General features: G+C 47.3%; 2 long non-coding RNA genes across 2 annotated transcripts; both read left to right on the top strand.

Annotated features, from left to right (window-relative positions):
• Positions 1-24092: 24092 nt before the first annotated feature.
• Positions 24093-35045, top strand: LOC128141096 (uncharacterized). The gene is made up of 3 exons (XR_008234900.1): positions 24093-24228; positions 33372-33660; positions 33822-35045. It is a non-coding gene; the product is annotated as an uncharacterized LOC128141096 (long non-coding RNA).
• A 6098-nt stretch (positions 35046-41143) lies between these two features.
• Positions 41144-42827, top strand: LOC128141307 (uncharacterized). Its single transcript, XR_008234951.1, has 3 exons — positions 41144-41264; positions 41654-41815; positions 42550-42827. It is a non-coding gene; the product is annotated as an uncharacterized LOC128141307 (long non-coding RNA).
• Positions 42828-68313: the final 25486 nt, after the last annotated feature.

Here is a 68313-nt window from a genome sequence, read left to right as displayed (position 1 = left end):
CCCCCAGTTGATAGAAAGGCAGATTTAATGCTTACCTGGGATGGGAGAAAAGCAAACGGGGAGCGGAACAATGTACCTGAGTATAGCCCCGATGGGTCAGGGTGCTGTTACCTGTCCGTACCCCCTGAGTGTAGGATTTAGCAAAGCCTTGGTAAGCGCCCTGCAGCCGTGGGCTTTCTCCATCTGCCATTCACAAGAGATTTGTCCCAACGGTGACAATGGAAGTGCTTCGTGTCTGTCAGGGGGAGGCGAGAAGAGGATGGAAGCGTAAGTACTCGTAGGCGGTGGAGGAAAAAGTCCCCTACCCATCTCCCCCTGTCTCCATCAGCTTTAAATCCAGTGAGCAATGGTGGTGGATCAAGTTCAGTCATGCTCTTAATGAACAGCAGCTCCCTGTTTAATGGGTTCGTGTCAAGGATCTGAGCCAGGACAGCCTGTTTGCTCAGAAGGCAATTACTCCTATTTACTGCTTAAGTGCCATAAATGCACTCGGGCTTTCTAAGGAATGGCAGTAGCTGTATTGCCACGGCATGTGGAGAAAACTGAAGCGGCTCCAACCGGCGATAGGACACAGATAAGTCAGGCCTGGGGGTGTTCAGGTAGATCTAGGATAGAGGGAGGTGACGGGAGAGGCTGTATTCTGATGTGACCTGTTGGATGCCAATACCCGCATCACTGGAAATGTCAGAGTTAGGCAATGATTTTACTCGAGCCCTGGGCTGCTTTGGTGGCCTTGGTAGCCAGCGAGGTCTGGGAGGAGATACCAGGGCCAAGCTGCCGTGATGAACCTCACGCAGAGCAGGGGATATTTGAAAAGGCTTGAAGAGAAAGCCCCCCCCCCCTTTTTTTTTTTTTTTCCTCTCTCACAATATTGAAGTCTAACATGGGCCCCTGTCTGTTTTAAAGGCTTGCTCCCAAGGAATTTTGGGGCTGTTTTTCTACTGGAGCATCCTCAATGCCTGCAGTGCTTAAACTTGCTCCTGGACACTCTGGGTTTTAGCAGAGCAGAAATATGTGCCCAGACCCCCCAAACCATCTACGCTGATCCCGTTGGAATGGGAGGTGGAGGGCCTGTAAGACCAGGCGACCATGGGATGGGGGCTTTTAGCCGGCCGTTGCCCACCCATCCTTCCCTCGAGGAGCTGCGGCGCTCCTCGCGTGGGTTAATGCCCGCAGCGAGTGCTGAGGCACACGGGGCAAGGAGAGAGCTGCACCCTGTACCCCAGGGGAAAACACTCTGGTTTTCCGTGGCACTCTTGTTTCATCTCGGCGTGGCTGCTCGCAGTCAGCCCAGAGGTAAAATCAACCCGCACCACAACTCTGGTTGCGTTTCACTGTGCTGCTTCAGTGGCAAACGCCCCTTTCTTTAAAAAAGTTTCCTTTTGGGGATGTGAAAATACAGGTATCAGTTATTAGTAATTTAGAGAGGAAAAAGCTCTCGTATCTGCAGTCTGTTGTTTACAAGAAGGTTAGAGCCTTTGCCTTTTCTCAAGATAAATTTAAGGTGTGCTTTTGAATTAATCAAGAAGAATGTGCAATGCATAAAAAAAACCAACCCCAACTAATGTAAATAAAAAACACACTGCAGAAGGCGAGGGCGGTTCTGCACACGGTGATTTTTGGTGGTTTTGGTCATGAAAAATCTTACCCCAGTCCATCCCCGGGGGGAAGAAAGAGTCCTTCCAGCACAGCCTGGCAGTTCATCGCCGTTCCAGCTCCCGCCTGACCAAGCGTGTGCTGCAGCACCCCGGGCACGAGTGGAAAACACGCCGGTTAGTGAAGTGCCTGGCATAAAAATACTGCACCCCAATACTGGAACACAGCTTGCTGACTTGTCCCTTAAAAGCCATTCCCAAAGTACTGCTGCCCAAAATGCGGTTATGTTCTTAAAAGTAGGGGTTTCTGCTAGAGATGGAGCCCGTTGCTGGGGTCAGGGGACCTCCTAGCGTGAGCCTGGTTGTATTTTAGCAGTGGTTATTCCTACTACTCTCTCCAGTGTAAGTACTGTGGTACCGATGTCGCTACACTTAAAGGGATGCTTTCTGCTCAGTACAAATTGGGCAGCTCGGTGCGTTATCCGTCCATAATGGCCTTGCCTGGGCTATCGGTGAGGACTGAGCCAGCCCACCTAGCCCAGCACCTCCGACTGGCCACGGCCACCAGCAGACACGCGAGGGAAGGCATGGAGCCCTCCTCGTCCCGAGCATCGTCTCGCCTTCCAGCAGCCAACAACTTCGGGACTTCCCAAACCGGAGACTGCAGCTGGACGTGTCCTCCAGGCACGTGTTTAAATTCATTTCCATCCTTTTGCTCGCTCTGCAAGAGCACTTGTTCCGCAGTTGTCCCTTTCCAGCCTGGCTCCCCAGTGCTTGGTGCTTGCGGCATGCCTGGAGCCCGAAACTGGCCCCGATCCATGCCTTTAGCCCACGGGCATCACTTCGGATGTGGAGTTTTCTGCTGTGGATATGTCGCCTGGCACTTGGTGTCGTGAGCTTCTCTGCAAGTCCTTGCCCGTGAGGTTTCAGGTAGGCTTACACGGCTAATGTGGTGTCCTCCGCAGACCCCGTCTCTTCACCTTCACCACCCTCGCCTACCCGCTTGGATACTTAAAAGAAGTAATTCTCCGCTTTCAGAAAAGGAGAGGACTTTGAGTATTGGCATGCCTTGTTAGCATTGATTTTTATTTGCTTTTCGTTAGACGTGACATCGTTAAATGGCTCACTTTCATTTCTGTGCAAAGTTTTGCTTTCGCTTTCTCTGACGAGGATGTCATCCTGGCAGGGCTGAGGCCAACCCAGCTAAGGGAAGGTTTAAATGAAAGCACATCCACCCTTTTGAGATGTTGCATATGAAAGCTCACAGACATCAATTTCCTTTTTCTTTCTAAAAAGAGGGAAAAGACAAACAACCTTTACTTTTGGTCTAAATTTTCACAAACCTCCTTTCTAGCTATACTTAACTCCAAAGTTCGCCAGTGAGGCTACTTGGTAATGTCAGTACAGACATATGTATATATCAGCTGTGATCTGTGTTAGAAGCAAACCCAGGATACACCTTCAGTATTGCTAATTTCTGATGACCTTATCGTAATGCCCGATAGATTTGATGTTTCCATTAAAATCTGAGCTGATATCAAGCTGTTCCTATGAGACTCATACCTTCTATTAAGAATCAGTCAGCTTCTAGCCCTCAGTTTCTGAGGAAAAGAGCTGAAAATACCAACGAGCTGCAATACACTGAGCTAGAAATCAGAAAAGAAATAAGAGAAAAAAAAAATATCCAAAATTATTTCTTAAGATTCAATGACACATTTGGGACTGACTTGAGAGGTTTTTGGATGCTTTGACAGCTCTGAAATCGTGTTGGAGCAGACTTGTTCTTGTGCTCTGACAGTAGCACAAGCTGCCTTTGGCGTTACGGTGCCCTGATGCTGCAACAAATTAATTAAGGGTTTGGGGTTAAACAGAAACACAGGGTCAGTCCTCCTGGTTCACAAACTGGGGCTGAAATTTTTTTCTTGATGTGGGACAGTTTTATGGTATTTAAGCATATGTTGGATCTTTAATCTTAAATAACCTTTAGTGATTTCTCTATCAAGGAACATTTTTGTACCCATAGTATTTCATCTGGTGACTCATATTATATGCAAATAATCCAGCTGAAAAACTAATTGCTTTTGGAGAGGGAATAAATGATGACATTGTTCTGGATCATCAAAAGCAATTCAATCTGTTCCTTAAGGCAGGACTAAAGGTTGCAACCTCATTTACAAAAGTGGAGAAGGTAAATGGCTGCTCGCTTTTAGCTGTGCAAACGGGCGAGGAGAAGCAGCATTCAAACTGGGCTTGCACAATGCTGCAGCTCTATGGAGCCTCTTAAAATTAGAGTTAACTTCAGAAGACTCTCTGGAGTGCCTTTATTATAGCATCTACAACCTGGACACTGTGCGGCACCAACTGCTCTACAGTAGATAGCTCAGGTTGCTTTTTGCAACGAAGGGTTGAGAGAAAGCACCGACTTTTTTGTTCTCTGGAAACAGCTGGCTAAATCAACTAGACTGAAAAATAGCAATGGCCATTTCCAAAAAAAAATAACCAGCCGTGGTAATGATCCCATCTCTAGTCCCTTATGTGTGCCGTCATCTTTGCAGAACTACATCAGGAGCACAGCAAAGGAGGAGAGAGCTGTTCTTTGAAAAATTACAAGTTCGACCCTTTTCTCCCACAGCCCCCATGAAACCATATCTGTCTATCCTGAGCCTGCTAGGAGATTTCGTTTATCTTGAATGTCCTAAAACGTGTGGACAGGGAGGTTTCCAAGGGGGCAATTCCTTCAACTGTCAGCCAAACAATTAAGCAAAAAGCTGCAGCCCTGTAATTACACGTAAGGCATTTCTCACGTCCCGCGTGAGTCTGGCAACTGCTAACAAAGGTCTGGATGCGTGTGGGACCACTCCATCTGGAAGGCGGTTGCGTAGGCAGCCTGGTTCCTCGACCCATGCGAATAAGAGAGACAGAACATACAGTACGTTGTTGCTCCGGCAGATGCATCCTGATAAGGTTAAACCAAAGGGCTTGTCTGGAGCGGTTAAATACGAAGGGTTTCCTGCACTGTTTACTTAAAGGGGGCAAGGCACTGCGAAGAGGACAGCGGGATAATAGATCAGTCCTTCTGGAGATGTCTTTGGTGCTGGGAGAGGCATGAATATCTTATGAAAATGTGCTTAAATGACACTTTTGGGACCTGGACTATTAGCGTATAGTGCACCTCAGCATCTTTGAATTTTTCTGTGAAGGGTGGGCTATTTGCTGCCGACTGTACAGGCAGCACCGAGACGGCAGCAACTGCTGAGCACAGCCAAGTGAGCTGCCAAACGCTGTGATTGACGGCTATGCTGCATTTCTCTGAGGGTCTCTGCTGTGGTCCATGAACTGTGTTTGTCCTGGTGTGCATCACCCCTACCCCTTTTGCTAGCCCAAATCAAGGTCCTTCTTCACCGAGACGAACAGGCACGGCTGATGGAGGCTCCTGCAGCAGGACAGGCTCACCGTGCCACGTGGCAGTCATCTGCTCCCGGGCACCACGTGGTCCTCGCGCTTGGACCGGAGGGGAGATTTTTGGAGACGTTTCTGACTCATTGGCAAACAACCGTTGTATTTAGGCCACAGCTCCATAATATTTTCATTTGGGAAGAGATGGGCTCTTCGGGAGTTGTGGTTGTTGCTTCCCGGTGGTTTCCCTCTCTTGGTGAGGAGGGAAGCCCTTGGGCATGTGTGGTCGGATGGGTTGTCCACAACATGGAGCGTGGAGGAACAGCGCAAGCTAATTGCTAACTCCGTGGGGTACTAAAGCATCGCAGGTGGTAGGAAAGGCTTTGATTTTTTGCCTGGAGAGGGCAAGAAAGGAGAAGAGGTGCTAATGGACAACCAGTAAGAATAAGCAATAAACAACCTGTGGAAAGCAGGTCCTCTTCTTATAGGGGAGAAAATACCGGATTCTCAGCTTTCCAGGATAAAGCAATCTTGCTTTGTGCTGACACACCCTGAACGCAGTCTTTCAGGAAGAAAAGCAGGAAAGCTGTGAGTTTTGGGGGAGCCCTAGGGAATGAAACACCCGACTTGTATTCCTGTCGGTTGGTTTGCAATGCCGAACCCACACCTCTAGCCTCCTGACCTTTTCTCTCAATAATGATTTATTATTGCACGTTAAAATACTTACCGCGGGGATGAAACGATGAATGTACACGATCCTACGGCTTTTGTTTCTAAACAACATGCGTTTAAAAGGGGAGAAGATGAGCTAAGGCTCAATTGTTTCTTGAGCAGCCTCTGCTCCACCAGTGCTGGAAAATCATTCTCAGGACAGTGACACCCGCCGACCCGAAGCATCAGGGGAGGAAAGCAGACCTAAACCCGAAATGGCCCACGCTCGGCGTCTGTTTGTACTGTGCATACTGACACAAAACCCCAGTGTGTGGTGGCCCGGGCTGTGCTCGGACGTGCTCTGCATGTTGACGCTGCACCAGCATGTGGCTGTATTGCTCCAAACAACTCCCTGCGCCGAAACGCCGACAGACCGGCGCTGCCTGGGGTCTTCTCCTGACCTCGGGTGGGTGTGATACAAGTCCTTCAACCCCAGACCGGTTCAAATGCATGTTTTGAAATGAAGTTATCCGGGAAGCCAAGGACTTTCTCTTGGAAGGGTTGAGTGCTGTGCCTCCCATGGGACATGCCCGGCATGGGAGACGATGATCTGCACCACCACCACCACCAACACAGCAAACATCATTGCTGCAGCGGGCTGCGGGTAAGGACGCAAGACCGCGTTCGGGCAAACCTGAGACTTGTTTTCTCCTGAGCTGGGATTCATCCCACATAGTCGTAGGGATGTCGTAACATGGATGTAGAATGACTGAACCTTTAAGGAACCTGTGGAGGTCATCTGATCCAACTCCTTACTGAAAGCAGGGTTAATTTTGGCATTAGAGCAGTTCATTCAGGGCCATGCCCAGCTGAGTTTTGGAAACCTCCAGGGATGAAAATCCCACAGCCCCTCTGGGCAACCTCTTCCAGCTTTTGCAACGTTTCTTTCCCTAATACCCAATCAGAGTTTTCTTTGATGCAACTTCTGTTTAGTTTCTACAACAGAGTCATCCTTGATTCCTTTATAATCATTGTAAAGAACCAAATTTCGGCCCCCTGAAGTTTCTCACCTCTTTTAGGGTGGGATAAATTGCAAGTTTCAAACGAGGAGTGCCCATCTTTCCCCGCTGGTGAGACAGGCTCCCCTTGTGCGTGCTGCTGCCCTTCTGCTACCAGTTACTCTGGGCTGCGGACACCCCCTCCAGCTGCCATGCCCACTGGAGACAACTAACCCTTTCTCAGCTGCGGTTGTCCATGTGGAAAGCTAGAACAGCTTTTCTCAACAGAGCAGGAGTCGACCCACTTTTAGGGGGAGGAAGAGGGGCTGGTTGCCTTCACCTGCTCCACCTGCAGCTCCCGTGTTCGGGGGCTGCCCGCTCATGCCCAGCCCCTCCTCGGTGCCCGGGCGCTTGGCATAGATGACTATGGAAGAGCCCTTCTCCTCTTCAGCATGTAAATTAAGACAGAAATGACAATGTGCATGGTTCCCCCCCCCCCCCCCCCCCAGCGTGTAGCTGCAGTATTTGTGTTATTGGAAAGCCGGTGGCTCTCTGTGGAAGCATCCTGCATCCCAGGATAAAAAGCAAAAGCGTACGGGGGGCTGGTGGGAGCAGTGGGGAGTGGCGTGTTTGAGAAACATGGATGAAATAATCCTCAAGCAATTAATTTATTTAGGAATGACAAAAAAGCCAGCAGGTGATTCTTTAGTTCTCTGACAGGGACAATAATCTTTTGGATATAAAAAAATGCTTTCAGGAAAAGCTTTTTAAGTTGACTCCATCAGAATTTTTTCAATGGAGTGTTTTTGACTGAAGATACTGATTCGCTGAAATTAAAAGGATTACAAAAAATTAGTCAAAAAACACTACAAAAAGGTCACAGTTCTGTAGAAGAAAAATAGAAAAGGAATGCTTTCAATTCATAAATTGTTCATTTTTTAAAAAATCTGGAATTCCACACTGATATGTTTAATGTTATGTAATTTAATGTTCTGTAGGGTTTTTTTTTAACATTACGGCTGACATGTCGTAAAATCATCACAGCGCATAATAACATCTTATCATTTCTAGCTCAGAGTGTTGCCTGTTTGTTGTAGTGGAACAGTTTGGCACCTGATCAAAGAGTCTCCTGCCTGTCTTGTAAAAAAAATAATGTCAAACTTCCATTACAACACAGACAGGAGACACTTTGATCTAGAAAAGAAAATATGTTAGTGTTTACTAAGTGGCAGATGGCTTTAATAGTTTTAAAATGAAACAGAATAAAAAAATAGTAAGATATTCTTATATAATATGTAACACTAATGAAATGCCATGAAATGATATGAAAAAAAACCCCAAAAACCCCAACCCAAACCACAGAGCAAAAGTGAAGCGAAAGTAGGAAAGAGCATTTCTAGAGAGTGACTTTTTTTGTGGTGGGGGTCTTTCCTTTGCCATTCGCTTTTGACCAGGCTAGGTTTGCTGGGTGCTGAGCCTGTGCCGCACGCTGCGGCTGGGATGGGGGCACGGAGCCAGGAGGGCTGTGAGCTGGGAACGCCTGGCTTGTTTAAAAAGAGAGATGAGGTTGACCAGTCCAACAAGAATGACTCCTTTGTTGTCGCCGTTGGCTTGTTTAACATCCAAAACAAAATTTCAAATGAGCAAGAGCATATTTGGGGTGAATACATTTCTTAAACACAAATGAAACCCAAAAGACCTGCTCGGTCTGGAGCATAAACTTGAGATGCTTAACTGTGGTACCTGGGGGTCTGTTCCAGGAATCAGCGTGCTGACTCAAACCATCAGGCACCGGCTGTTTGGGAAGCGGGTGCCAACGTCACGCTGGTGTGTGTAAGCATTCGTTTGTAATAATAATAATATTTTTAAAAGTTCCAGTGTCAAACAGAATCGCATGATATTATGCACACAGCGTACGGCATCCAGAAATAAACACACAGATAGTCATCACACAAAGACACCCCGGTGAAAGCAGGGGGAAATCAGCAGATCAGCTCTGGGCCAGCTTACCAATATGGTTAAAATCAGTATAAAAGCAAAGACGTCCTTTTCTGTGGCAGCTCCTTGCCGTTAGGTAGGTTGGTAAAAGCCCAGTGAGGGTTCCCATTCCCCTCTGATAACTCATCCTGCCCTATTTTAACTGTTATCTAATAATGTGAACCCATCACCACTGATACAGCAACAGCTGCGATGGCGGGTACCCATGTCCCACAAGCACTGGATGTGTGCAGGCATCATACTGGTGTCCCAGTACAGGCTCCCAGCTGCACAGGCATCTGCCAAATGGAGGAGCAGCTGACTGCCGGCCTTCCCGGATCAGACAGTGGCGAGTCCCCAAAAGACACGAGGTGGCCAGAAATGCGTTTGCATTTAGGCCATCAAAACTGGGGGCGTTCGAGCCCCAGGCACAGCTGCGACGTGGAGCGGCTGCGCTCCCTGACTGTCCCTACGGGCCTGATCCTGCAGTCCTCCTGCGTGCCAAGATGCTGGGTGTCTACCCGCCTTACCCGTCTGCAGGATGGAGCCAGCGCAGCTTGCTGTGTGCCCTGCAAACTTTTCACCAGGGGATTCCTTATATGTGGCTTTGCTGGGTGTTGCCTGGGATATTAGGAAAAAGCCGAAGGGAGAAAGGAGGGGGACAGCGGGGTGTTGAAAGGGAACGATGTTCAGCTGGGGCATCAGGCTTGTTTCTCCACCGGTGGCTTCAGAGATTTACCGTCACTCAGAGCAGGTGCTGATAACTTCATGACAAACCCTAAAAACACGAGGAGCGCTGGGGGGGGGAGGCAGACCCCACGTCCCGGCAGCTCTGGCACAGGGATCGAAACCGCTTTTTCCTGGAAAAGCCCGCGGGAGGGTGAGGAGCCGCATAGATGCTGTAGGCACGGCACCCCAGTGTTCTTCCCTTGAGTGTCTGCATCTGCGGGGTGAAGCAGCCGATTCCCCCGCTGCCTTTTGGAGGTTAAGGGGGTAATTTGGGAGTGGTGGGAGCCCTCCTACTGAAAAGGCAGCAACTTTCCACCGTGTTCTTCGTAACACATCTCCACGTGCTTGCGGAAAGCAAGCCCGTGGCGCGGGAAGGGTTACTGCAGGAGGAAGCACCAGGGAAGAGGAAAGACAGATTTCAAGCCCCGAGTCAGCCAAAAAGCTGAAATCGTAGGAAGCTGCACTGAAAAGAAGAAAAAAAAGAAAAAGAAAGGGAGATTTGAATAGATCCAAGCCTGCTGAGGGGGATAAAGAAGGAGAAGAACACTGCAGGCGTGAAACCCTTCCAGCTGCTTTCCACAGACCCAGCACGGCAAATTTGTTACACGAAATAAAGTGGAGAAGGGAAGTGAGACGGCCCAAGGCAAGGAGGGCACGTGGAAGGATGCTTTCAGCCCCCAGCGAGGCCAGAGGGCTGAGCTCACCTCCACACGAGGGTCTGTGGCCAGCACCAGATTTCGGGTGCTCTCAGAGACCCACGCCAGGAATGTGGACGGCGTTGGATGGGGAAATGTCCCCTGATGACCAGCAAAAAATTGCATTAACTCTGCCCCCGACCTGCTAAGGGTGAAGCAGGGAGAAGCTACGAGAAGAGTGGGTACTGGATGCTTGGGCTGCCTTCTGCAGCACCCAAACGTGCTGCACCTTCTAGAAACATCTGGGGGAAGGATGCTCTCAACCCATGATGCTGCAAGACCTCCCTTCGTGCAACAGATGAATTGGCACAAAAAAAAAAAATAGGGAAAGAGAGAAGTCACTGGGTTCCTCAACTAGCTCCAGTTCATGGAAATGAGCTTCAGTCTCCCATCGTTGCGCAGGCAGATGAGGACACCTTCAGCAGCGGTGACATTGCGCATCCCTGGCATGCTTTTTACTCCCGGGCGCTTTGCAAACCTTAATTTAACCCTGAGTGGGATATACAGGTTATAGCTGTAGATATTTAACAATCAGCTAGAGCCGAGCAGGTCACCCCACTTCCTCGATAGCCAGTGGGAAGGAGGAGACACCTCACTCCAGACCTGGATTATGTTGTTTCTGGATGGGACACGTTGCCCCTCACGCTGACCCGCAGCAGTGCCTGGGCTGGTGCTCGGGCAGGGATGCTGCACGTCGGGATGCCTCGGAGGAGGAACACCCCCGGTCCGCTCACGCCATCCCCGTGAGATGCCATCCAGTCTCCCATCGCCGTGAGATGCCATCCAGTCTCCCATCCATCCAGTCTCCCATCCCCTCGGCAGCTCCAGCCACCAGTTAGCCCCAGCCAAGTATCGCCCGTCCTGGGTGCCGTTGGCTTCTACTGGCTGTAGAAGCAAATTAATGAAGAAGGAGGGGAAGAATGATGCTGCATCCTCACGTCCAAGTGATACCAGGCCTTGCTCTGTCTAGGAGATGAAGTAGCTATCGAGAAGGTATGCTTTCCAATGTGACATAGCCTGTTTGGAGTCTCCGTTTGGGAAGGTTGTCAGTCACGCGTGGAGGGAAGGTAATGCTGTCGCATCCTGCAATCACCCCCGTGGGTGGGAGCCTGGAGCTGTGAACACAAACCCTTGCCCAGCCCCTGGGGATGGGATGTGGAGCAGTTACCAGTGGGGCAAATGTTAGGTTAAATGCCATGGCGTTGCGGAGAAAAACATCGGGAAGTGAAATGCTGGCTGGTCCCATAGGAAAGAGGGTTTACAGGTAAAAGCTGAGGTTAATGGAGCTGTGGAGGCCAACCTGAGATGCAGTTTTGACTTTTAGCGTTTAGGAAAGGTGTACAAAAACTAGCTCGAATACATAGAAGACAGGCACGGACCTGTGTATGTAACTCCTGGGGTTGCTAAGGGTCCTCCCTGGGAAGAAGTGAGCGGGGAGAGGATGGGAACAGCTTTAGTGACGGATACCAACAGAAACAAAAAGCAGGGAGTTACTTTGAGGAGCAATGGCCTGAAGCTGAAGGAGGAACAGGGTTCAGGTTAGACTTTGAGATAAAGGCTGAGCGGTGGGGAGAAGTCACCCGCCGAGGTGAAGCCGTCTGGGCTCGCATGGAGCTCAACAAGCGATTCGGAAACAGCTTCTGCCAGCAGGAAGCGTTTGCTTAAACACGGGCCCCCCGGCCTCTCTTTGTCAAGAACAAAGTCAGAGTTTCTGAGAGCCAGCACTAAACCCGGGTCATTATCAGTGCTGTGTTTTCAAGATGGATCTCCAGATAATGAAACTAATTCTGGTTCTCAGGCAAAATTTCTGTGCAACTCGCTGACAGCTGAGCGCAAATAAGGAACACCGCTCGGGGTTCAATACTACAAATGTTTTTGCTCAGAAATCAATCCGTCGATCGAGGAGATGGTTTACTGCTAGAAAAAATTGTGTTTTCTCCTGAATCCAGCCGTGAGCTTTAGAAGATGAGGCTACCTAGTCAGCTGTGTGCTGTTGACTTGCTCTCGGTCACAACACGCTTCAGCTCCCGCGCTCACTGCGTCCTCCTCCTCAGCCTGCCGGTGCTCCAGGTGCTCTGGGACAGATTTTGTGCCATTTGTTCTTATGGGGCTGGTTTGATGTGACGAACGTGCGGGGAGGGAGCGTGGGAGGCAGCGTTTGTTCTGTCTGCCCGAGGATGCATGAAACGGCTGGGTACCTTGTCACGGCAAGGAACAACTGTTTGGAGATAAGGATAACATATCAGTTATGTCTAAGCAGCTGTTTATCTTTTTCTTTTTTAATCTTTTCCCTCTTAGTTAAAGGTCACAGAGCCAAAAAGCCACAGAAGCCCAAGTATGGCTGTTGTCAAAGATCAGGACCAAGTACCAAACCCAGCTTGGCCGGACTTTGTTGAACCCGTGCAATTCTGGAAGGCTGCAAGGAGAGCTCCTTACAAAATCGTTTGTACCAGCACCCTTGTCCTGGTATAAAAACGTCATGTCGGGATGTATTGAGCATGACCACTGGAGCCTGTGAAAAACAAATGCCTTCAAAATGCACTTCAAGGCTTGTGAAGGCTTGAGGGGGTTTGAAAGACCTCTAGGTACCGACAGAGCACAGTGCAGCGCAGGGACCAGACACTCACAGCCCCCCAGGAGCCCCATCCCTCCCTGGCAAGCTGGGCCGGTTCATCCCAGTTAGAAGTCTCTAATAAGCTGTAACCTAAAATCAAACCGCAAGAGCAGATTTTTTCACCTGGGCTTACCCAAAGGTCTTCTCTTGAAGGTTACTAAAGCTATTTCGGATGGCAGCAGTGGCAGTCGCTACCCTCCCACCCCAGATGCCAACCTGCAGCCCATGAGAAAAGACCCCAGCCAGCACCTCCACACTGCCCAGTGCACCAGGTACTGAGCAAGACTCCCACCAGCTTTAGCATCCAGACATGCTTGTTAGCAAGACTCAGTGGCAGTTAAATAATGAACACTGAAAGTTTGGGGAGGAAAGGTAGCAAAAAGAACTTTTTTGCATTTTCCAGAGCTTTTTTCTAAGCCACCAGAACAAGTTTCAGGTGAATCCACATCAGGCTGGTGGCCACTTTCCACCTTCCAGCTCAGCCCCTTGCGTCCCCTCCCTGCCCACCCTTTGGAAGCACGTTCATACCTGGTCTGCGGACAACAAAACCAAAGAGAGCCAGCAGCTGGGTCCTACAGGGGACTTCTCCTCCTGTGGCCTCGAAAATATGGGTGGGGAGAGGGGAAAAAGAAGATTTCGGTAGTTAGATCTCTGCTTTTTAGCCCTGCTAGCTCATGCAAAAACAGTCACAGAAAGACAAGATAAGGAACTGTGTGGTTTCAATTTCTAACCTCAAACAGCAAACGCTCCTCAAAAACAGTTTACTATGTGGTCACGTTGCTTCGAAGAAAGGATAAGGAGCCCAACTGAAAAAAAACACAAGACAGTAATTGGAAAATAGTATTTAGTCACAGAGGAGCTGTAAATAAAATAGAGGATGCTCCGAGAACTGAAAGATTCAACAGCCCCATAACATTTCTCTCCCAGGAGGTTTCTTCTTCTTTTGTCTCTTGTTGAGATGCCTCAGTCGCTAGTGATGCAGGCACCTCCTCCCAACAACCAGCTAAATTGTTACCCTGCCCAAACTCCCATTAAAACAGATGCTTTTCAGCATGTGCCAGGAATATCGTTATGTGAAATGTGCTAAGATATTGCAACTTCTGTTCAGTTTATTTTGAGTCAGTACAATGAAGCAGCGCAAGGCAGGGCTCTGGGGCTGGGGAACAACATGGAAAGGAGAAGTTAATTAATTTATAGTAATTTTGGACTCCTGAGTTTCATTTTCATGTGTACCGCTAGCATGGTAGTCACAGAACAGGTTGAATATTTAAAAAAAAAAAAAAAAGAAGAATTAAATACCAGTATGTTAGCTATAGCACTTACAGCTTCATAGAAAAAACAGATGTGGTCTAAATGCAGATGTTGCCAGGACTGAAATAACAGGTGACATATACTGATAATTACTCATTAGATTTGTTCAATGGATAGAGTTTAGTAACGGTGGAGTAAAGGCTGCGTAACAGGCTGACTCTTTCCCCCCCCGGCTCAGAAAAGTAACTGAATTTCCACTTTGGCTTCCCTTTTTTCTTCCTTTTCCTTTCCATTTTTAATTTCAGCACCGTTAATGCCAGCCCTCCCATCCTCTCCCCCCACCCTGGCTACCCACCCCGTGGAGGCAGGCTCCTGCCGCAGGTCCCCGTTGGCACCGGGGGGGGACTTTGGCAGCCCCACCGGTTGTGCCCCATCCCCGAGGCATCTGCTGAGCAGAGAGGGGGGGTTCAGAGCGATCAACCCAAGGGGTCTCATCCACATCGGTCCCCCTCCCACCCGGGGCAATGCCCCCGCTCGGTACCGAGCGTGACAACCGAGCTTCAAACGCTATTTTGGGGCGGAAAGTGCAAAATCCCGCTAACTGGCACGACGCAAGCGTCCGCCTTGACCCGAAGGGCGAGACCTGGAGCGACGTGGGGCTGCGGGCAGAGGAGGCACCGGAGCAGCAACCGAGAATCCCGGGCTGTTTGTACCACGAGCGGTAACTCCTGCCATTAGTCACGGGCACTGCGAGCACAAGCGCTGCTTCACACATCAACCAGTGGCAGGAGCGAAAGAGAAAAACAGATTGACTTGATTTAAAGTAAACACGAAAGAAAAAAAATCCAGCCAAACCCTCATTTCTTGTTATCAGAAAGGCACTGGGCTGTAGAAACACTGCGTTTTAAATTAGCTTCTAATAGTTGACTTTGAGTTGCGGTTTTTTGGAAGAAAAACAAATCTACCAGTTTTTCCTAAGGACTGGAAAACATCAAGAGCCATAACATATTTTCTTTTAAAGTCCATCTTCAGAGACTTGAGGGTGATTCAACTGTAAAGCTGGATTGTGGCCAAACGTAGCTGAAGAGGAGTCTCGCTTCCAAGGCAGGGTGGGTCGCTCCGCTCCCAGCCACCCAAAAATCCTGGCTACGGGTCTCCCTCCTCCCCCTTGGGACACCCGAAAATCACCCCCTGCCTTCCCAGGGAAGCTGCACCGCTCGGATGGAGGGAAGGGAAAGGAATACATCCGCACTTTGCTTTCCACCTATCTCCTTCTGTTGGTGGATTTAGACCAAGGAAGAGCTGTAAATGAGTTTTAAATAAAGGCAGGCTAAGCTTAAATGAAAAGCCCTCATCATAAGCCAGCTTTTGGCTATTGATAGCTTCAGCAGCCCAGACACTGGTGGGTGGTGTCTGGGTGGACCTGCCACCGGTGGAACGGTGCCGGAGCCGGAGCCCAGGCAGAGCCGCTGCAGCCGTGGAGGGGAGATTTCGCCACCCTTTGGCCACAAAGCCACCACTCCCCTGAGCCATCTGTATATAGAGACGTACGTACACACTCGTGCGTGTATTTTTTTTTTTGCAGGGTGGGGTCTGACGCTTCCTCTACTGGTTTCACTGGGGCAGATGCACGCTTTGCAATGAGCAGGCAGGTTTTTTCCTCCCTTTTGAGGAAGGGAAAAAGAAACCCTGCCTGCTCTGCACCCTGGGGGACCATACCTGAGGTGTCCCCCCAAGAGCCCCACTAATGCCCCTACCACCCCCCACAGCACCCCGGCATCGCTTTACCAGGGCTGGGCTACTTTTCCCCTCCGGTGGGTGGGGGTTTCCTTGTGCTTTTCGCTTGCCATCCGGATCCACTGTTTGGCCATCACTGCTTTCTTATTTCATATATATATATATATTAATTAATTGTAAGTATATGTACACATATCATTCTATATATATTTATTATATATGTTTTGTTGTGTATAATTCTATCACACATACTTTTTTTTTATGGGGGTGTTGTGCAGCTGGGGCTGCTGGTGCCCACTCCTCTGGCCCCCCAAGTGTGTGCATCCCCCTGAGCCCCCTTGCCAACCGCAGACTGTGGCACTGGGACATGTGTGGGGCCCCCATGGGAGGTTGGGCACACCTGCCCAGAGAAGCCTTGTGTCACCCCCCCTCGATCCCCAGTGTGTTCCCACTGTGTGACCCCCACGTGTCCCACCACCCATGTCACACCCTGCCCCACCATGCCTGGCCCCCACACCCCCACATCTCCCACATGCTCCCACGTGCTCCCATGTGTCCCACCCCCCCCCCATGTCTCCCTCTTCACCCTCACATGCCTCCCATGCCCCCACACGTGTCCCACACGTGTCCCACACATCCCCCTGCACCTTCAGGAGTGTCCCCTGTGTGCCGTGCATGCCCCCCACACCCTCCACGCATCCCACCAAACCCTCTGCGTGTCCCCTATGGTCCCCAACGCGTGTCCCACTATGCCTCCACGCCTGTCCCCTGCACCCACCCTGTGTGTCCCCCACCAGCTGCCCCCATTGCCCCATCCCTTGCCGTCCCTGGGGCAGCGGAGGCTGCTGACACCTCGGTACAAAGTCCTACCAAACCCCGAGGCGGCACTTTGTGATTTTGGGAGAAGCGGCTCCCACAGCAGCAAGGATGCCATCGGAGATGAAAGCAAAGATCCCCTTTCCTCTTGTGAAGCACGTTATCACCCTCTGATGAGCCCCGCTTATTTCAAGCCCATATGAGTATAGTCTTTCCTTTGGGGGAGAAATCCGGGACTTGAAACATGAGTGTTTTGGTGTAACTTGCCTCCTTGTGACACACCGACCGGTTCCCGAAATGAGACCGCAGGCGGCTCTCCGGCTCCTTCAGTCCAGGGCTGTCTCAGCTTTCAGGATGTAACACGTCCCCAGGAATTATTTTAAGCTGTAGCAAGGAAAACACATGGCAAACTGTCCAGCTGCTTGCAGTAGCCCCGCAACAAGACCTGTACGGTAAAAGTATGACTACATGGGGCAAAAGAGAGAGGGTGCCCCACGGCATAGCTGCATGGCCAGGTGACTCATGCCGTAAGCAACGCAGGTTGTTATTAACAACCAGAAAGCAATAAACCTATTGCTACATGCTTTTCAAGCCAACTTTCAGCTGACAAACAAACAACGAGATGGACCTTCCCAAGGTTGGTATTCTGATGTTTGCTTTGTGTATTGACATTTCGTACCCCATTGTTAAGGGCTGGGAAGAAACTCAGTCGTTGATTGGGACTGTGCTATCTTTGTAGAAAGGCGTAGGGGCCTCATTTTCATATTATTTGCGTATCTTCTCATTTTACTGGGCACAGCGAGAGGAAGGCAGTGTCCGTGATGCTGTGTGGTGCGGAGACCTCCCACCCCAGATGTGTACCGAGGTGACGCCGTGGCTGACGGAGGAGGCTTGGCTGCGTGGGTTTGACTGGTTTCGCATCCAGCCCAGCATCTGTCTCCACCTGTGGCCAGATGTTTTGGGAGGAGGAAGGACAGGGTTTGCGGGGCTTCCCCTGCCAGCCTCTGAGATCTCTGTTCCCTTCCTGCAGGTTCCTAGTGCTTGACTTGCTTTCTTGACTGCTGCCGAGGGCTGAGCTCATGCTTTGGTGGACGCTAAACGCAGGACCCAGCTCTTGCCCAGCAGTGGTCTGTGCAGAGCCCACGTGAATCTAGGACTCTCTTCCCCCCCCACCCCGAAATATCTAGTTTCGCTGGTATATGTGTTGAAATTCACCTGCCCTTTGACCCCTCACCCTGTCTGCAATTCTCACAGCCTGTCCTTGTCCTCAGATAACTTCTTATCAGCGGCAAACTCCCTCACCTCACTCCTCATCCCTTTTCCGGGCCGTTTACGAAGATACTGAGCGGCCGAGGTAGCTGCGCAGACCCCTGTGGAAGGTCACTGCTATCACGCTGCCGTCGTGAGAACTGGCTGTCTATTCCTGACCTCCGTTTCCTGTTTTTCAGCCCGTTATCTATAGATAGCAGGACCTGCTTTCTTACGCCCGAATGACTGCGTTTCCTGAGGAGCTGTCTCTGCAGCATCGCTTCATCCCGAGCAGCTCCCTGGACTCACGGAGCCGTTGTACCCACAGGAACGGGTGCGCTCGCCTGAGCCTTGGGATGGCTATACATGAAATTGCAGGTCCAGAGCCACCCCACTCGGCTTTGAACACTTCACTCAGGTGTCTTTGGTAGAAGCCATGTGTGCTTTGGGTCCTCTCTGCTGTCAAGGGGAGAGAGGGACCCCCTCCAAGGGGCCGATCTCAGTTGCCCATCATCTAGGGCAGTTGCCCATCATCTAGGGCGGTTGCCCGTCATCTAGAGCAGTTGCCCATCATGTAGGGCGGTTGCCCATTGTCTAGGGCGGTTGCCCGTTGTCTAGAGCAGTTGCCCATCATCTAGGGCAGTTGCCCATCATCTAAGGCAGTTGCCCATCATCTAGGGTGGTTGCCCATCATCTAGAGCGGTTGCCCATCATCTAGGGCGGTTGCCCATCATCTAGGGGTCCTGCAGCCCCCAAGCTGCTGACTCAGGGCTCAACAGCAAATAGCAGTAGTCCCTGCTCAGCAGAAGTCTAGAAGCATGTGCAGCGTCTGCGGTGTATGCACACATGCCACTGGGACCAGTATGGTTTCTGAACAAGGCCAGGTGATTTTGCAGCTGGGACAGGGCTCAGAGCACATGCTTTTAGCACTACTGTTTTTCTCATGCGGTGGTGAGTCAAGCCCAAGACCTTTATTGACTCTGCTCTTACTGTGATGGGTTCCTCCTGGTTGCCATTAAATACGCAAGGCATATAACCAGCAACCACATCGAGTTGCCCCTTGCTAGCAGCACTTGAGAAGTCTATACAGTACCTATAATAGCATCGTGGTAGCACATACCGGACAGGCACGACTCGTTTCTCTTCACTTAGCTCCGGACGACAAAAATAACATGAAATGGCAACAATTCTCTTATTGTTTTATTTAATAATAATTTTCTTCTCCCTCCTCTCTCCGCCCCACTGAGGGATGTTTTGGCAGTTTGCAAACATCCCCCTGTTCACATTCGCTGAGTGTTACTGCAGGCATTTCTTTCATGTGACAGCTTGAAAAAGGGATGTGAAAGCTTTCCTTCTTGTCTTCCTGGCCTTTCCCCCCATCATCTGACCCTCATGAATGCTCTCCAGCAAACAGTTTGCCTTTCTTACATGGTAAGATCTGGAAATAATTGCCTGCCACAGCACTTATTTCCATCAGTGAATAAGCTTGTGTAATCGTGCTGTGGTCTTTGCTCCACAGTTCATTTTCTTAACTCAGAAATGTGCTTTTATTTTTTTTTGCACCATTGCATATATTCTGTTTATCCCCACGATTCACTGTTGCCAACAAAGTGGGAAAATAAGGGATAATCACCACTTAAATACTTTCAAACCAATGCCATGTGTGGGGAAAAAAATTCCCAAATCAAGGAAAAAGTCCTAGTGTCCTCAAATGAATGTGCATCCAACATGCCCTAGCCAAAGTACCCGCTTTTTCTGATGGATCATATAAAAACTCAAGGTCCTGACAATCTGACAAGCCACCTTTTGATTCCTCGAATCCCCAACCACTAATCAAAGGTTGGCTCAGATCAGCAGCTCGGTTGTTATGGTTCTTGCTGATCATTTGTTTGTGTTTGGTATAGCAAGCTCTGGGACCAGCAAATGTCATAATCTCGTGTCATTGTATAGCTCCAAGGAGATTACTGATAAATAACAATAATACACACACATACATAATGAATAGAGGCAGCAGCCAAACAGGAGAATAATTGGTGTCTTGGTGGAGCTTATTAACTTAAATTAGGCAGAAACAGGTTTTGGGGGTGGATGCCACCATTTTAATTTCCTGAAAAAAACAAAGGCCAATGTACATCTTTCAAAATACGTGCCCTGAGAAATGTACTTCATGTGACAGGGAAGGAGCCGTGGATATGTGTGTGGTTTTTTTTGATTGTCTCTAGTATTTGCCGCGGGACTGGCCACAGAGAACTAACCTGGCCCCGTTTGATCTGGACATCACCGTGACCCAGCCCCCATCGGAGCATCCCTTCCCTCACCGAGCATCACTCCTGTGCACTCATCTCCATGAAGTGACCCAAACCCAGCTGATCGGAACGTCCTCCCTAAATCCGAGTGATATTTCAGTGCCTTGGGATGGCTCCAGGGTCCCAGCTTGCACCACGGAGAGGTTGTTCCTACCTCTCCCCATTTTCAAAGCCAGAAGGTCTCTGCCCCGGGGTTAAGCTGCCCCACTTTCACACCTCCAAGCAGAGTTACTCCAAGTTTTCCTAAAAACAAAGGAGCTCTACAATACAATGGAGTGCCCAAACCATTTCTCTAGCTCCCGCGTTAGTCAAAAGCCAACCTGTAATGGCTACTTGGTTGCCTATCCATGGTCTTTCTATAAAGGAACTTATTCCAACAGAAAAAATCTGGGCAAGCTTTGGCCGAATTTGACTACATGTGCGAGCTGCTTTTTGCCATTGCACTTATGCAAAGCAGCAGTAAACGCAGGTTAAGTAGCTACTTGTTTAACAGATTTAACTCTATTTTACAGCTTGGGAGTGATCTAAAGCAGTAGGATAGCAAATCTATCCTGAATACACACATTTTTTAGAGATAAAGCTGAAATCTTGGTTACAGTGAAATTTATGAGACTTTTCCTAGGATTTCACATCCACTACCCTGGGAGTCCTCTCTGAGATTCATCATCAAGCCACCATTTTTAGGTTCATCTCTACAGGTGCCAGAGCTCAGTTAATCACAGCTGAAGTTCATCGAGTTGACAGCTGCCAAGGAGGAGGCACTGCAAGGCAGATTTTCATCTCTGTTGGTTGGCATGAATGTGAAGACAGAGGAGTTATTATCGGTACGTACTCGTTTAATTAAAATTAGTCGGGTCCTCAGTTAGTGGAAATTAGCAGAGAGGGAAATGTTAAGGAATTCCGTGCTGCTGAACTGTGGAGAAATATATGCAGCAATAGATTCCCAGGTCCCTCGTTTTATGAGGTGTGCCGCATGGGCTGGGTCCCCTCAGTGCAAATGTGGGATAATCAGTGCGGTCTGGAATTGCACTCCTGGGAGAACCAGTCTGTCATGATCCCGTGCCATGGCTCGAGTCTTCTCCCATTCCAAGTTAATAATAAACACAACCCAGCTAAGTGATATACATGACACGTTTATTACCATGTCCTTTAGAAGCAATTTCCTTTCTGCTCTGTTTTCTCACAGACAGTGTAATTACCAAGTTAAAGAGAACAGAAGAAAAAAAAGAAAAAAGTTTCCAGATTTGATCTTTCCCAGATGAAATGGCAAAATTAATGAACCAGGGTATACTCTTCAGAGATGTAAGGAGATATACCTTAGGGTTAACAGTTGCATTTCAGCAAGTCTTCAAGTGAAGGGACACAGTGAAATCAACTCCATATAGGTACAGCTTAGGAACAGGAGATTTTTAAACGATAATACCCAAGCCGTTGGTTTGTGCCTACACGGAAGGCAGGCATCGTGACATTCCCAGCTGTGCTTTGCAAAACAAACCCAGTCGCCATTCCTCACGCAACAGATTGCTCGGTTCCGTACAGAAAAAAACCAAAACTAATTTGAGGCAAAACCCTAACACTGTTGGAGCAAGTGACCATTGACTTTATGAGAGCTAGGATTTCCCTAGCATGCTGCCTTGTCTTGGGTCGCACAGGGGGGAACGCCATGCGTTTTGTGTTGCACGTTCTTCCCGTCCGCTCTGTAGCCCCATCACCAGGGAACCTGTTTAACTGGGGACCAGAAAATAATCCCTCTATTGCAAATTGCTCACCAGCAGGTGCCCTAAACTGTCCTAATACTTGCATAAACCAGAAAGCTGAGAGGAGCGTGAGTGAGGGTGTGCAGGCTGAGAAGCGCTGGGGAAAAAAGGCTGTTGGATTTCTCTGCACCAATGTGCCCAGTGAGAAATAGTTTCCATGCATGCTTTCAGCCTCTTCTGCTTGGAAAGAAAGGACGCAGCCCTAAGGCACGATCACTACAATGGGCTCTATGTAAGATGCTGCTTATAAGCATTTGTCAAGCTGCAGTGAGCGCAGGGCAGTGTGGCAATGTGTCCTCATTCACCAGCGCTTCCCATGGGCGATGGATCGTGGTGGGAACTGGGCAGCCCGCTGCTTGATTCTGGCACAGGGAGGCAATCTAAGGTGCTTGCGTTTTAACCCCTGAAGTCCCAAATGATTTGGCTTTCTGACATCTTCAGCGGGCCTGCATCCATCTCTCTGCCCAGGGGCCGTCGCGAGCAGGAGCACTGTCCAGGTTGCAGGAGACGGGGGTTAAATCGTTCCCTGGGAAGTGCTCTCTGCTTCCCAGTTTGTCCGAGATTTGGAAACTTTCAGGGTGTCCCGCAAAACCTGCAGTTACGCATGAGTCTGCCCACCCCATGCTAGCTTTCATGAAGGGTCATTTAGCGGTAGAAAAACCAAGGAGGCAGAGACAGCAGAAAGGCAACGTGGATGGAGTGGCGATAGACAAAAACACGTGTGTGGTGTTGCACGGTGGACGAGCCCCCCCCCTCGCTCACCCTTCTCCAGCATTGCCAGACCAAGGGCACCCCAAGGGCATCTCCAGACCAAGCACAAGGGGGACCCTTTGGAAGGGTCAAACCCCTCTTTCCTCCACAGGAGGGCTCGGTTTTTGGGGGCTGTCCAGTGGGGCCGGTCCCAAAAGCCTCCCCCACCGAGGTGGGCATTTGGGAGCTCCCCAGGACCCCCCCCACGGCTCCGAAAGCGCTGGTGTGTAATCCCTCATGGCCAAACTAACCGGTCAATGGGTCTGGTGCCACAGCACAACTTCTGCTTCTTGCCAGGCGGCTGTCGTGAGATTGGCTTGAATGGGGATGTTTACTACGGCCGAGGGGAGAGATGGGTACCCCCGGGTTTGCGATGCTGGGATATCCCTGCGCTGTGGGTCAAACATAAAGAATTAATTAAGTCTAATCCTTCCGAGGCAGAAATTAGGGGTCAGATTTCAGCTGGCGTAAATCAGCACGGCTCTGCTGGGGTCAACGGAACAAACCTAGCTCGTGCCAGCACAGGCTCTGGACTGGTGCCTGTCATTGTGCACAGTCACAAACACTGCTGAGTGCCATGAAATTAGAATGAAGGATTAATAAAATCATATTTTGCATTGTCCTCAGCACAGACAGGCCGTTTGGAATAGCACAGCAGCCACGTACTGCCAGTGGCTCTGACCCATGTTGGTTTCAAAACTCACTGGTGTGTATGGAAATTAATACGGCTACATGGTGAAAAGTATTATTCTCTGCATTATTTGGTAATTTAGCCTTATGGCTAAACAATTCACTTCATTTAGCCTTATAGTTTTTATTTTAATTCACACACAGCACTTCCAACTACTTCATAAGCTGAGCTGTTCTCTAGACAACATTCCTGGGAATTTAGGAGCTGGTGCCCTGCAGGGGTTTGCTCATATGCTGCCCCGATACCAGTTAGGGCCAGGTGTATCAGAGGAAACATCTCTTCAGTTCTTTATCTCCTCCTGCACTTCCTCCAGAATTCCTCCTTACTGACAATTGCTCCGAGATAATTATTCATTATAATTTATGATAACCATGGTCATTTGGCAAATTGAAGTCCACTCCTTTCCTTTTACAATATATATGACGCCGATCCAGTGAAAGACTTAATATGCAGATTTTTTATTTTGAAACAGCCTCTTAGGACTATGTACTAGCCTAACATTCTGCCTCTTTTTCCCTAAATAAGAAAATACGTTTTTCTAAAATCCAGCCATTTGCTACCTATGGTTTAGACTCCCTCCCCAAAATTGTAATTGAACTCACTTGATGTGATGTTGCTTAGGATATTAAAAGGTATTATTGTCTTAAAAACAGTAATAGTAGACTTGCTATTTAAACACACCACACTTGTGATTTGCAACAGAAGCAACTTTGTGGTCCAGCTGAACACTGGAGCTGAAAAAAAAATCTGATTAAATTTTATTTCTTGAAGGTGTAATAGCCTTTATTCTTGCAATTACTCACCTATGTCTTCTCAGATTAGAGTTAATTACCGAAAAAGATAACCTGTTCTTGCTTTCACTGTTGCAGCTAGGGTGATACTGGATCAGTATGACATGGTGCATGTTCATGGCACTTCGAGAGACATATTCTCAAGTGAAAATTAACAGAACGATTTCAGCAGACATAAAACCTTCTCCTGAATTTGCCCAAGGCCCGCAGATGCTGCTGCTGAACGGTAAGTCTTTGCGGTATTTTCTGTAAAGACAGATCAGCAGCATTGAGATTATGATGTTTCAGAGATTATGAATGCATCAATCCTCAAATGCTGTAGTGCTTCGATTTTATGTCCATGGCACACCCAGGGTGGCTCGCTGTCCATTTCTTCGTAGAGAAAGAGCCTTGATAGGCCAGCTGGATAACAGAATCCTTAATAGGCACACTTTGGATCTGCTAAAGGGTTGTCAAGCATCTGCAGGTCCCTGTTTGATTTCTTCTAAGCTGGAAAAGACTTCTCAAACTAAGGGGTTTCCAAACAGCTGTTGCTGGTTCTTGGCCTTGGTCGGGCTCATGTTTTGTCCCCTGTATTGCAGAGAGCATCTTCATAGCTCAGACTGGCAGAACTTGGGTTCTTGTGGAGCAATCTCACCTGTGGTACCTATATCGGACGTATCTCAAAGGCAGCTCTGATTTCTCCTGGAGCTCCTGTTCCATGTCTTGCTAGTTAAGATGGGTATTTGTTGTTTGGGCCACCGGGTCTGTATTGCATGAATTACCATGGCAGACGTGTGAGGCTGAAACATGAATTCCTGTGGTAGGATTAATGCCTGGACTTCAAGGGGGTATTCCCTTGATCTTAAGGGTCCCAGTGTCTCTCTGTGGATCCAAGGACAGAGGAAGAAAAAAGGACTGTCTAAAGGGGAGGCAGAGCTGCTGGCTGCTCTGGTCTGTGCCTCTTCCCTCCCCTTTCTCTCTTCATCGGCTACTGAGGAAGCATGTAAGCATTACTCTTAGCCATTAACACCTTGTTCCTACTCCTCACAGCACCCTAACTCAGTGCTCTGCTTGTGTCCGTACCCCTCTCTGGTTTTGCGCATCCTTCCCCCCTGGTAATTGCACGTTCAACTTAATTTCCTTGTTGCACCTGGAAAAACTTCCCTGTTGGGAGCAAGACGTGAGAAGGGTTTCACTCCCTGCTGCAGACCCCGGTTTAGCTGCGAGGTGAGCGGAGACAAAGCCGGCTTTGCTCAGCCCTTGTACAACAGCAGGGCACCGGGCTGGGAGAGGAGGACAGGTGACGGGCAGCCTGCGGTCCCCCTCTGCTGCGGGCTTGCTGTCTAACCTGGGGGTCGTTTCATCTCAGAGCTCTCTGCTTTGGCCTGGGAAAGGCGTCCAGTGGAGCATTTGCCCAGCTTTGTAAAAGCCTTCGTTATTACAGGTGGGCTGTTCTTTCCAAACATTTCTAACTATTCTCGCACCATCGTGCTTGGCTTCCCTCCTGTCTTCATTCAAATCCCCCTTGAACACTCACTCCTTCCAAGAGGCCTATAAATGCTAACCTATGTCAAGATAATGTCATTATCACTACCATCAATGGAGTAACTCATCAAGCGCTGAAATAAATCACTTTCCCTGGGGATCACTGCCTAAAAGCCAAATGTAATCAGTAAAGCTTGGGTTTGACAAGGCTGTCACAGATAGAATTCATTTACTAATGAGTTGCAGCCTAAAGTCCACACTGGTAATGTGTCTGTGGTTTTAATGACACATTACAAAGACCTTCTTCTTAGCATTTGTTGCTTGTTAGATACGCTGTTTGTCAGATATGTCTTCCCACTTGATGGGAAAGTTTTTTTCTTCCTCTTCCCCCAGCTAAACAATAGGTCTCTGAGCATCGTGCTGCCAAATACTGTTTTCTAAAATCATTTTTTCTCCTTTGGAATAATGTACCTTTTCGGCCTAAATCAACATGCCAGCTGTACCATTGCCCATCCATGGAGGGATACTGCCTTTTGCAGCAGTTTTTATAAAATAGTTCCTCCTGACAACTGCTGAGAGAAAAATAAAGGTGCTATCCGTTCACTGTGATATCAGGAGAAAACTTGAATCATCGATAAGGATGGTTTCTAAGCAACCAAATGCAGCCTACAACCGTAATAACAGCACTTTGAAAGTAAATCACTTAGTCTGGTACATGCAAAGCCCCACTCTCCAATTAATGATGAATTCATATCAGCTGCATTGTCTGGCAGACACACATTAACGGGGCTGAAGTGGTTCTAAACCAACACTTTAAGCAGTAGAACAAAACTCAAAGGCATTTGGAACTCCTAAAGGCTAATAATTTTAAAGAGGCTTTGCAGAAAATGTCCTGAAGGTTTTAATAGAAAATAACAATTCTTACCGTTTCTACCCTATAGGATATTCTGGTGAATTGTGTCTCCATTCAAGGATGACTCCTAAAAGCTACAGAAAAGATATTCATTGTGTAGGTTTTTGAATATTTTGCCTAACTTTCCCCATAGAAAAGTGACCTAAGTACCATCAAGTATTGTGTTTATTACAGTGCAGCATCCTTAGAAAGAAAACTCACTCTTTGTAAGAGAATCATATACTGCGTCATTGTCTGCTCTACTGAAATGTAAACAAAGGTCAAAATAGGATCAAAAGTGATCTTTTTCAGTAGGTAATACGGAAAATCTGTAAAAAATGCTTTTCCCTGTCACAGTTCTCTGCCTAAATCTGTCACTCTTCAGCTCCCTACTGTGCATCTTCCTATCTTGTCTGCTTCTCTTCTCCATCTTACTGCTGAGAGAGGGTGATGCTGCCTGAGGGTTGGTCCCCAAGGAGCTGGTCCCAGAGGAGGGTCCTGTCTGTGGCTGGTAGCCCTTCTCCTCTCCCCATGGGAAGGGATGCAGCTCCCAATTTTTCTTAGCTGGGGAACAAGCCAAGAGGATTCACATCTTCATCTTCATCCTCCTGGTACATTTTAGCAAGCAGGGAAGGACTTAGGGGACCTGATGGGCCACGAAAAGAGAGGTAATGTTTTAAAATGCAGAAGAGAGCAGCCGGCAGCCAGTTGTTGCTCCTCATGCTTTTTGTGAGGCGGGCAAGGGCTGCAGCGACTGGTCCTCAGGTGGCCCCATCATGGACATGTGGCTGGGAGCCGGTCGCTGCAGCCACGGAGTGCTGGGAAATGGGAGATTGGGGTTTCGGCTGGGGAAGAAGGTGTCCTTGGTGGTTAGGGACCAGCTGGGAGGGGTGGTGGGGAGCCCAGGGAAGCCCGCTCCCTCATTTGCTCATGCATGGCACTGAAAGGGTCACAAACCCTGCGGTCCATGTGGGAACAAGGACCAGAACTTCAAAAAAGCGGATGTTTGCTGGGGGAAACACAGGCACTGCGGCCACCCAGGAGCCTGAGCAGCTTACAAAGAGCTTTTCATGCTGCAGTTTGGGTCCTTTAAAGTGGCATGCTAAGATCTCCCCATATTTTCTCTTGGCCTAGCTGTAAAATGGGGGTGGAAATACTACATCTGCCCTTGCTTTGTCTGATTTGCCTTGTTAGACAGTTTTTGGCACAGTGATAGTGCTGAACACCACTGAAATACAAGTAATACCAAATTACTTGCCAGACCACGCTAGAGGGGTTGTAGAATCTCAAGGATACAGCAAACAAGAGTGGAAATCTGGGTCTGGGAATTGAGGCAGGGAAAGACTGTGACCCTGTGAGTATTAGCTGCAGACTTCTCTATGCTAATGTACATTTGACAAATATTAAAAAAATAGGGGATGGCATCATAGGGTCTGTCCACGTGTAAAACGCTCCCGGCAGGCTCGACGTATTGAGTTTTGGGAACATACCCTCCGTTTCTTCAGACGCACGCGAGAACTGGTCTCCCCTCCACCTGCTCTCGTGGAAGGACATTTGAGCAGAACCCTTTCCACAGGGCACCCTGAGCCCACGGGGAGCAACCCACTTGGTGATGATGTGTATGGGCCAGCGAGGCGGTGCGAGGCGGAGGACTCGGAGTGTCGTGCACGAAGTGATGGGAGAGGAGGCAGGCGGAGAGGAGGCAGGCAGAGAGGAGCCCCTTTCGCAGCAAGTATGATGCTGTCTGCAGCTGCATGACCATTAGCACAAGGTCAGTCAGAGCACACAGGTTTGGGGACTTGATGAACAAGCCAGAGGTTTCAAAAGGAGAATTTTGGGTACCTGCAGGGACTCTCACCTAATCCCAAAGAGTTCTCCAGGATGACGAGAAAACTAAAACAAAGAAATGCAAGGATGTGGGGGGTTTTGCCCCCAGATCTATGTATTTCTCATGCTGCCTGATTAAAGAGCACATTTTGGTTTAGAAACCAGGGTGAATCCTGTGAGCATTGAGGCTGCTTCAGGGCCTGAAAGGAAGGAGTCCAAGGAACGTTTGTGCTTGTGTAGAGATTATTTCATGTCTTTTTTATTTCATGGCATACTTCACATGGGTATATGAAGAAAGTAAGCTGCTTAATATTGGCGATGAGCAGCAGGGAGCAAAGGACAAAGACAAGCCCATCCATATGCACCCCATGAATCCAAGGGCAATGAATTCTTCAGCTGAAACTGAAGAAGGAGCTTGTGAGTATGACTTGCCCATTGACAGAGCAGGGCACCGCCAAGCCTCTTCTGCGGCTAAACACGGGTCATAAAACCCTTCCTGGAGGTGGGTTTTGGTTCTGGGTGACCGTCTGCTCTGTGCGAGGAGGAACTCTTGAGGTGAGAGTAGGTTGATGCACCAGGCAGTGTTGGATGCCCTGGACTCATGGCAGTGGAGGAGCTGTAGGAGAGACTGGGATGGGACACCCGTCACAGACCCATCTCTGCCATCCCAGACCCGTCACAGCCATTCAAATCCGTGCAAAGTAGTGGGTTGGTATTATTGGGACCCACCTGCCTATGCCATGTTAGCCGTGGAGGTGTTCTCATGGCTCAGAACCAAAACATTGAATAGCAACTGGGCTGTGGAGAGGGCATAAAGAATGGAAAGGTCTCTCTCCTACACCCCCATCACAGTTACCCATATTAATTACCTGCAAGGAGGGAATTCAAAAGTGCAGATGTAAGAGATCTCTGGGGTCTCCACAGCTCTTGCAAAAGCAGAGTTAAAAAGCCCAGAACATCCTTCTCAGGGCAGCTTCAGACATTTCTCTCCTTTTTAAAAAATTTCTATGTCAGCGTCTCAGCTGTACTTGCATATGGGGTACATATGGAGGAGAAAAAAAAAAGCAATGACTGGCGCCAAACGGGGCCTGCTGCAGCTTTTAAGAGTCCTCTCCGCTTACTATTAAAATGCAGCTTTGCCCAGTGAAAACGCTGCTTTACTGCTGCAAAAATACTTCCCAAAGATGTGGCCCTTGGAGCACAGCAGGGAAATGTGCCCCGAAGCACTCCGGGGTGTCAGGAGCAAGGGGCTGAGAGCAGCAGCCCGGTCAGGCTGTCCCAGAGACACCCAGCCCCGCTGAACTGGGTGGTGGTGGGGGGTCAGCAGCCCGGCGAGCCGCTGGGTGGATGGGTTGGGGTTGTTACGGGAGAAAGCAGCGTGGTGTGCCCTGCTCAGGCTGCCCCAGGTGAGGACTCAGGGGATGGGACCGTGCCGAGCCCCTCAGCTATCCACCGCGTTTCGCTCCCCGCCGTGCCTCCCCGGGTGGGCAGCTCTCTTCCATCTCGCCTGGACATGAGTGGGGATGTTCCTGCAGCTCCAACAAGCTGCCTTCACCTGGGACCTGGCCCTCTCCTCTTCGCATCCCCGCAGCCCTGGCTTCATCGCTGCGGTCCCCAGCCCGCGTGCGTCAAAAGGCAATCATACATGCCTGTTTGCATCCCACCACCATACCCCGGTCTGGGGGCCAGCTGGTCCTCCCGCTCTCCTGTATTTTCCCAGGGGGGTCAGCCCCGGCGGGGGCTCCTTTCCCCATCAGCCCTGGCAGGGGGAAGGAGGAGAAGCGGCGGCCAAGACCCGGAGGGTGACACGACCAGCGGGACCTGGGAAAACCCATCCCTTTTTCGATGCCCCGCGGCGTTGCCGCCATCCCCGGGAAGTGGCTGGCAGCTCCTTTGAAGCCGCCTGCCCCCCCCCATCTGCCTGCCAGCTGCCCTCCCCGCTGCGGCTGCCCACAAAGGCATCGTGGGTGGGAGGCGGAGCGGGAGAGATGCTGAGGCTTGGCGTTCGGCGGGATGGTGGGCTGCCCGTGGCGGGGACGGGTGGGTTTTTGGAGCGGTGGTTGTGAGCTGCGGCCGTGGCCCTTTGGGTTTTCCTCCCCTCTTCCATAGCACCCGGTCGTCACTGAGCAGCAGTCCAGAATCCACTTCTGATTAAGGCAAATCGCACTCCAGTGGGATGCCAAGGACTTGCATGGGCGTACAGAGGACGTTTATCTTGGAGCTGCACGAGGACAGCGCTGGTTATATTATGAACCTGCATCAGGACAGTGCTGGGTACCGCATAAACCTAAATCACTGCTTCAGAGGTGCCCAAAAGCGGGGAACAAGATACGGGCTTGCACTGGGGTTTCTTAACCCTTTCTGCTGGTTCTTGCCAAATCCCGTAGGAAAGAGGGCTCGTTTGTCAAGAGGTGTTTTCTTGCCTGCACTAACTGTGCCTGTTCTCATGAGGCGTACGCATCTCACCCACCTGACAGCATCCTCAGCAATCTGTGATGGCTGCATTCCCTCTTAAAATGCAACAGGAGGCTGTGAAATACTCAGTTATATCAAAGCTCTGCACTGCACCTGCGATCAATGTCCATTTTAAGGCTTCTTGCATGACACTGCAGTTTGCTTCACCAAACAGAATGCAGAATAAATGGAAATGGTGCACTGGTTTAGTTTTTTTTTTTTTATCCTTTTCTTGTCTTTTGTGTAGTTTCAGCATGTATCTTTTTGCATTCCCTGTTTCAAAAATATATACCCGCACTTATGCAGTAGACAGCCTTTAGTGCTGGTATCTGCTCACATTATCTCTCCATGCCCAAGTAAGACTTGTATTCATCTTTTCCTGTAGCAACCCACTGGTGAAGACCTGAACTTTTTAGCAGTTATAGTCAGCTAAGACAAATCTTTATGAAGTTATTTTAAAAATGGAAAGTGAAATTAGAAGTCAGATTTCATTGGGAAAGCACTAGTTGCAAAGCATTAAGAAGAAGTGGTGGGAGTGGTAAAGAAATATGGAAAGAAAATAATGAGCTTCAGGAAAACTCTTTTTTTTTTTTTTTAGCCGGCATTGCTAAGTTTTCAGAATATTTTGCCCACACTCAAAGTTACCCTTCTGTGGAAAAGAAAAGGATCCCCTTTTTACAGAACAGTCTCTGGGAAACTGTGAGAAATCATATATGTTGTCACCCTGGTCACACTGAAATTTCTGTGGCAACCACAGGCAGAGACAGAGGTGAAAAATACTGGGTTGGAGTGGAAAGGAATGAGCAGCTGCTCTTGGGGTATAAGAAAATAACACAGGTGTTAAAGTGCCCTCCAGTGCCAACCCAAACAAAGGGTGGTCTGCTCTTAATTTTCCTTAGAGTTACAAGGGTGTAGTTTCCACCTACAATGGGATTTCTTTCTGTAAAATTTAGTTTAGGAATCAAGATTACTTTTTTAAGCTGAAAAATTAACAAGTCCAGGGATTTCTGGACTCACGTGCTTTGCCAAATGAGGTCGATTTTAATGGCATTAGCACCGAGTGGACAAATGGGACTAATTTGCAGTACAGTGGATTCCAGATATGTAAAAAAAATGCCGGTGATAAAGATTTATGTAGACCTTGTTCATGCTGATGAAGTGCCTGGTCGTTGCTACTTACAGTTTAATACTAGTTCCCCTTGGATTTTTTTGTTTTGTTTTGTTGTCATCCTGTGGCCTTTTTGGGGGCAGGAAAAGAAGAAGAGAGCAAAAGGATTTAGAGAATGCGAGCGAGGTCAGGCTCCACATGCTCTAAAGAAACAACAAACCTTTTGCGATCACAGGCATCGTTAAGTCGCGCTCAAAATGTCCAGTACTTTTGTCCCGACTGATATTATCAAGCAGATGTTTGGTTGTTTATTAAACGTGGAGATAAAGCCGAGCTGGCGCTTGCCGACGCAGCCTGCCCGGGGCACTGTGCCAGCGGGAGATGCTCCAGACCTCAGCTGCTGTGCTTTCCTCCCCAGCACGATGCACGATGCATGCCGATGTGCTCGGGAAGGGATGGCTGGGACCCGGAGGGTGGTGGGAACGCCGTAATTCCTCTCCTTCCTGCTACATCCAAGGAAAAGAAGAGGAAAAGGTGTGGGGATTCCTAAGAGAAGGAGTGACTTCTGTTGCTGGACCCTTGGTGGGGTTTCCAGGCAGTCCCAGGAGAGAAACAACTGGGAAGGGAACAGCCTCTCTTGTCTCCTTGACCCATCCATGCCTCTACGGGACTTGTGGGCTTTCCCTCTCCCGTGCAGCATCCCTCTGCAGGAGCAGGGCAGAGCAGCTCTCAAATAGCCTTGGGCAGTGCTGAGGTCCTCGTAAAATCCACTGGTTTCAAAGGGAGTTTTGCATCCAAAATGTTTTTAAGCACTTGTGACTTTGGAGGGTTTTTTTGTATACTGAAGTGGCAGCGCTCTGGGAAAGGTTTGGCGGGCCCTCAGCTCCTCTAAATACATTTCCATCAGTGGCCAACGCCGGGGAATGGCTATGGCTGGCTGTTGCTTCAAGCAGTGTTGTAGACCTGGTGGGAGCAAAACCCTTGTCTGGGCCATTCTGCCCCCCAGAAACTCTTGTCATGCACTGTTGGATGTGATAGCGAGTTGTTTAGGGGGAATTTCTGTAGCTTCTGAAATTTTCTGACCTTGAAGGTGGCCTTGTTCCTGCATCAATGACTAATATTCTTCAGGTTTCTTATCTGGCTGCTCTTTTTTTTGTAATAATAATTCTTGGGATCTGGTGTAAGGTGGCAATTCCAAATCGACAACATTTCAGGCTTATCAAAATACACAGAAAAAAACAAACCCAAGAAATGTCAGGAGAATTGACTGGGCAAGTAAAGTTCTGTTACTCTATGTAATGTTCCATTTGAAATGCGGGTTTGCAGTTTCATATTGTAGCATAAACAGCAGTTAGCTCGTGTGCCCTTCTGAAGGCTAATTCGGTCATGTAACTTTGTCTTACATGCCTTGTGTTCAGCCTTTATAAAAAACCTGATGTGATCTTAATCATTTTCTGCCTCCTGCATTTCTTGCTTTGCTTCTCACTTATTTTTACACTTAGAGATTCTTGTCATTGCTTATTTGGGATGTTACATAAAAGACTTTAACAACTGTAGCAGTTGTTTAAACATCAACCCCAGCAAAATGAATGTAACATCATCATTTATTTCTAATTAATAGGAGGTGATTTCCCTGCTTCAGAGACCAGAAGATCCTTATGTAGCATCTGCTGAAATAAAGTCCAGGAGGAAAGACGCTACCAAAGGAGGCAGAAACAAAGATGAAGACAGAAAGAGCCAGTGTCTTTTTCCATTTAACTATAGGCACCTTCTACCACCGCATCTGCTCCATGGCTCCAACATTTGATGAGCTAAATTGATGAATCTGTACTGTTAGGCTTATTTAAATATTTTGAGGGTACACGTCTAAGGTGTGCTGCTGGATTCATCCTATACCTGGAGCATCAGAGGTAAACATGCAGCTGACTAATTTCCCTAGTCTTTCAAAATTTGGCATCTCTAGAGAGTGGTTCGCATGTTAGGTGGGCCATATCTCCACCTTTTTTAAATAGACTAAGGCCAGTTTTGCAAAATGTTGTTCCCAAACCATCTGTCTTTATTGAAAATTCAGGCAATTCAGGAAATCTTGCCAAGGAAACGGACCTCCAAGTCACCATCCCAAAAGGAACCAGGTGGAGAAAATATTTCTGCCTTTTGCCTAGCAAGAAAGATTTGAAGACAGGTTAGAAAAGCATCTTTAAATCACATTGCAAAGGTGTTTTTTACCAATGAAGATGACGGTGAGTGCTCAGTGAGATTATCAGATGCGAACAGGTAATACATTTCCATCAGGATCAATAGGAGCTGGCAAGGCAACACTTTCAAGGAGTCTGCTAAGTAGAAGCGCCTTTTTCCAAGCTAGCCATTAAATGCTCAAGAATCTAAATCTCCCCGAAAATCCCATTCCTTAGGAGTTAAGTTGCTTTTCAAAATGGCATTTGGGACCCTAAATCATTTTTCAGAATGCCTGTTTGGAAAATGTTATTGTAGATCCTCGTAGAGGCTGCTTGTGACCACAATACATTGGGGAGGGGTTGTGATAGCCAAGAGAATTTGATTATCAATTTGTTGAACATGTTCTTAGGCAGATCAAGCGCAAAGAGTAATTTTATTTAGCTTGAAGTATCTGGTAAACATAAAGAGAAAAAGGGCTCTGTAGTTGGACAGGTCTTATCTCGGTATCTTTATTTACATTTTCAAAGAACACTGACGCAATCGAGCTACCAAAAGAACTGCTTTCCATCAGCCTGGGAACAGAAACAAATTAGACTTTAATAGCGTTGTGTGAAAACTATGGCAAATGTTATGTAAAACTGTGCAAACAGAATGTTTGTGTTCTAGTTCCAGGTCATTTAGTGGGCAAAAAGAGAGACATTTTGTGTGAAATAGCCATGAAACGGTTTGCTATTATATAAGGATAGGAACTGCTAGATCAAACTAATGGTGACATGCCAAGAATCAGATGCTTCAAAGCAAAATGCAAGACATCCCAGTGTGGATAATTATGAAATAGTCTGACCATAGGGGAAATTTCTGCATAAATGACTTTAGTCCTAAAAGGCTACATGTTTATATTGCTTCTGAAAAGGTTTTAGTCTGATTTCCCACAGACACAAGGCTTATGCAACCAGTGTGCTGCCTGGCTGTGCAAATCTCTGACTCCCTCCCTCCCTGTCTGCTTTCCTGCCTCCAGCAACCTCTGAACACGTCCAATCCCTGCTACGTGGAGCAGAGGAGAGGAGGTCTCACAAATAGTTAAGTTCCTACAGGTTTCATGAATATAAGCTGCTCCCCAGTGAGGAGAGACAGGTAATCGTGCCAGCTCAGGGTGAGCTTACACCTCATTAGAAACCAGAGAAACCACATGGGAGAGCATCTTATAAGTGCTCCAACTGTGGGAAAAGCTTCAACCGTGGCTCTCCATCAACATGAGACGCAAATCCTAGGTAGCCACTGGCACTAATGACACCATCTCTTTTTCCTATTGATTGTAACTTTGGATATCCTCAAGAGCTAATATAAATGCTTAATTCTTTGTGACTGAACATGTTCTTAGCTTTAACAACATCCAGGGGCAATGAGTGCTAGTTGAATAACATGCAGAGAGGACTTTTCCTTTTGGTACCAGAAATCTACAGATTTCGTTGTAGCTCTTCCCATAAAGCAGCTGGGTGTAATTAGTGCATGATGCTCTTTATGGGCCAGCAGGCTAATTTGTAAATTAATTAGAAGTAAGTTGAAGGCAGTCTCACATCTCTTGGGAAGACAAGAACTAATCTTTTCAAGGTATTGAAACCTTGCTTCTTTGCCACACCGGGCTGCTTCACCCTTCTCTGGAACCCGAACCATTTCAGAAGACTTATATTATCCCTCTTCTCAGACCAGGACAGGGCCACCCTGTGGCCCCCACCTTTTTCACACTGACCTGCTGCAGAGTCCTCAGGATGGAGATACTGAGCGTCTTCAAAGCTTGGCCACCTTCTCAAGGACCTGGGCCACAGTGAGCTGCCCCGGGCCAGTCCGTTCCCCTCGCACTGCCAAATGCCACATCTTGTACCACTCCTTCATAACCTTCAGAGCAGCGTGAATTAAACGAAGCCTCTTAGGAGAAGATCCGTGGTTCTTGCCACCGTGCTCACATTGGCCTGGTTGGTGTTTAGGTATTGAACAAAAGTTACAGTAGGAAGTTCTAAGGTGGAAAGGTGGGTCCCCTAAAGTAGGAGATGCGTACATGTGTTTCCCACAAAATTCAGCTGCTGGTATAACATTGCTAATGGGGAAATTTATTCATAGATATTTTGGCAACTTCTCAAGGTAGTCTCATTTCAATTGCAAACGCACACCTCTCTTTACTTTTCATTAACGTTTGTGCAAGAACAGTATTGTTCCTAGGAGCAGTATTGGGAAGGCACTTTGACACACCCACCTGTGGGTTGCTTGCTCCTAAAATAAAATAAGTAAAATAAAATCAATCTATATTTCATTTGGAAGCCCAGATGATTTATAAGATGAATCAACCTGTCAGGGACAGTCAGGGCTGGCAAACAATATGTCATGTCTCAGACGGCGGATTACACAGTTTGACTGCTTGACTGCAGACCTCAAATATGCAGGAAAACATAGTGCTGGAGTCTCTTTAGGCAAGACGTTAATTGAACAAGTTCAGAAATTCACACTGTATGCGTTTCTCCCCACAATGGGCTGAGCCGTGTGTTCATTCAGTTTTCTTGGGGATGTGGCTTTTATTCACAGGGAAGAAGAGGCGCGGGAAGGACCTGGAGGCTGGGTGGCATGAGAGAAGAGGAGCAGCAAGACCCTGCAGGTCCGAAGGGATGGATACCCCGGTAACTCTGAAGAACTGATGGCTGGTCTTAGCGGTTTCTTTCTGAAAGGAGGATCTGGAGAATTTTGCTTGTTTTTTTAGCGAAGTTGCTGAACGTTATGTGTTTTTGACAGGACCACCTATTTTGATGTAACATCACGCTTCTCCAAGCCATATCAGCATGTTATTTTCTATAATTTTTCTTTGGACCTTAGACATTTATGTCCATGCGTGCAATATACTTTACGTTCTAGTCTTCTCTTCTGCGTGTACCGCACCTCCTTCACCCTCGTTTCCACACTCCCACATAATCTACTAGAAGGGCAATTTTTTGGCATTTGAGAGGGGTGTTAACAAGGATCAGATGCTGCCATCACTTATGAAAGAGCTAGGTTTCCTTTACCAGCTGTGGTATGCGCCGGTAAAGAAAATCCATCGGTGTGGACGTTACAGTGAAGTTTTTGTATTTAGCAGGTGAAAAGTCAATACTGAACCTGTAGTGAGATTTGCTCATGGAAAACCGCTGGAAGCTGTTTTTAGCAGCGGGGCATTAGTCACTCTTGGAAGGCTGCTAGCCACTCATGCCGCACCGCGCCGTGCCGCGTGCGAGGATTGCTTTGAAGGCTGCACAGTGTTAACAGCAGCTCCCGCTTTGCCTCAGGTGTTGAGTTTAAGCGTATGGTTCCCGGTTATTTTAGGAAAACGTGAGCTCACGTTCCAGACAGCTTTCTCTCCAGCCAGAAGACATGCATTGTGGTCCTCCCTTGCACTGGGGGGCCGGGAGGGGTAATGCCCTGCATCTGCGAGGAGCGTGCTGTGGGATTTCTGCTGAACCAGTTTGGGGACGTGGGGTGGCGGGGAGACGATGCAAGGGTGACCGAGGGCTGAGAAAGGGATGTTTTCTGTGTCAGATGGAGATCAGGCAAAGAGGAGACAGCGGAGCGGTGAGGTCAGGGAGCAAGGTCGGAGGAGTGGAATCTATTAGAGCATCAAAAGTGGTGGATGAAGTCATGCTGCACTACGGCTAAGGCAACTCCCCAAAAAATTAAAAAAGGGAAAATACATGTGATGAAGGAAGACGTGAGTTTAATGGACTGCAAAGCTGGCTTGCCCACAGGGAAGCCACCTCGGAGCAATGACTTTCCTTGGGAAGAAGAAAGGCAGCTGCTGCCTGATGGACGATCACCCATCGCCTCCAATCTCCAGTTCCCCCTGATCTCCAGCACCGCTGGGCCGACCAGGGAGGGGACCCTCGCTCAGCACCCTGAGGGGAGTGCTGGATTTGGCTGGCCGGTGGAGGAGAAGGAAAGCGAGGATGGTCCCATGCTGGCTGTGCGGGCACGGGGATGCGCTTTGGCAGGAGCTAGTGGAGGCTCAGCCTGGTCCCTTCTCTCAGACCAGCCAGCCCTTTCCTTCCTCTATGTCCAAGACAGGGATCTGCAGAGAATAAAGGCTGGGAATACACAGCGTCACTGCTTTATAAGGAAATGTCTTGAAATAATACATACTTAACAGCTTCTAATGACTCCTTTATCATATGAGAGTCTAAGAGCATGTGGACCTTGAATCAGATAAATGGAGCTGGGAATGCTTTTTCTGATAGCGAGTACACTTAAAGGCAGCTCTGGGGGCAACCAAGAGACTTTGGAAATTCAAGTCTAGATATGACCAAAATGAGCAAATATGAAAGTGTTAGAAAATGACACAGCATTTCATTTAGACATCTTGTGTTGAAACACTGCGATGTTTTGCTTGGAGAATTTTCAGGGCCAGGCTACCCTTCATTCAAAATAGCTAGAAAATTAAAACATGAAAAGTAAAACAGAAAAAACCAGACTGAACAGAGAGTCCTGTTTGATACAAGGCTGTGGGGAGAGGAAAAATGGTTGTTTCAGCTGCTAAATTATTCCTTCAGTTTTACTGCTAAAGCTCTCCTGAGTCACTCCAATGGTACAATGGGGTCTTAAATCTTGCCAGGGGATCCTCCTGGTGCAGGGAAACCCCTGGGTGGCCCCAAGCCAGGGAGGTTGCTTAAGAGAGGCTACAGTTGTGTTGAGACCAGGCACGTCTCTCTGTAGAGAGCTGGAAGCACGTGGGAAGGCACAATGCAGCTGAGAAACTCTCTCCTCTGTTTCCATTTTGTGGCTTCTGCAATAATCTTTCAAAGGAACCTTATAAACCTCGAAGTAGTGGGTTTTTTAAAACATTGCTGTTATGGTAACAGTTTAGTGCTGCCTCCTTTGTTATGTGTTAATGGTGCCCTCCTCCTAAGTCTACTAATAAAAGAAACTTAAACCTCAACGTGAAAGTCCTTGTAAAGTTACAAATCAAACACATTTGTGCTGTTTTCCCCTAATATGCGAGACACTGGAGCGGCTCTGCATTGGGAGTTAGCATCAGACCTTAACCAGGGAGTGAGCTTTGGCTGCAATGCCTGCTGCTACGCATTCAGGGTCACCTCCTCTACGCACAAGGCAGAGCTGTAAAGGAGTATTTTGCACAGCAAAAGGTCTCTTACATGAGAGGGGAAGGGAAGGGGTGGGGAAACTTTGGACAAATTAGGAATAATAGAGAATATTACATCTGGAATCTGGATAAAATGATTCATAATCTGTGTCACTCTTTGATCATCTCTTTAACATAACTTTCGAATCAACCTATGGAATATATTCATATAGAATTTATTTCCCTGCAAGTGAATTCTGCAGGCTTGTTCACAGGTCTATGGAAAACTCGCCTTTCAGTTACACTCTTTAATTCTATATATTGCCATAAATAAAATAGGAAAAGAGGGATGTGTCTGATTTTCCCAAATTAGCCAGGGTGTCACCATACGTACTGTGCAGGCGGCCCAGTCCTCAAAGCACTAGACTACTGCTGTCTTCGTAAGGGGGTAATGAGCGCGTGTCGATAATGGTAGAGTCTGGGCATTTTTGGAGAAAGCTGTGGTTTAGAGGGCATCTTGAGAAGCCTCCCAGCTTTATATTTCCTATGGTTTCTGTGAGCAATTACTTATTGGGGAAATAAATGAAAGAAAAAACCATAAATGAGTGGGAAGTGTAGACTGATTTCTGGAGAAAAGTGCAATGGAAAAGGCAGGAAGGCTGAATTTAGACAGACCTAGAAAATATAAAAATGAAGCCAGCTATTCCTTTCCTATTGCCAAGACACTGTGCTTTTATAAATAGAGTGAGGGTCTCCATAACCTCACTGAGTCATGAAGATGTGATGGATCAGCTCACCTAATCTTGTTTTTATGTGCTTTTGTGCAAAAGCACGGACTGTCCCCTGTGAACCCTGTGGAGGTCAACTTCTGCTTAGGCACTGAGTACTCTCAGAAGAGATGAAGTCTCAAGATAACTTTTTAAGACAGGCAGGATCTTGCTGTGGAGATCCTCCGAGCTTCTGAGGGCTGGCACGTTTCCATATGGTGTCCACTTGGAAGCAGATAAAATGAGGGTGGTCTCAGCTTTTGTATTCATGGGTGGGAGATCAGTTTTGACCACAGGTGATCTTCCAAACCCTCAGGAAAGCTTGAAGTAGGTGTGCTCATGCTGGTGTTCTTGGGTGATGGGGCTTGAGTCTGGTATTAAGCCCTTCTTTGTGCACCATGTGGATGTCGCAGCTCTAGGACTGGCCATTTTATGCATTCGGCTATGATGAGGTGTACGTTCCCAAGGACCAGCCAGGCAAAGGCAGTTGGCCACTTGGAGCTGTCTTGAGGGCCAAATCCAACCCACCGGTCCTCGTTTGAACCATGCTGGTGAAGGTGGTACATGGTCATGGGCCTGTTACCTCATGGAGATGGAAAGGATGTGCCCATCCGGACCATGAAATGAGCTGCTGGAGGCAGAATCCCCTTCCCACATATGTTGTGCTTTCCTTAGGGTGGCAGAAGGAAGTCAAAAGCTTTCCAAAATGGGACAGAAAGTGAAAAAAATGAAATTATATTCATAGTTGGAGAAAGGCAGAAAAAGTAAGAGAGAGACCTCAAATGGATCTTTGTTTTTGTTGCCAGTGGTCCCAGGATGAAGGAGGGATCCTTACAAATACCCATCTGGTTTCTACCACAGGATACAGCAGAGTTGACAGGTTTCCACCGGGAGGGTTAGATTCTGTTAAAGCAGCATTTTCTCATGGAAAATATTTTCTGTTGGAACATTTTTGGCTAACTTTCGGTATGAACGCGAAAGGCTCTGACAGCAATGCTACAGTTACTTCATCCATTAAAAGCACAGAGGCTCTGAAGGGGCAGGAGGGGGCTAAAGGCGCAGCCCCTACTTCTCCGCGGTGATGCTGAACACGGGCTGCCCTGTCTGCAGCTCTGGCCACCCCCAAAATCCCTACCGCGGTGAAAGCCTTGGGGGCTTGCAAGCAGAGTGGCACTTGGCTGAGCGGCGATGGCTGGGTCTGCACACGCAGGGCTCGTTCCCCGTGGGCTCGCTGGCCGAATTATGACTTTCAGCCATATTTTAATCCGATTGATGGAGTGGCCAGAGATGCTGATGGGATTAGAGCTCAGAAGGATGACGAAGCACTCGGGATTTGCCCTCTCGCCGATCCCTGCAGCACACCAAAGGGGAATGGCCGCTCCTGATTTACAAGCCGTAAGAACCCAGCGTTGAGGTGGAGCATTTCCTCCAAGACATGGGTCCAACCCAAATACATCGCACAGGCTGCAGCCAGAGCTTGGTCTGACTTTTTTTTTTTTTTTGCCTGTGCCCAATGCCTTGTGTGTGGTCTCAGGCATTGGCACATCACTGCAAGGGACCTAGAGGCACTGTGGGGCCGGTGGGCTTTCGGCCCCACTTGCTGGGCTGAGGGCACCTCGTTTCTCTCCACCGATCAGATGACGATCAAAGTAATTGCTCTTGGGGCTGGCCAGCTCAGGGGGGGATTATGGGCTGGTGTCCGTAGCGGGTGTAAATCACCCGGTGCTCACTGGCAGCAGCAAGGTGGATTTGCACCAGCTATGAATTTCATTCGTTGCACTTAGACTCCTTTTTTTTTCTTTTTCCCCATGTGAAAAAAGGAAAATTAAGGTAAAACATTTCTACACCTCCTGATTGCTTTGTTTCCAGGAACGGTGTCTCTAAATGCTCCAGCTGGAAGTACCAGTGCTGTTGATAGAGTAAATTGCAAGTACAACACCGCAGTCATCCGAATGGCTGTCACAAGGACGCAGAGGTCCCTCTTGGATTTTAAGCCCTGAAAGAGCAGCTTGACACCCTGTGACCTGCCTGGTAATGTTCCTAATCCACCTCTTTATAAATACGTGTTCCCGAGAGGGGTGGAAGGGCGGCGGGGGAGGACAGTGAGTGCAGCAGGGAGGATCTTGCAGCCTCAGGCTGCGCTTGCGGGAAGTGGATGAAGGTGCTCACAGGCTAAGTGGATTAAGCCCAGGGAACATCAGTTCAAAAATAGGAGCTGCAGCCTGACATAAAGATCTCGGGAAGCGAGAGGATTCACCCACGACTGGTGGTCAGGCCCCCAGAGGAAGGGAGGGAGGGTCCGGTCTCGCCGGTATTTCCTACGCTGCCTGCGGACATGGCCTGGAGATGTCCAGGGGATCCTCCTCCTCCTCTGGCTCTGAGCTCTGCAGCTCACACACATCCCTGCAAGATGCAGATGGTGGAGAAAAACCAAAGTAGGGCCCTCCAGGGGTGGTTGCAAGGGTAGGGTGCTCCCTGTCTGCCCCTTGCCCTGCCCTCGTTTAAAGTCCACCAAGTATCCAGGCTTGGTTGGGCATGGCCATGCCTGACACCAAATGCTCCTCCAGAACAACGGCAGAACCTAGAGTTAAAATAAGATTGAGAGACATTAATTAAAAAAAAAAAAAAAAAAGAATGCTAATAAAATAAACATTAAAATAAGGGAGAGTTAAAAATAGGATTTAAAAATAAAAGTAAAGTAATAAGAATTAGCATCCCCTCCTTGTGCTTCCTGAAACTTTTTATTCCTTCTTTTCTTGATGCAGAGACTGATGTTCTTCAGGACAGTGGCTGGTTTTACCTTGTGTCTTGTGCATTGAAAGAGTGTCTCCAGGGCTTTGCTAATCACAGCAATACCCAAGCTAATGACAGTTCTTACTCCTCTGTAATATCTGACATTTTTTGACTGTTCCTTTTGCACTTTGCCCAGTTTGTTTTCTTCACATATACTGGTATTAAGCCTGTCTTTAAAAGGTAGTTGCCCTTGTAATCTGAAGCGTGTGTTAATTGCATGTTTGCTAACTCAAGAACAGCTGAATGAGCTTTTGACCAAATATTAAAAAAATGGTTATTCTTTGACCCAGTTTTAATTGTGTTAATGATTTTAAGTTTGAAGCTAGTAAGTAAGGAAGATGCACAAATTAAAGCATGATGTGAGGCGTAGTGACTCTATCAAACTCTGACTGTTATTATGATAATAAGCATATCTTGATTTAGATTTTTTTTTCTAGATTTAACTATGCAAAGGAAGCCCTGTTGGGTTTCACACGCATAGGATCTATGCTATAAAATGGCAGCTACGATCTCACATCTATCTTTCGGCCCCTAGGAAAGGGTAGCTTTTTCTTTTTGTCCCGATACTGCAGGAGTTAACAGCTTAGGGGATGGAAACAGGTCTGAAAATCTCGAGGAGGATAATTCTTGAGAGGACAGGTTTAAGCTAAATAAGAAAGCAGATTTCATCAGCCTTCTTGGAAACAACCTGACCAGAGACTTGTGATCCATTTCTAAATTTGGCCTTTGCATTTTCCGCGTACAGGAAGTGATGAAAACGGCGGCAGTAATCCCCGGCGAATTTAGACACGCACATCAGGGGCTGAATGCCTTTGTTTGTTATAGGGCTGCGGTAAGTTGGGTGTTGTAAACATGACTCATGACAAGTTTAATTAAGACAACAAACATGGGAAATGTAGCAGAAGGTCACGCATCTTTCTTCACAGTTTTGGCAACTGAAGATTTTTTTTCTGAGAGATTTGAATGTGCCGCACTGGCGCAAGTGTAAATGCAGGTTTTATACTGATTTTCTCTTTCCCAAAACAATTTTTACCATTTTTTTGGATGGTGCTAAAATAGTCTGAATAGAAAAAACCTGACCTAATGCATGAGCAAATTAACTTGTGGCAAGCCAAACTGCAACTGATGAAAATAAAAGATGTGATCATATGATAAAACTCCTACAGTCAATTTGGTCCTGCCCCAACAATGACAAATTTACTCCTGGATGAATCAGAGTGAATGTATCAGACACTCAAACACCCACCTGTCAATGCAGAACCTGCCTGTTTCTCACACTTTCAAATGCACGTTTGGTGTTTGAATGAGCACACTCGCTGATGGAGCAATTTGTTCCGGACTCATTACTTGAGCTTCACCTCTCTGCAGATGTGTGGATCCTCAGATTTTGGTTCAGACAAGTTTCTTCCTAAGCCAGCTTATATGGTGAACAAAAGAGTCCTTATGAGTTGGTACTTATAGGCACAGCGTTCTTGAGAAGGTGGTGGTGATACCACCTCTGCAGAGTGGACAACAGATTCAGGTGGCGGGGACAGACTTAATGTTTTGGTCATGGGGGGCACTTCTGGGAAGTTCCCACACATTTGGAAATCTCAGTGATGCAAAGTCGCAGCATCGGGGTTAATGCCTTACAAATATCATAGCACAGTACGCGCAGGATGAACTCCCTCTACTTTAACATTGGCCACCTGCAAGCTAAGCATCCCATTCAGTTAGTCAGCTGGGCTCTTCCTAACATCAGCTGAGAAAAAGAGGTAGGTGGGAATATCCAAAAGGAATTGATGCCATCCTGAACTACATGTCTGCAGTAGATGAGACATCTCCAGAGGTGCCGTTTTCCCAACAGTGAAGCCAGAAAAGGGAGCCCTGGTCATTAGTTGAGACTGCCGACCTAACTTTCAGATGGCTAAAATTAAATTAATTGAATCCCAGCCTCAGAGACAGGAGTACTTGTGCCAAAACACTCCTTCACATGCAGGTTTTGTAAAAGCATGCTTCTTCAAGACTTTTGACAAGTTTATACAAAATATTTGAAAAGTCTATTATAAAAAAAAATCCTCTTGAGGGTTTTGAAGTCCAAGAAGAGCAGATTCGTACTGCTGTGGGCAAAACCCCCTAGCATGTGAAATTGATTACCTGGGAAGGAGCTTTTCAAAATATAAGATTTTTAGGTTAACACAGCCTCTCAATTTTCCCTAGAACTTGTGCTCTTAAATCTTGTGCTTTGAAAACTCCCTATCCAAATTAAAAAGCAGTATTAAATTTATGAAACTGGGAAAGTGAAATTTGGATTCTGAAGAGAGTTAAAGTCACAGGACTTGCAGAGTCCATCATAGGATTCAAAAGTATTTTAAAATGCATCCAGACGAAAACTTCTAAGGTCACAAATAATGCCAATATGTCTCTGAAAATCTACTCCTTAGTTTCTACCCTTTCTCATTTCCTTTAATTCAAAGCAGGAAAAACACCAAGTAGTTACAATTTTAGATAGTCTGCTGGCTTCTGTGATTAAACCATCCCATTCGCATAAAGCAAATGTGTGTGTTTGAGTGAAGGTTTTGCATAGCTTACTGTCTGAAACAAATATTTGGGATCATTCTCTTTACATGTGTGGATGGATTTATGAGAGGATTCTCCATTAAATCACTGCACTATTTTATTTTATTTTATTTTATTTTATTTTATTTTATTTTATTTTATTTTATTATCTTACTAATTATGAAACTAGATCAGTCTGATTTTCTTGTGAAGACATTTTGTCACGCAACCCCAGCATTCATATTAAGCGTGTTTACGGACCAGAAACGTGTGCACATGGCCAGTGTGAATTTCTGGAGAAACTAATGATGGGCAATTTTACCACCAGATTCCTTAAAAGCCTCTGTGCTCTGTTTTTCAGGGAAGAGTCTGGAAAGCCCAATTATTTACAGGGACAGAAAAACATGGCAAACATGGAAAATGAAGCCCCACTCCATTGTGCAAAACTCCCGTAAATGCATAAAGACTCCAAAAACCGACGACGGGGAAAGGCCCGGTGCGGGTCCCTCGGCTGAATTAGCGACAGCGGGCCGTCGTGCAATTCCGCGCACCACGGCTGTGCGGCGGGAGCAGGATCGCACCATCTGGGCTTTGGTCACCGGCTGCGTGATGCTCAGCGCGAATATTTTGGCGTGGAAGAAGAATCGTGGACCTGGACCGTTTGGTCAAAGGCGCTGGTTTCTCGCTGGCTTGGGTTGCGCTGCAGTGAACGCGGCATCCTGCAGGGTCCTGTCCAAGCAGCCTGGCCGTCGCAAGTGAACTGATTAGCATTGACTCATTAGTCTAATGGCCCTCAGCTTGAATGTCCTATGCATTCCTCGCGAAGCTCGTTCAAAACCCAGAGCTAAAGGGCAGATGAGTGCTGTAGTGAAGGGGGAAATATTATGTTTTACTACCAGATTTGAGAAAAATCCTATTCACAGCCCTTCTGGGACCATACTGGCTTCTGAAATATATTTTCTCTTGAGAGCTGAACCAAGGATGCAAGTCCGAATGACATGACTTTTGTGAAATCTGCATTTGCAAGGGGCAGAAGGGAGAAATCTGTATAACCACAAAAAAAATAGTTAAAATACCAAGGCAAGAATGCAGAAGTAGAATTTGTTTTCACTTGTTAATTTTTATTTTTCAATATGTCTGTGGGGTTTTTTTTCAGGGGGAGAGGACTTTTGAGGATAAGAAGGGATTCCAGATGATCAGAATAAGCAGGTCTCACATCACAATAGTGACACCAGTAGCTCTGGTCAGGTTGGTTTGCTCTCCTGTGCATTTTATTCAATGTGGAATGGTAATAACTAATGAAAAAAGGACACTGAGGCTCCTACTGAGTCAGCTCAGGCAAAACTCCCCTTTTAGATAAGGAAATTTTACCTGAGTAAGAGCTCAACATAGACTGTAAAATCTGGTCATGAAATCCTCACCTAAGCCAATAACAAACCAAAATCTTTCAGACAGACAAGTAAAATAGGATTTCCAACCTCCATAGTTATTCACATCCTACTAATCAGCTCTGGCACCTGTGGCAGAATTGTTAAAGGAGTATTGATCTCCTGCAAAATTTGGTGTGTAATAGTGATTTGCAGACACAAAGAGAATACGGAATCCTCCTCCCTTGTTATTTCCCAGTGGGCTGATCAATTGGGGGATGCTGGAAATGCAGGTGGCATTTCCATTTCTCCTCTTCATCCATCAAGTGGTTATTTGATGGTCCATCCGATCAGTGTGACTGGCTTTATTTTTTTTTTTCCCTTTTCATAAATAATGTTATTGCATGTTGATGTTTGACACAGTCATATGTTATAAAGCAAAGGTTTAATGAAGGGAACTAGTTATAAACAGGCTCTTGCTCCTGAGTAAAATGAAAGCAATTTCTTTTGGGGTAGTTTCAAAAATAGCCAGTGCTGTTAACCATATTTGTATTTCAATGCACATTTTTCCTGCTCTTTCAAACCTCACTGCCTCCTCTACTGAGAGTGTTACAACCTGCATGTGCGGGCAGGACTGTAAAGCAGTTTTCCAAGAAGAACAGCCACGAGCACACCAGTACCACCTTACCCAGTGGGAGTTAGATGTGGTCTTACCAGTTGACGGCACATTCAGCCACGCAGGGAGCAAGCCACAGGGTACCATTTCAGATCCAGCATTTCTACCTGACCCATCAGGGTCAGACCCTCCCAGGAGACTCCCTTGGGCTGGTCTTACACACGTCTCAGAAAAAAAAGAAAAAAGTTGTGTTGTCCTCAGGGAAAACCGCTGCTGCCTTTTCCTGAGGACTACTCATGCCATTACAATCTGGAGCAGGGAACTGGGGTCAGCGAGCTTGTGTCGCACGCCCCGACCTCTTCACCTCCTTTGGAAAACCTACCCAAATTTGGCCAAGCGATAAACGTCTATAAAAAATTCAACTCCACATGATCCATGGAGACTTCTGACTCCAGATCAGGGTTTGAGCAGTAAAGATGAAGCGTGAGACCATGTGCTGGAGAAGAAAACAAGATATTAAATAGGTGTTCATTAATCAAGTGCTGGGATCTGAGTAAGAGAAGGGTACAACAGTAAAAAATAGCATGCAGTTCTTATAATTAAAGGCTGGTTTAGGATGCATATGTATAGAGGGGAGTGGGAGAGTGAAGAGATATTACACAAGCAACCTTCATTTACGCATGCCTTACTTCTGGAGTGCTCAGCTTGATAATTCTGCTGCTGCTCTAAGGGCACAAGGGGTTTTTTTCCATTGTATAGAGTGGTTTGCTGCCTTTCAGTTCCCTGTACTCTGGCTTTTTAAGATGTGGAATATTTGTGACTGCCTTGTGCTGCGATGATGTGATCACAGAGCTCTTTTCAGCTCTGTGGAAGAAATGAAAGGTTGCACTCACTGAGAGCAGTTGCTAAGAAAGAAAGAAAGAAACCCTATTTTAAGTTGTTCCACAGAAGCACATACTGGCTTGATTGGTTATTGATTCCAGTTTCATTATGGAGAAAGCACATTTTTAGCCACAAACATGTGCAGCCACATGTTCAGCTGCAAGCGTGAAAACTGCATCAACTGTAAGGCTCTGCTGCGGGCTGTGCTGAGCCTGAGCATCCGAAAAGCTAAGGACCCACATTTCCCACTCTAGTGAAAGCCACCAGCCTCTTGAGGAAAGTTTTCTTGGCTCCTACAGCTGTATTGAGCTTTGGATTCAATTCAGTTAGGAGTCGGTTGTGACTTGGATCTCGCAGACTGTCCCTAGGCTGGTAAATTAAACAAAGTCTCGGACTTCTTGGGACATCGGAGCATGACTGCCTATTCTGCAAAACTGTTGGACTGGTCCAGGGAGTGGTGGAGCCTGCATGAATTATTACCCTCCTGGACAGTGCCTAGACATGGGAGTGTGAGGGTTTAAAAGGATGCTACAGGATCTTCTGTGCAGGATGGCTTCGGTGTCAGACAATGCGCACGGGCACGTTCCGTGTACTAGGAGGTCATAGGTATACACAAATGCATGTGTGTATATATATATACACATAGGCAGGCATACTTGCCCGAGATATACAGCTAGGTAATGCCTTGCAAATCTGTTTGGATTTCAGTACCGTATATGAAGGAGCAAACTCATATACCTTGCCTCAGAGTGCACGGAAAGAAGAGATGTGGGGGCTGCACGGGTTTTGTTCTGCTTTTACCCCAGCTAAGCCAAAATGGAGGGTTTTGTGGCAATTCACCCTTAGCCAAGGGCAGGAAGAATATAGGCAGGGAACAGGAATGCCTGCAAACACTGGGCTTTTGGGATGCCCTTTCTTCAGAACTGTGCCAGTTCAGTCATTAGTTAAGAATAAATAACAACAAAGTACATCCCTGAATCAATGTTTGTAGGAAGAGAGCCCAGGGTCAGGCACATTTAAAAAGGACATTTTTTTTTCCCCTGAAGAAAGCCAGAGTCTGTGAAAATGAACAAGGGAAAGACTTGGAAACTGTTAGCTATTTCCTGAAGGTTTTTCCCATTCCTTCTCATGCAACTCAACGTGTGCTTTGCCTGGATGAGAGCGGGTATATCTTTTTTCAGAAGTGCTGGAGATATCTTACTTTCCTTTTGTGGGAAGGTTCCAGACCCTGCAAACTTTCTCCATTTCTTGGCCTGGAAGAACTGAAATGTGGTCACTTGTGTGGGCTGCAAAAGCCATCTGCTTGGGCCTGTTTTCGGAGGAGGCTTGAGGCAGACATCCCATGGCAATGAGAGAAGAGGAAGGAGTCCTCTCGGTGCCTATTGGCACCGGGCTGCTATTGAGACAGTTGTTTCCGAAATTCCTCCTTGTTTGTGTTGCTAATTGTGTTTTAGGGACAAGGAGTGCAGGTCCTCAACGTCTGTGCATGTGCATGCGTTATTACATCCATCTGTCCAGAGCAGCTGGGTACCTCAAGCAATCCTGTTGGTGTTGGCTGACCTGTGTTGAAATCTCCTTTCTTCCTGATTTCAAGTAGGAATTGCAGACCTCACTCTATGCTGACCTGTGGATCTAGACGATTGTCCATCCAAATTCTGATCATCCATTTGTTATCAGCAGGATTCTGGCCAAAGCCTGTGATGAGAGTTGTCTGGCCTGCAGACCCAGGCTTTCCTTCTGTGGCTGGCAGGAAAAAGGGCAGGTTATTGCTAGAAATGTGCCCTATATAGGATTGGGATACGGCCAAAATGCACATCTGGATCCATATTGCCCCAGTTTAAAGCAGCCCCATTTCTCATTCTGCTTTCCCTAAATATTTAATCAGTCAATCAATCTTCCTCTTTGGTCCAATGCATATTTAATCATGAATATAAAGTCAAACAGCTCCAACAAGAGAGATTTGGAACCATTCTCCCCCACCACAGCACAGAGCTATGTAATGACTGATGGAGACTTCAGAGCCATGTCAAGCCTCTGCTCTGACTCAGACAACACAAAGGTTTGAGCCTGGGCTTCCCCCACACCCGTGTTGTAGGGTCCCAAGTGAACGGAGATCTTTTCTTGGTCTTGCCTTGGGGTTTCAGTCCCACCAGCTGCAGTTTGGCTGGTTTTGATGGCTGTGTCTACGTTTCTGAGTCAGGACGCGAAACTGGGCTCCCAGGCGATGGGCTGGTTTGGAGCCCCATTGCTTAGAGCGGTTTCCCTGGGTAGTAGATTTGACTTGGAGAAAGCTGGTTGGAGGGACCAAAGCAGAGCTAGGAACTGAGCAGTATTGCTGGGGTCCAGGACCTCTGCTCCTTCCTAGTCCTAGGAAGCGCTAGGAACGTACACGGCGTGCCCAACTCCGTCCAAGCCTTGTGCGGGGGGAGCCTGGTTTCTTGGCTGAGGACTGAGAATTCACTAGGTAGCAGTGGGATGAGGAGGAGCAGGGCATTGCAATGCTAGCATGGTCCTGAGGGCTTGTTCCCTGGTGCCTGGCCTTGGTACCATCTTCGTTAATACTGGACTCAAACACATCTGCGTTCTAGGGTCCTCTTGTCCTTGAAGAAGCAAGGGGATAGATTTTGTTTCAGAAATATAATGCCATTCAGTAGTGAGCTGGGATGACTTGCTTGCACCATGCTGGTCACCATAAATAAAGGAATTTGGCCCTTTGGTTTTGTTTTGAATGTACCATAACTCTGGTTTGTGGAAGTGCTGCTTTTTTGATACGCTTCAAACAAGGGGCTCAAAATGGAGAGAACGGGATCAAACTTAGCATCTCATGTTTCTCACCACTCCTCTAGCAGAAAATATGTTTCCAAAAGCAAGCCAAGACCACATCAAAATCATATCATCCCATGTCCATTTCTGCTTAATGAAGCATCTTCGTGTAGATCAGTTAGCACAAACACTTATTCATTCATCCTTTCACTAACCAGTCAACCACAAAAATATAACTGACATTTAAACGGTGCAGGAGGAGAGACAGGCAGGTTAGCCAGGCTGGAGATAGGGCCAGCAATTCCACAGTGTAATAAGAAGGCTCTCAAACAAACACCATATGAATTAATTGAGGCTGAACTGGAAGATATGGTTTTTGCTAAGGTTAATAACAGCTGACAGCTTGACCTATTCTTGCAGTTTTACCATACCAGCATCAGTCCCAGGCTCTGCTTGTCTCTTCTCTCTTTAAATGCCCAATGCTGGATTTAGCCTCTGCACAGGGTTGCAAAGTCCCACTGTTTGCTGGTTGCCCCCCCCCAGCCCCAGTCCCCACTACTGGGTGTACCTAGGCACATGGCAGGGACCCCTCCTCCCGGCTCCCCAGTGTCCCTCGCCCCTGCAGTGGGAAGCACAAGGTGAATGCTGACAGTGGTGCTAATGGGGCGTGAGTGTGTATCGAGGTTTGTCATGTGGATATTATAGCTTGTGAGTGTAAACACAGTATAGCTGTGTTTACCAGCTGCTTCCATGACCCGGAGTTAGGCTCTGTCTATAGGGGTCCGTTAGGAGACTTTTCATACCTTATTTATTCTTGGGGAAAAGACATTGAAACAACATGACCCCAAACCGACTAACAAACCTGAAAACTGCAGAGTAAATTATCACAGGGAAAAGGCACTCTCTGCTCAGTGCCTGCCTGGTAACGATGCTTTCTCGCTCTTCTGTTTATTTTAACCTAATGTTTCTATGCAGGTAGCATAAGGCCACGGGCAAAAGCATCTTGCAAGTACCCATTGACTCCAGATGTGTCAGGTCACTGTGGATTTCACAGTTGCTATCACTGACTGTTATCACCTTGCAGCTTAATGAGATGCCTGCAAGAGCAGCTTGATGTCTCAGGTGACCTGTGTGTTTGCAATGCATTTTTAAGGCTGCATGTTGATGATGCCACACATCAACCCTGCCAGGTGGAACCTGAAAACTGATCCTTATGGCTGCGGTCTCTGTAGGAGCCACCAGACTGCCCGACGAGAGGAGAGGAAGGGGCAGGCTGAGGGCAGCATCTCGTATGGACACCATTCCTCTTTAATGCCAGGGTTGGGCCTCTTCATCTAAGACAGCACGTGCACCAGGATAACCATACAAAGAGGTGTCAGACGTCCAAAGCAGAGGCAGAAATAAGGTTTTGGTCCTGAAATGGACCTGAGCATAGTCATGGGTGGCTGTTTCTGGAGGGAAGATGCTGATGTTGGAAATCTCTTCTGTTTGGGTTGTAGTTTCCAAAACACAATAACAACTACAGTTAAGAGGTTAGTTAATAGTGGTGTTGGGAAGGTGTGGAAGGCTTGAGTACTATGAATGGGATTCATCATACCATTCACCGGATGGCAAAGTCTGAGATTCCCCTTACCATCTGTGGAGAGCAAGGTTCATTTGGCTGAGCTTATCTTAGGATGTGAGAGCTTTCCCTCTGGAGTACCTCTTTCCCCTTCTCAATTAGAAGAATATCCTGGAAACAACTTGCTGTGACCTGGACATGTTTCCTGTAAAAGTCTAAGTGAGACCAAATGGTTCTCACCACCCATGTGGCAAGGACACCTGTTAAGTGAGCTGCGAGTAGGAGCAATGGATGCTGGCCCTTGGATTGTATTGGTTAATCCTCCTATGGAGCCGGCCTTAGCTTTTCACATTCCAGCACAATTGGAACTGGCAACAACTGCAATGATTTTTCTTTAGTACTTTGCACCAGGTTGTACTGAGCAAAAACTGCTGATGTTAAGGGATATTCTGGATGCCTTCTACAGATATTTTTTACTCTTGAAGATCAGTAAGCAGACAGTTTAATCCCTCTCCTATAATTACTCGCTTCCTCCTCTTGTATACAAAATTGAATTGGCTTCCTTTTCTTTGAGCGTGTTCTCTCCCTAGTCTGCACAATATTAGAATACAAAGGCAGTAGCGCAGGTCTTTGTACTTCTGCTGTCCTGCCTCTTTTCCTAATAATTGCAACACTATTATTTCAGCTTCATGCTTGTCCCTGCATGCTCACTGTGATCTGGGACCCTTACCAGCTGCTACAGCCATGTCCTGATGCCAGCTGGGGTGCCTAGGTGCTGTAGCAATAGGATGACATTCGTGATACTGGATCTCTATTTTTTTTTCCTTTTTTATGGGAGATGAAAGCACTGAGCAACTTCTCTGTGAGCTCTCAGGCTCTTGCAGGAGCATGCTGCTAATGGGCTGACTCCCAAAGGCAAAGATCTTTCCCAGGTCCCATGGATTTCCATGAGATATGTGGGCACTCGACACTTCGGATTAACAAGCCCTCCTGCCAAAGCAGGTATTTGCCTGCAACCACTGTGCCCACATGGGAAGACCTGCTTCCAGAAATCACCCTCTTACGAGCTTCAACCCTGTGCTGGGGGCTCCTGCAACTGGGTTAGGCTTTGCATTTATTTATGGGCTAAGAGAATACTTGTGTTTTAGTCAGACCCTCTATGAACCTGAAGAAAAACAAAGCCGAACATCTCCTCCCAATGTTACCAGTTGGACCTATTGTACAGTGGTTTTGTCAGCAAGTTATTTAAGACCTTAATCCCCTTCACTTATTAGGGGGAAGTCCAAGGCAGGGTGAGACTGGAAACAGGAGTGATTTTCACTTGGATTTTCATCTTTTCTTTAGTGCTGTAACCTGATGAAGAGGCAATGGCATTTCACAATGTGCTATTCCATTCACTGCTGCCTGCTTAAAATGAGGAAGGTGGAGGAGTAAGAAGAAAAGACTCCTTTAAAGCCATAAAGGAGTGTTGGTGCCTGTAAGAGCTGTTTAAAGAAGAAGTAAAGCCACTTTAGCTTGTTGATCTATTTCTGCACTGTAATTTATGCTGCTACTCACGCAGTGTCAGAAAGCTATTGTAAACCGTTGTATAAACCCACCCTGTAGACTTGAGGGGCTCTAGTCCCTGGCTCTGCCAGCACTAGCATACTGGTGATAGGATAATAGCAGGTTTCACTCCTAAAAGTGTTTTTTGGGGGGGTTAATGTGCAAGAGGAAGAATTTTAATGATTCCCAACAGACCACCCACTTAGCTATTAGCAATAGGCAAGCTACAGTGTATGCATCCTGGTAGAGGTGAGTTTTGAGAAGAGATGTGAAGTATAACCCAGGAGCTTTCACAAATGATTTGTGGAAGGCACTCCATGAAATACCACATCAGTGAGATATCGCAGAAGAAAGCCTAAGCTGGGAAATTGCTTTGGAGCAGCAGCTGGGGGAAAGACACCATTTCTTTGGGCATGGCCACTCGTATGAGAAGGGAAGCTAGAAGAAAGATCATGCAGGAGGATAACGTGTGCTGTGAGCAACAGGGGAATAGGCAGGACAATGGCATAAAGGAAAGATGCTGAGGACAGGATCTGTCTCGGCTAACATTAAATATTTAGTCATCCAGGCTCTCTTTGTGGTCAGCAGAGCACGGCACTTTGAAGGCGTGATTCATCTGACCTATTTTGGGCGCTAACCTGCCTAGGATGAGGTGAATACATGCCTGTTTCTTCCTACTGATTCTGAGGGGAGCTTCAGACATGTAGCACAGATACAGACATCTGTATTTTAGGCACGTCAAGGGAAGTGACACAAATCCTTCTTTGCGCGTGGAGTGGGACTGTGAGAGAGAGCATGCACGGCCGCACAGAGTCCTCTGAATCTGGGACAGCCTCCAGTCACCGTCCACCCTTGTCTCCAGGACAGACGAGGAACCAGAGACAGAGGATGGAAACCAAGAAAGGAAGAGAGGGGAAAGAGGACAGGGAGCTTTGGTTCAGCCATGTTATATTTCAGGTCTCACCAAGAGCCGCTGTAAGTAATATGGGAGATGTAGGCTGAGAAGAGTAAGACAAAAAAAATAGAAATGGAAAAATGAGGTTTAAAAGTTTCACTAAGAAGTGGGCTTCTTCGTGAGCAACCGATGTTATTATAACTACCAACTGAAAAAAAGAATAGTGACATTTTCTCATTAACATTTTTTCTGAAATTGCATTCCAGAATCTTTATGGACAATCTTAAACTTCCTGAAATGTATATTTTGCACTGAAAATCAGGTTTTGCATGGGCAAAAAAAAGAAAGCTTTTGTGATGACTGCAGCACAAATTTCTGTGAATGGTTCTTTAAGCTGCATTGCCAGAAATGTCATGAATCCGCTCAGAACTCCAAGGAAGGGAAGTGGTTTGGAATTCCTAACGCTGCTCTTTCAGCCAGAATAGCCATTTTGGGTGTATTTCACATGAAGCATGGCTTCAGGGCTTGATATGTCTTCATTCTGCGCCCTATATTGTGCCAAAGAAATTCTCAGTGTTTAACAAATAATAATAGAAATAAGCTGTGTAAGCGTATGTGAATCTTCACTTTATAATTTTATGTGTAGAAAAATGATCTCATAGGCACATAGGAAATAGAGCAGATGGTAAAATGTGTGTTGGACTAAACTCAGGCTGGAGACTGTCTCCTAGACAATAAAAGCACAAATGCTGGACAGTCCCCTGCAGCCATGCACATGAAGTACGTGTTGTGAACTGAGATGGGAGAGCACAGATCAAAACACATTAAGAGGCCACCTTTGATCTGTTGTTTTCTCCTATTACTGTTAGTTGCAGTGCTGTGATCCGGCATTCCCTGGATGGACATTCGAAGGTGTTTGTGCAAGGACAGCCCTCAGCTGGGGTACTGGGAGATGGGTACCCAGCTGCATTATTCCTATTTTTGAACATGTGCGATTCCAATTTCAGAGGTGTTTCATCCGCAGTGAAACTGGCTCAAGAAGGTGGTTCTGGATAAGGACTTGTAGCTTAACCCTGCTGCTTCTCCTTTCCAGAGATCCTCGTTGGTGGAGGTGGATGAATCCTGGTCCATAATAGTGTTTCAAAGCATGGGTTTCCCTCAGAGACTAGGGCCAAGGTGAGCCCTGCACAGCAGCAAGGTAAGTTGGGAAAATCAGGAATAACCATGAACCGCCTGAGTTAAAAACTGCTGCTGGAAGAGAAAAACTGAGAAATGGAGCCATGCCAGACTGCAAGGAAGTTCTGCTCTGTATACTAGCGAAACAGAGACCGGCGGAGCATTATAAAAGCAAAGCACACAAACAAAACCTCTTCACAACGTATTCCTCAGCACAAAGTTTGTAGGTAAACAAAAACTGCACATCCCATGTCCGTTAAAAGACTAAGCTGAGCTGAAAGATTCCTTCAATGATATCAGTGTAAATATTATGAGTGCAAATCTGGCCAGTTGCTAGCCCCTCATTGATGTGCTATATTAGATTCATGCACGCCTCAGGAAAAAATTATCTTCTGCTGTCATGTCAGTTTTTATCCCCCTTTCTCTTTGCTACAGCATGCCTGATGGGCTATTCTGGAGTGTTAAATACAAATCATCACAGTGCTCTATTAGATATGCTTCTCTATATTGGGCAGATCATGTGCTTCAGAGACCAAACGGACTTATGTCTATCCGCTGGCAACTTCCATTCATATCAATGGCAGTGGCTTTGGCACAGCTATCTAGTATTTCATGGCAGAATTTGGTGAGGAAAATGCTAGAAGAATTTCATTTCACTTTTTGAAAAATCTTCTCCATTTTTTTTTCTTACTGTAGGTAATAGGTTTCCTTCTATAGTAATGATATATAAAGCAATTACAGTACAGGGAAGACCATTTGAACATGGAAGAATAGGCAATGAAAATTTTATATTGGGATGCTGAGATCTCAATGCTGAGATGCATTAAAGTAATAAGATCTGGGGTTTGGGTTGGTTTTTTGTTTGGTTGTTTTGTGTTTTTTTTTTAAGAACAGTTTATCTGTTAGTAGGCTAATATGCTAGTTTAAAGCACAGGACCCTGGAAGAAAAGGTCTAGATCTTGTCTTTTCCATTCACCCCAGTGCATATCTTGGGGAAATGTCTTTGCACCTCTGTTTTCTCAAAGGTAAACCAGAGACAACCGTGCCTGCTTATGTGATAGAGCTGTTCAGACCACATTATTTATAACCTGCAACCTGAGTCTGCAGAAGAGTACATCTCACCTATCCTATTTAAATTATACTGGTATTAGACATTGCAACCTGCTTTGAAGTAAGCTACACAGAGGTTTTTACTGGTGGAGGCCGGTGGGAGGTAGGGACAGAGCTGGTGGGAGGTGTTGGCTTGAGAGGAAACGGTCTTCGTGATCGCTGTAACTTGCCTTACTGATAACTGGAGGGGGATTTTCCTAATAGAAAACCTGTGAGCTATATGAGGAGGGTAATCCAGTTGTCCCTCCTAAGCCTTCAAGCCATCATGACATTTCATTTCTCACCAGCTGCAAGACCACTTCTTGGGGTTCATTTTGATTGCAACGCAAAGCCAACGTTGCTCAGCCCAGGAGGAAGACCAGAACGGAGATGTCGGAGCAAGGGCAAGCCAGCGGGGACATAGTGATCATATTTGGAGTGGGTGAGAGCTGGTGGCAGCGAGGAAGATAAACAGGGCGTGTTTGTGCAAGTGACCTTATTTATACCAGCATGCCGAGGAGGGACCAAATGTACTGCGCCGAAGGAAGCGAGTCCACACGCCCACGGGAGCGGGTCCAGCGCTACGTGGCTGGCCCAAGCCCAGGCGCTGCTTTGCAGGGTGACAGCTCGGGGTTTTCGGGGCAGCTGCCATCCTCAGCGTTGGCTTTTCAGAGCTTTCTGCATTGCAGGCTGTGCCCAAACGGGCAGGTTGGTTATCAAGCGCTGGCGGGAAGGTGTTCTGCTCTGGCACCCAGCACTCCTCCGGCAGGCACCGGCAGTGGGGAAGGATCCGCAGCCCCTATGCTGCTGAGCAGACCCCTGTGAGCAACTCATTCGAAATCATAATTCAACATTCAACATAGTTCAACATTTGGCCACTGAATGGCTCATGGACCAATCCTGACATTATTTTGATTTTTTTTTTTAATACTGTATTTGTTATTCTCTGAATATTTTGGGTGGATAATTATCCAGTGTGTGTACTGTGTATTGCAGAATCCAGGAATATTTGCTTTGGCTTTTCTTCCTGGTTAGTTAGGATGTGCGGTTGCTGGCCTAGAACTCATGGCATTGTTTCTGACTACGTAAATGAAATTTTTAAACAAGAGAATAATGAATACAGACCAAAGAATAAGGCACATCCTGTGGCAATTTCACACAGGCAATTTCTCTTGCTAAAATCCATGAGGGGCTCAACGGTTATGATTATTTACACATGTACTTAATGGCTGTCCACATATCACAGATACAGGATAACAGGCACCTCATAACCAGAGCCAACCGAGTTTGGTGGGTGCCTTGAATCATCCCTTTTTTTGTCTGTGTTTCCTTTCCCTCTCCTCCTTTCTGTTTGGCTACGGAGGCACTTCGAAGGAGGAGGAAGAAAACCTTCACTTGAAACTGCATGAAACCAAAAGCTGGGTGTAACCAGCTTCAAATCCAGACAAGAGTCAGCGTGTAACTTCATGTTTTCATCATTCAGCATATCACACGGATGGGTGGCATTTTAAAACGCACAGAGGATCTCCGTCACACATGTCCTAATGTGTGCACACCCATCGTTGTACACTTATTTTACACCGCAGCCCGTTCAGCTGTGGTGCCAGCAGCTGCCCAGATATGGTGAAGAAAGCTCAGGCTGAATCTTTCCTCACCTCCCCGGATGGGTTTTAACCCCTGTGCTGAGACCCACTTTGCCACAGCTAAAATGGCACCTGAGCTGCCTGTTTTAAAGAGTTTATCCACCTTATGTGGCAGTTGGGGAAATTATTACACTCCTCACAAAAGCTAAAGATTCTCCTTTTTCCAACTCGTTGAATAAGATCTTGTGGCTATGTTAACACAGGCATGACTTCAAGAGATCAAAACTTCAGCATTAAGTGTCACAAATGTATGTCCAAACCCCAGATGTGATCGTGATACTTGGACAGCAGCCGTTACTAAAGAGTTAGCAATCCATCACTTCTCATCCCACAAACAAATTGCTGGCAAATCTTCCTGATGGTCTTTTTAAAGTAAAAGAGATCAAATATAAGAAAAAGATATTTTGAATGCCTCTAGAAAATAAGCTTGATAAAACACTGAAAAACACAAATTCCACTGACGTGGGATTTTATTATTTGCAGGCACTTTTGTTCACTGCCTGTGCAGGTCCAGACCTAAATTTGGGGATGTGATGGGGGCTTGCTGCGAGAGGACATGGGTGGCGATGAGGAGATGTGGATCGATGCTGTTTGCAAGTCACCAAACTCACTGTTTGTGAGAGAGTGGAAAACCTTTGCCTGATGGAGAGGTTTCCATGGGGTTTGAAGGCAAGGTGCAGCTCTGCCTGTCATCCACATGCTGAGGGAGCTCTGCCAGGAGCATATCTCGTGCTGTGATCCCATCTAATCTTGAGAAGCAATACAAGCCACCAGTGGTGATGCCTCCGTGAGCTGCCCGGCCAGCCCCGATGCTCCCTTTCCATCACTGCACCCTGATCCTGAGATTAGGGAGGACCGGTGCTGGTGTGAGCCCCCGCATATCGCAGGCTGCCGGTTCCTCAAAAACCCCTGCTCTGAATGGGTGGATTCACAGCAGGTTGAAAACACAGCCCTATCCTCAATGTAACCTCTAATCTTGATTAAAATGCTTCCAAGGCCGGGCAGCCCGGGCTGCATCCTTTGATCAATTCTGGTAGCGGCTCTTGCATTCCCTAATCCCTGTTAATATCACTGCTTGTCAGAGAAGATTTGCGCCTTTCCTGGAAGACGGCCGCCTATTTTGTACCAACTGGGGGAGAAAGAGACGCTTCATCAGCTGGTGCTGGGAACAGTGAGTGGCAGACAGGAAAGGCATCCTGTTTTCTGGGGAGAAGGCACGGGAGGTGGGCGAGCGTCTGGCTCTGACTATTAACTCTGGCTGCTAGCACCGCTCCTGCCCTTTCAGGATGCGGCATAATCCTCTGTTTTAACCACGTGCAATCCCCGAACCTCTCGTGGCAGTGTTCGTGGCAGAGGTACGAACTTTTGTATCCCGGCCAAACTGCAGGACAGATTATGTTCTGTTGACCTATATTCCCCTGAAGTCATTTTCAATTAGTGCGGCAGTTACTCCTCCTGTTTGCACCGTTAAATTTCTCCCTGCTGCAATGCTGAGCTGAGACTCCAGAGTCCACGCTCTCCAGGGGGGAATTTTGCTGGCTCCTCAGAGCAGACAGAGAAACACCTCCCTAAAACAAGCCCCTCGTCATATTCTCATGTTTCCTTGGAAAGCCTAGCCCGTTGCTCCAGGGAAGCATGAAACCTTCTCTGGTGGTGGAAGGGGAAGTCTGGTCCCCAGCTCTTGGTTGATTTCCCCTGGGGGCAGGAAACCAAAGCCCAGCTGGGGAGGGGTTCACGTGGGGCAACCTGCTCTCCATGACCTGCCAGGACTGGAGAAATTAAAGGTGGCTTCTGGCTGGAAGGTGGGAAGAGTTGGCAGAAACAGCAGGAAGAAAACCTACAAAGAGAAGCAAGGGACGGGGCGTGAGTGGGGGGAAGTGGCTTTTGTGCAAGCTTGGTCATCCACTCCTCCAGCAAGTGGGAGAAAAGAGGGAGACTTGATGTTTTGGAAGTGAATAGAGGACATGCCTTCCTTTAGGAGCAGTCTTGGGAAAGGAGAGGAAGGTGCCTTCATGGGGTGGGAATGAGGACTCATCCTGACCCCCACTAGCCCCACACTGAGCGGTTTGGGATCACTGACGTGGGCAGCAATGCTGCCTTAGGCAGAGGGTCACCAGCAGGTTGAGAGAGGTGGTGTTCCCCTTCTGCTCAGCACTGGTAAGGCACATCTGGAGTGCTGAGTCCAGTGCTGGGCTCCCCAGTACAAGACAGGCATGGACATACTGGAGTGAGTCCAGCAAAGGGCCACGATGGTGATGACACGGGACTGGAGCATCTTTGATATGAGAAGAGGCTGGGAGAGCTGGGACTGTTCCTCTCGCAGAAAAGAAGGCTCAGGGGGATCTTGTCGAAGTATATAAATCCTGATGGAGCTAATATACAAACCTTCCCTCCTGCCAGTCTGGCCTACCCCTGATTTTTATGCCCTTGCATCTGATTGTTGGGGGTCTTGTTTGGCCTGCGGTGAGTTTTACTTTCTTTTTTTTATTGTACGTTTAGTATACAGTTGCAGATGCAAAGCACTCGTGTATGGGCCCATCAGCACAGTGTGAAGGTGTGCAGAATCCCGATCTTCCTCTTCTACCTCCCAGTGCTGTTTTATTCCTTTTCTGACGTGAAATGCAGGAAGTTGATGTCAGTTATTCCTTCAGCAAGTAGGGACATTGTATTTTTAAGTAAGAGAAATATATTGAGGCTAATACCCCTTGCTTGTATCAGGGAATTGATCTATATTTCCAATTTATGCTCAACTTTGAAACAGTCCCATACAACTGCACAGCCACTATTCTAGCAAAGTTTTCCGGATTATCTTCTTCCTATGGCCCTATAAACTCCCCTGACACCTGAAAGAACCTCTCTGTGTAGTCTCTGTCATTACAGTAAGATGAAACATATCTTAAAAGTATCTTCTGCTGTGAAATTCCTCAGAGCTTAAAAATCAAAAAGTTGGTTTTGATTGTAGTTGAAATAATGTGATGGAAAATGTAAACCATTTCTTACCTGGGTTTTTCTTCATCCTTTCTTTTTCTCCTTTGTTGCTAGGCTCAAAGGAATGAATATTGCCCAGGGTTTTGTCCCCTCCTTTTCCCGTATTTTCCTTCAATTTTGAAAAAGGTGGGGAGAAATTCTCCTCTACCTCCTCCTCGGGCACTAGTCCTTTCTCCTTTTTGTGTGGAACTTACACAGACAACCTGGGGAGGAAACAAACTTCAGCTTTGAAAGGAGAATTTGAAAAGCAAAATTAAAGTTTTGATTACATAAAATGAAAATCTATTTCTAGTTCAAACTTTCTCACTTATTCAAAATTAAAACTTTTCCAACAAACATTTGGTAAACTCCTCATTTTGTGGGCAGGGAAATTTTTCAGCTGAATGTTTTTAACAGTTCTAATTGTATTTATTGTCTTTCTTCATTTCTGGTAAATCAGTACTTTTGTTCTGAGGTAGTTATGAATGTTTCTGCCCTTTCCCATCTCTCCAAGAATCAGCACACTCCTGCGGGAAAGTCGGAGAACCTCCGTTCGTGAAATAATAACGTTTTGGTCCATACATATTCATGTACGACTTTTATTAGAGGATTGGTGCACAAGGCAGATCAGGGCTAAAGCACACGTTGAGTTTTGGGAAGGCTGGGAGTGAAGCTAATCCATCTGCGAAAATCCCAGGTCAAGGCGTCATTTCCAGAGCTGAAACAAGGAGCCAGCACAAGGACCTCTACGTGAGAACCACCACCTCTGCTAACTCATGGCTGTAACTGCCTGTCTTCCCTCTGCAAGACCTGCAAAGACCCAGCCTGACTGGGACCATACGAGCAAGCAAACAGGGTTTGACGCCCACTTATGCAGCCTACCCACTGGATTTAACTATTAACCCCCCCTGAACAAAATACCTGTGAGACCCAGTGCACCACCTTCACCCAAACAGCCCCATGGCCAAGGATCCTCAGATCTGTGCCAACACCAGCACCTTGCATGGGATGAAGATGCTCTGCGGACGAGTCAGGGCAAAGATGAGTGGCTGCATCCCTGCCAGGGTGATGGGTCACACACCTGCTTGATAAGGTGCCACTTGCTGGTCCTGGGTACCTTCCCTGGAAAGCAATTATTAACTGCTGGGTGAAGGAGGTGTCATCTTGACTTCTCCCATTTTTTATTTTCTTTTTAAGCAGAAAAATGTGTAGAGGCTGATGTCACCCCTGCTACGACAGTGCTGTGAATTTGGGCGGGTGCTTTTGGCTTTGCTGCTGCGTCGCAGGCTCACGGTGCTGTTATCTGTCATGGAGCCAGGCTGGACCACGCTGGAGCTCGTGGGCAGCTCTCAGATGAGCAAAAATTTCTTGGGCCTTTGCTGCCATGCTGTGAGCATGACGCATCGCTTCTGAGCCTTCATCCCTGCCACCCAACTGGTGGAAGGGGGCTGTTCATTTCTGAAGCAGTTTAGTTGCAGGTACTGATATTCACACAAGAAAAACACTGTTAGGAGAGGCTTTTCCTCAAGACTGGCATCCTGGCCAGAGCACCGGCACAGGACCGGGCTTGCTCTCAGGGAGCAAGGGGACATTCACACACATTTGGGTGTCCACAGGTATCTGAGCTCCTGTTGTGGCTAATGGGGACCTGGGACTTCATCCATTTAGTGCCATCCAAGATGCTCCTGAGTTTCTGAGAGCAAATCAAGACATGTCCAGATCCAAGGGGCACCTTGTGCCTACGGCTGAGCCAAGCCCAGGTCAGTGCTGTCTCACAGCAGTGGACCTTTGCTGGAGTCATTATAAGGGTGACTATGTCTCCAGGTGCTCCGCTTTTCCAGGTCTGGGAAATGGGAGACAAATCCACCAGATAACTCGGCACACTTTGGGAGCCAGGCTCTTTGACCCAGACCCTCATTCCTCACCACCCTGCCCTGTCACCCAAGGGCACCCTGAACCCCGTGCAGGTGTATCTGCAGCTGTGGGTGCAGTGCTCATTAGCTCCAGCAGACATTACTCACCCCAGGGAACGATGCCAGCGCGCTAATGAGGTGATACGGCTGTTGTGGACGTGGCTTGTGCCTGGCCGGCTCGGGACAGCAGCACAAGGAGTGGGTGTCTGTTGGTGGGTCCATGTGCTGATGGGTTCCCCGTGCAGACCCCCGGGAATCTCACGAGGAGGGGAAGCTGCTGAATTAGCCCATGATGAAATGCAGGTGGGATGTGCGTGGCTTGGGCATGTTGACCTGAAAAGGTGTGGATACCTATCGCTGCTCAAGCAGATGTGTCTCTGCTGCTAAGCGTGAACCCAAACCACAGTTCTCAGCCTGGGCAACTCATTTGTCACCTCGTAATTAGGGGCTCCTGCCTGGGACGCGAAACACCCATCTCTGCCTGAGTCATGGCAGGAACTTGGTGCCACATACTGGGAGAAGGTCCCAGCCCCTGTTTTATCAGGATGCCTGTGACGTGGGGCTCTTTTTCTCTCTCCTGTCATTAACTGCTTCATTTGCTGCAGGCACAGGGAGAGACAGGGGCTCTGCAGCCCGATGCCGAGCGCTGGTACGAGGGAGGCAGAAGATCGCAGCAGGTTGCATACCGGGGTGACCGAGCTGGCTCACGTGGGTTCCCTGGAAGGGTCAGGTTTGCTGCTGGCCCAGAGGAAGCACTGCTCAGCCGGCCTCTGTTGCCATATAGTGCACCCTGCGTCACCAGGCAGGCTTCGAAAATAATCACATCAGCACCATTCTGCATTCCTACCCAGGCCCCAACCTCGCCAGCAAACCTCAAGCAGGTCAGATGCAAAAAGAGAGCTGTGGCCCGCAATGGCATAGAGGGAGAAGGATGCTCTGGGTACCCCTGGAGATGTGTGTCGAGTGCTTCCAGGGCAGCTGCGTGCCTCGTCTCCTGCCCAGCACAGGCAGGCTGCTGCCTTTGCCCTGTAGTTTGAGTTTATGTCCCGAATTTGCAGCTGCTTCTGCTGCAATCTCCTTTAGCTGGCTGAGGGAGTCTGGCCAGGATTACAAAATGGGAGAAAAAGACACCAAATGTTGCATGGTCTGTTCCCCTTGGCAAGGAAGGATTACATGTGCCAATGCATTTAGAGAGTCCTTCTTCTTCGGAATCACTTCTGTCACTATCCCTTTCCTGGCTGGTGCCCATGCAACAGCTGAAAGGCAGCTAATATAATTAGCAAGACTTAATGAGGGACAGTGCTGTTGGCCAGCACCATTAGCAGGGCTGCTGAGCCCAGTTCGGGTCAGGGCAGAACCCACTTTGTTATCAACCAGCTGCCTTGAAAACTGCGTGAGATTTTATCCTTTGGTTTCAGGTTAAATACAAAAAGCTGTGATTGAGCTTTGTACCAAGAGGTCTTCATTAAGCTCCCAGAAAAGCTAACCCAGCTGGGATCTCCCCCACACAAAGCAAGCCCTGAATGGTGCTATGGACAGTACTGGGACATGAGGACTACGACGGGAGAGTTTCTAAATCATCATTGTTGTTTATTCATATACACTGAATATTTTTATGCTCAGTAGCCTCTTGGGGTCTCTGGCATCAAATGTAAATGTATTTTAAAAGCTATATAAAACATATACATCATCCTCCTTCCTTCTTCATGAAAATATGACCTTTTCTTGGTCACAGGTTTTGAATTTTGCCTTCTTAGTTGCACAATATGAAAAAAAAATGACATCCTGCACAATGAAAACCAGAAGCCTCATGGCCTGAAGTGTTCTTCAGTGTGATGCATGGATTTGAAAAATCATTTGGGATGGAGCCATGGCATTTGATGACCGGACTTGTGCCTTATTATTGGTACACAAGCATGCCAGCTGATGGGGACACAGCTTAAACCACACTCCAGGTGGAGGAGACCAGCTGAAACAGTGGGATCAGGGGTAGTTGATAATACAAACCAAACCTTTCTTCTCTTTACCTTTTCTCACTAGGACCTTCTACAGGTTATTTTCCTAGAAGTACTGGTGGAGGACTTTTGTTCATAATGAAACAAGGTTGGAGAAAAGTGACTGCAGCCTGCTATTTCAGCATACCTGTAATGTAGCTGGGATTACTCAAATCTCTGACAATAGTTTTTGTAACAAGCGATAAACTTGGGGGTTTTTGTTAATCACTAAGCCTTACTTGCAATGAAAAACAAATCAACCCCATTTACACTGACTGTCTACATCAGAAGGTGATAAAGTATATTCTAAAGAAGCAGAATATAAAATGTTGAAGTTTTTCTTCAGGGTGGCTTATAAATTAGCTGTTTCAAACCACATTGCTTAAAACTAATTTATGGGAGCTGAAGGCACCTCCAAGCAATCACGCCTCTCACTCTGGTGCCTAAATCAATCGTGTCGCTTCATGAGATAAAGTCTTTGATATCCATGCTGACCCGGAGTGTTCCTGACCTTGTCCTTGCCCCTGGCCCTGTGCACGCTACCACAGTCCCCCATTTCCCTGGCACACTTTGCGTGACACCGTGAACTGAACCGAGGAACTGATCTGGCTTAAAGAAACATCTGCCAAAACCCTTCCCCCTCCTCCTTTTTTTAATCTGGATCAATTCCCCAGTCTGGTCCTGGTGCTAATAAAGCTGGCGGGGAAGAAAAAACCTGGAGGAGGAGAGGTGGAAAGGTGAGAGAGTAAGAAAAATCTTCGTCTCCTCCTGCTGCTGTGGACTCTGCCTCATGAGACCGCAGATCCCGAGCCGTGTAACATCAGGCACCACAGTGGGAAAGGTCACCCCAAACCTGAATGAATGAAGGAGTTGTTGGAAGAAGAGCTGCTTTACATGAGAAAAGAGTGGGAACAGTCTAAACAGCTGCCTTTTTAGCACATGCACCTGTATGCTGAAGAAAGTGCATGCCATTCCGGGAAGACTGATCAATGCAGACCCTGTTACACTGCCAGGCACAGTGTTACAGGTGTGTCAGTTGATGAGATTAAGACTTGCTTTTTTTGCTTCAACAAACTGTAATTTTATGTATATGCATATGTATTAATATGGAGCAAGCCAGATGTGGCCGCAATCACCCTTTTCACATGCTCTCTGCCAAAAAATCCACCCTGAGCTGCACGTGAAGCCTCGCCTCTAGGAATCCTCTCTGTACAGACAAGCAATTTGCAGCCCATGACCCCAAACCATCAGCAGATGCCATTGTTATTCCCCTACATGTTTGTCTGCATCCCAAGGGTATATAAACTGCACTCACTTTCTCTCTCTCCCTTTCCATCCCCACCCCTGTTTTAAATAGTAATAGGTCATCCCAGAAGCATGTTTACTTCCTTGTAATTTTTTTACTTAAATATAGAACAGTCCAAATTGTTTCCGGCTTAAAATTTCTAATTAACCAGTGGGACACAGTGGAATTGCTTTGCAAAGTACAATGCACAGCTAAACTGAAAGATCACCCTTGAGTTTAAGCACGTGAATGTAGAGACCCAGCACTGCCACTCACAAGATTTAATTTTTTTCTTTCCTCCATATGTGTGGGCTTTAAGTACTTTCTGTAAGTAAGATTTCTTGTACAAGCTTGTATGGTGGCTCTGGTCAGTGGAGACATCTGAGCTAAGACACCTGCAGCAAGAGAGGGAAGAGCATCCCGGGCAAGAGCCGCCAGTTATTGCCCTTTGAGCTGAGTGGAGAGGCAAACTCTCTGGAGATACATCAAGGACTTGTGCGGTGGAGAAACCTCCGAGCCACTGGAGAAATCCGATTTCTCCAGCTCACCAGTTGCTGAATGGGTGCAGAGGGAAAGCTTGTCACCGCAGGCAAGAGTGGCGGGGTGGCCCCGAAAACCCACCTGCAAGGCACAGAGCCGGCTCCTGAGCCTGACCCAGGCGTGCTGCTTCGGGGGTGGGTCTCGCAGAGCCCCCTGCATCTTTCCGCAGTGCGGGGCTGAGGCTCTGTAGGTGTTCCTGTGCTACACAAAGAAACTGGTTTTTGACATATATTTTTTATGTAGGGGCATGTGGAGAATATGACACACAAGGGACTGATCACATTATGAGTTTCTTACATTACCTTGGCTGTTATATTATGTAAGAGAGGCAGAGTGTCCTCACATTCTTATTGTAATTAAAGAATATTGTGCTTTTAATTTGCACAGTTCCTTCCTCAGCACTGTTTGATAGGAATAGGTGATAACAGATTGGTTATTGTGAGTAATTAATAAAGTATTATTTACTCACCGTATGCCTAGGAGCCAGAGCAGTAAGCAAGGCTGCTTCGTCCTAGGTGTCCCTCCCTGCACACACAACTAAATGGATCATTTTTTTTCTGGAAAAAAGAAAAACAGTTTATTCTGCCTTCTGCATTATCTCTTGCCTTTGTATGGAGGGGATGCTCTGGTCTGTTTTTAATTTCCACGACTCTATAGTGCTTTTGAGTCCAAGGTGCTAAATATAGATCTAACCCATAATAGCCAGCCTCTTTTTCATTTCTGTCTTACGATGTTATTTTCTGCTTTTATCATTTAAGCCTAATGGATTTACGTTATTAGGAACTCTCCAGTATGTACAACGTGGTTATGAACGAGTGCCTCAAAAGTTTCCAGGAACATTTGTCTGAATAAAAACAAGCAAAAAAGAGACTTTTCGCTGGCTCTGCAGCAAGGGGACTGGTGTAGAGCAGGATGGCACCTTTCCTCTCCCCTCCCTACTGCAAACCCGTGTATGCCCTCTG

Source organism: Harpia harpyja, chromosome 4 (genome assembly GCF_026419915.1).
Source record: "Harpia harpyja isolate bHarHar1 chromosome 4, bHarHar1 primary haplotype, whole genome shotgun sequence".
NCBI lineage: Eukaryota > Metazoa > Chordata > Aves > Accipitriformes > Accipitridae > Harpia > Harpia harpyja.
Note: the sequence above shows the minus strand (reverse complement) of the source record. Positions and strands in the feature narration are given on the sequence as shown.